The 68,843-nt window shown below is 36.7% G+C and overlaps 5 protein-coding genes across 7 annotated transcripts; 3 read left to right on the top strand and 2 right to left on the bottom strand.

Moving 5' to 3' along the window:
• The first annotated feature begins 19,677 nt into the window (after positions 1-19,677).
• LOC147516685 (non-specific lipid-transfer protein 2-like) lies at positions 19,678-20,288 on the top strand. Its single transcript, XM_086589180.1, has one exon. The coding sequence runs from the start codon at positions 19,767-19,769 to the stop codon at positions 20,043-20,045; it is 279 nt and encodes a 92-aa protein (XP_086445306.1). The 5' UTR covers positions 19,678-19,766; the 3' UTR covers positions 20,046-20,288.
• Positions 20,289-22,526: 2,238 nt separating this feature from the next.
• LOC147516684 (uncharacterized) lies at positions 22,527-22,985 on the top strand. Its single transcript, XM_086593350.1, has one exon. It carries the CDS (start codon positions 22,527-22,529, stop codon positions 22,983-22,985), a length of 459 nt encoding a protein of 152 aa, XP_086449476.1.
• Positions 22,986-34,288: 11,303 nt separating this feature from the next.
• LOC147516683 (uncharacterized) lies at positions 34,289-34,630 on the bottom strand. Its single transcript, XM_086593349.1, has one exon. It carries the CDS (start codon positions 34,628-34,630, stop codon positions 34,289-34,291), a length of 342 nt encoding a protein of 113 aa, XP_086449475.1.
• Positions 34,631-34,670: 40 nt separating this feature from the next.
• LOC147516682 (uncharacterized) lies at positions 34,671-36,172 on the top strand. Its single transcript, XM_086593348.1, has 2 exons — positions 34,671-34,769; positions 35,570-36,172. The coding sequence occupies exons 1-2, from the start codon at positions 34,671-34,673 to the stop codon at positions 36,170-36,172; spliced, it is 702 nt and encodes a 233-aa protein (XP_086449474.1).
• A 10,018-nt stretch (positions 36,173-46,190) lies between these two features.
• On the bottom strand, positions 46,191-58,915 carry LOC147516681 (Polynucleotidyl transferase, ribonuclease H-like superfamily protein). 3 transcript variants are annotated; one of them, XR_015211122.1, is made up of 11 exons: positions 58,702-58,915; positions 57,952-58,119; positions 54,642-55,314; positions 53,106-53,190; positions 51,763-51,850; positions 50,638-50,822; positions 49,703-49,835; positions 48,857-48,990; positions 48,671-48,741; positions 46,894-47,013; positions 46,191-46,604 (listed from the first exon to the last, which is right to left on the bottom strand). XR_015211122.1 is itself a non-coding variant. In XM_086589178.1 (11 exons), the coding sequence occupies exons 2-11, from the start codon at positions 58,097-58,099 to the stop codon at positions 46,500-46,502; spliced, it is 1,746 nt and encodes a 581-aa protein (XP_086445304.1). In that variant the 5' UTR covers positions 58,100-58,119; positions 58,702-58,915; the 3' UTR covers positions 46,191-46,499. The 3 variants fall into 3 exon arrangements, 2 of the variants coding, with proteins under 2 accessions (XP_086445304.1, XP_086445305.1); XM_086589178.1 differs by having other exon boundaries at positions 48,671-48,745; XM_086589179.1 differs by having other exon boundaries at positions 48,671-48,745; positions 57,952-58,100; positions 58,702-58,842.
• Between the last annotated feature and the right edge of the window lie 9,928 nt (positions 58,916-68,843).

Raw genomic sequence — 68,843 nt, 5'->3', positions numbered from 1 at the left:
TTATTTTTTTAATTTTTTTCTATTATTTTTTTTTAAATACTCATATTTTGCTAATTCAATCAATGTTTACCAAAATCCTACATTTGAATCCATACACAACTGTCTAGCATGAACTCATCGGTATCAACATCATACTTATATATATATATATATATATATATATATATATATATATATATATATATATATATAACTTGTGTTCAGAACACAAAAAAGATGTTCAATTCAATTCTCATCTTACAAAATAAGCTCACGTCCTGAACTTAAAAGAGATCGAATTCAATCTACCAAATAAAACCATATTCGTGCGATCACTTAAGTACCTATCGAGTTCACATCCTCCACCATGTCAATTTAATTTCTTAAGTAACATGGCAAAAGAAGTCAAAATAAAAGATCACTAACTACTAGTTTTAGACAAAAGAGAAGTTGAATAAACACTTCAAGAAGACGAACTGCGAGATGCAAACACCAAGAACTCTTTAGGCCGATGATGACTCCCTTGCACAACTTGACCAAGTGTTCTTTGCCATGCATTGTGAGGGAAAGGCAGGATAGCATCAGGCTTACGCACGACCTGAACGTAAACTTTGAAGTTCCCTTTTTCTAAAGTCCTTTCACCATACTCTGTGTTAGGGTCGACGTCTTGCACAACGCCTCTAGCAACAAGTTCAAGTGGCCAACCTCCACGCAACTCACAGTCTTTGCCAATATAGTAGGCATTTTCCAGCTGAAAAGAAAACATTTTAATTAATAAAGATTTCACGTTAAAACAATACATACACGTAAAGACATATTAAACTAGACCACTAGACCACCCACCCACACCTCAAGTTATCAAGCTGATGAAGCTCATAATACTCTAATCAACATTTGAAAATTACTTCTATATAACACGCCACAGGACTACGAAATAGTATATACCTAGAAAGTACATCAACAAATAACGATAAGGATAAACGTACTGCATGTCCTATGCAGGTCTACAAACATATTTCCTAACTCAATCAATGTGTGTAAATGCGCACATAAATGTTCGTAGGCCCAAAAGCCTCTCACAAAGAAATCAGTGGTAGCAAGATATTCAAACACAAATTGAACCAGAATATTTACTGAAAAGTTGCTTGTATCCATAGAAAATCTGATGTAACATAGATAACACTAAAAAAAACCAAGTGCACGTCAGTCCTCTTAGACTCCACCATTAATGCGGGCACACAGACACTTGCACGCACGAACATACACAACAAACAAACACAAAGACAGATACTTAGAAATACTTCGACTAATTAATGTTCATCATTGCTTTTTCTTTGAGCCAAATGATTTCCTGTACTCTGCTTACTCTAGTTTCTTACCATACTTATGTTATCCTACTGATCCACTCATTTCTCTAAAAACTGATATCTTTCCCATTGACAACAACTTAGATTGTTATCAACATCCCAAACGCCGAAAGGCTTGCTACGAAAACCTACATTGCTCAGATATTATGTTTGATTGCTTGGACGGCTACGTTGTGAATAGTACCTATCAATATCCTACATACTTATTGCCTGAACTAGCAGTGTTTCCCAAAACAGTGCAAATTCAGGTTCCTGCTGTTTATTCGAAAGAAAGGTCTTTGTCGAGAGTGTGAAGAAGTCGAACGAAAGGGGTTTGTAAGCGCAGAGTGTTGCGGCTAGACAAAGGAGGAGAAAGATTAGTGAGAAGACTCAAGAGTGCGCAGGGTAGTGAAGGACAAGCTCTCTAATAAATCAACAAATGAACAAGGAGAGAGTGTTGCAATTCACAAAGATGCTCTCTGATACTATTTGGTATGGAAACTTTGGCAGTTTTGACAAGGAGTACGATTGAAAGAGAAGACACATTGATGTTCGTCATATACAACTATTGAGAAGGAACTATTCTTGACAGAATTGTGTTCAAATGATTGAAAGAGTTGCTATTACTAACCTCCATCCATCTTTTCATGTTCACCATACAATTCCTCACAATTCGATGCTGACACTGCCTAGACCCTTCAAAAATTGTATGTCGACCATCAACTACAATTATGGCTTCAAACCCAGAGATTGATTTATGCTTGAATAAACCACAAGTAGGTAACTTTTCAGCCATTTTTTCAATTACCTTACAAACTGCCAATGATGGAAATACGATCATTATCTCCACTATTAAGGTCACTCCATGGATAATGTGCATAAACATCTCTTCACAATAATCTCTTAAACCCAACTTCAAAATCGGGTTGGAACTTCTCTCATTTCTCAAGTATTGTGGACCATCATACGAAATTGCAAACATGTTCATCTTATCAAATAAGGTTAGCCACCTAAATCCAGTTGCTACACTTCCAACTATAACAAAGAAGAATCATCGGCTATGACTCGCCCACATTGACCAATCATAATTAGAACTTCCAGGGCAAAATTTCACTAAGTTAGGCTAATTGGTCTTACGGGTCGGGCAATGATGTTGTGAGATCTAAAGGGATTTTTTGCTGCTACTGAAAAGCAGAGTCAGCAGAACTGAATGGAGAGAAAATAACATGCATGGAAACCATCTCTTCCTACTAGGAATTCCAGATACAATGTCATAAAGCATAAAGAACAAACATACTGAAGATCCTGCTGCTATGTATAAGCCAATGACAGGCAATGGAGCTGAGTATTTCGCACTATCCATGGTTCCATTTTTGCAGCTATCGTTTGCCATTGTTTCTTTTGTCTCAACTTTCAGGAGTCTAAAGTGGTGAGAATGAGATCAAACAACCCCACTGCAATAAACAAGACCTTGCAAAGTTGGCAGGCAATTACAACTACAGCCACACATTTATGTGCTCAACTATCGTTTTCTCCTTTGCCTTTTTGTTGACTTTTACTAGGCTCCACAGTCCACACTTTGAATGGTCTAAATTCTAAACCGAGCACAAGACTTTGTTAGTCAATGGCTTCTGACTCATAAGTAATTTATTGACTTATAACGGATGAAGATGAGAATGACACGCTTGATGACTAAGTTCTAATCATCTGACTGTTACTTGATCTTCCCCTGACAGGTTTCTTTTCATGTACAACTTAAAACTAATGTTCAAAATTGTTGATCATTCAGCTTAAAACTAATGTTCAAAATCATTCAGCATGGGGATTCCCATGAAACCAATGTGCTTGTTTCCCAGTAATCATGTCAGAACTCAAAAGGCATTGATCGAGGAATACATAGATTCCTTCTTAGGATGAATCTCAAGGTCACCGTTTAGTGCATGGGTACAAACGTACTACATGTCCTATTTCCTAACTCAATCAATGTGTGTAAATGCGCACATAAATGTTTGTAGGCCCAAAAGTCTCTCACAAAGAAATCAGTGGCAGTGACAGGTCTACTGAAGTAACAAGGCCAAAAATCTCATTCAAAGCATTTGGACAGCGGGGCAGTTAGTATCTATTCGTTTATTTGTCAGGGCGTAAAAATATTCAAAAGGCAAAGTGTCACATGGCCCAACACCAAACAAAATCAAATAATGACTAGCTACACTCTAAAAACCCAAATCTCCACATAACCCAACTCACGAAAACAAGAAAATGAGCTGCCAACTGAAAACCATGGAAATTGCACTTAGAGCAATTGAGACTTTCTGCTTCTCCTCAAGAAGTTCCCTAATGATCCTTGTAGATTATGGTTTTCTCGATAGACTTCTTGTTTTATTACAAAGCAGTGAAGTCTCAATTCAAGAATTACGATTTTAGTGTTGACATAATTTCAGTGTTGGCAGAAGGAACAGAAGGAGCTGCCTTTTATCATGTGAAACAAAGGGGAAAGAGTAAAGAACAAAGCTATCGAAAGACAAGGAAACAGAAGGGCAATGATATTGTCTATAAACAGAGAAAGTTATTAACTAACTAATACTCTAGAAAGCTATTAACTAAAAAGAAAAGCAACATGATAGTTACCGGAGTGGTACTATGATGGTTGGCACGAGAATGTGGTGATGGAACATTGTCGTTGAAAGTTCCCCTTTGGCTCATAAACATGCCTCTAACCTCTTGCATGTGCCTCGACATTTTAGCATCCATATTCACTTCCATACTCTCCATCCTCCTCTCAAGGAGAGTATTTGCCTCCATCAAGCCATCATTCTTTCTCATCAAAGAGTCTCCCTTTTGCAGTACAGTTTTACAAACCCCTGTACCTAGACCTCGGTAACGACCTCTTTTATCTGGCCCAACCACCTATTTTCATTGAGCAATTTATAACATGTACAAAAACTAAAATAAATATTTATCATGATATTAAAACAACTATATCGTAGCAATTGCGTCTTCAGACAAATCATATTGTAACTCTGGATGCTCAGAGATGTGATTCTTAATCGAATTCTGTTAATATTACAAAAATAATATTAAAGTCATTCATTTTAAACTAAAGATGTGTATATAAGCTAAATACATACTAAAACACTAACCAATACTTCCTGGCTTTGCAGAACAGTTTCCTTTGGTTTGTGAATAAGCATATATGAGTCTGCCCTTGTAATCTTTGATTCAGGAATACCTTTCTCCAAAGCTAGCTTGTTCCGAGCTACAGCAATTGAAGTTCTGCCAAGAGATGAAGGCATATATGATCTGTTGTTCGCGATTCATTTTGTTCCTTTCACTCATGGCCTACATATTTAAAGCATTGTCAAATCAAACTAACATGAAGCACTATCTATTAAAACATTGACACATACCTTAAACTTATATGTATTGCAATAATCAACAAATTTGTGCCAATCCTCCAAGGGAATATTACGCGACGCAACTTCTTTCACCAAGGAAGGATCTTCATCTTCGACAAAAGTTTCGTACAACTTGTGCTTGTAGTTCCTCCATGCTTCATTCAGTTTCTACCTTGTGTAGTCAGTATCTATCGTCTTCTCATATTCAAACACAAATTGGCATCCCAAAGTCTTAATAACTTTATCTTTGATACCCTTATTAATATGTCGCCAATCATCATAGCATATTGGAATGTCTCGACGAGCAATGTATCCCAATCTTGTGCCAAATTCACTAACATTTTCTATGGGTGTGACTGGTTGGCCTTTTCGGTTAGTCTGCATTATGAGTTTCAGATGTGGTTGACCCTCAATTTCTTCAATGCCAATTGAAGGGCCTCTTTTTTTAGAAGCTGCAGATGTGGATGAACCCGGAATGTTTGTGGCATCATCACCTGCACAAACAAACAACATGCCACAATTAAGCTTGGACCATATCATAATTATTAAAAGAAATCTTAAATGTTAAACAGAAATTCATTACCCATGTCTTCATTGAGCTGATCATCATTTAGTGAGTTTGAACCACCAGGTGAGTAGTAAGAGTCCATGTTCACTAAATAAAATGTGGAATTTCATGAAGCAAAGAGCAAAAGAAAATAAAGAAAACAGTGACATTTCAAAGAGAGCATACAACCAAATTAAAAGATTCTAAGAACATAACATAGGGAGCAAAGAAGTTATTAATCCTATACTTGTGCTGATTTTCTGGTCCCAAGGTGACACTTCACAATCAATTATAATAAGCATCACATATAGATTAACAAACAAAAGAGCATAACCAATGACATAAGGACATAACCAAATAGTTTAATTTTATATAATGCAATAATCAGCAAAGAAATACACAAGTCATTGCAACCAACAAAATATATAGCATGGAAACAAAACAGTCCAAAAAATAAAATAAAAAAAGACAACGACCAAGTCATGGTTTAGGGTCTATTAGATCTCTTTCTCTTTTTATTTCTCCTACTCTCAACAACCACAAACACATCTTCTGGGTCATTAGGTACCAGATCATCCTCCATGGTTTCCACATTGGAAGGCCCTCCTATATCAATATTAATATTTATCGGTCTATCATCTGATAGCAGGCACTTCATCATGATCAGAATACAACTTTTTTGGAACCTCTATGACTACATGCCAATCAGGATCCATTGGATCGCTCGAATAAAAAACCTGTGCAGCATGCTCCGCAATTTGAGGTTCATCAGCCATGCGGTCTGAACTCATTAGGTTAGACAAGTTCACCAATTTGAGGTTTGCTTCTAGATCCATTTTCACACCAGTTTGGGAGCATTTTACCTAATCACACTTGAACAAAACAGGCTTGTACCCCTCTCGATACTGTAACTGGACAATTTTCCGAAGAATACTATAGTATTCGATATAGTCTTCAACTGGATTTTTGTCCTTAGCACTAGATCGAAAAGTAGTCATGCATCTTGTGCTAACACCGCTATTTTGGTTCCTTCGTGCTCGTTCATGATCCTTGGTGACAAAGATAAAACCATTTACACAATACTTTGTGTATGTTGTTGCAAAACCTGTAGGTCCTCTCACAATATCTTTGAATTGGACATCATTTGACTCTATGTACTCAACTTGTGTTTTTAACCATGATGTGAAATTATCACACACAAGTATCCTTAACTGGCCTGCCCTCTTCCTCCCGGTTCTTCTTCGGTCCTTAAGAAATTTGGTGTACTTCCTACAAATTATTTAACATGTTAGAAATTGCATTTGATTAAACTAGTATGCAATTCCAAACAATAATGTCAAGGTATACTTACTCCTCCCAATAATCATATTTGGCATGACTTTTTAATACCCAATTACGTGTCTGTTCATACTCAACACCTTCTAACCCATAACCATGACCCACACCAATTGGCCCAACCTCCTTGATAGTATGATCATGTATCTTATCAAACAAATCAGGTACAAGTGGAGCTTCATTTTCAGCCATCCTATCAAGTTTCTCTAGAATACCACCCCCTCCTTTATAGCCTGCACAATGAATGAGGGTCTTTTCTTTCAAGTAGCTCTCAACAATACAGCCCTCGGGACGTGCTTTGTTTGAGACAGATCCCTTATAAGTCTTCATCATCCTTTAAACGACAAGGAACGCATTAGAGGAATAACAGTAATAGGAAACATAATTTGCAAGACAACAATTACAAAACTAATACCTTTCAAATGTATACATCCATCTCGTCCAAACAGGACCACATTCATGAGCCTCCTGAGCAAGGTGAATGGGCAAATGCATCATGATAACAAAAAGTGATGGAGGACAATGTCTCTCGAGTGCGCACAATGTCTTAATCATATTTCTTTCGAGTACATTGAGTGTTTCGAAATCTATTGTTCTAGCACATAAAGCACCAAAAAAAGTACAAATGCTTTTGATGATGGATCGAGCTTCCTTTCTGCTGCCATCTCTATAGGCATGTTGAATCGCTACCGGGAGCAAGTGCTGCATCAAGATGTGATAGTCATGTGACTTCAATCCCTTTAAATCTACTGAATCAGCCTTGACAATATTATACCAATTACTACTAAAACCAACGGGCACACTTAGATTGCGCAATGTATCAAGAAAGCATTTCTTTTCCACTTTGTTAAGCCAAAAATTCCCGGCTTCATAATAGTTTTACCATTCACCTGGGATAACCAATACCTCCTTTTAATTTTCAAAAGCTTCAAGTCTTTGCGTGCCTTGTCATTATCCTTCGTCTTCTCTTTCGAATTAAGCATCATTGCAATCAAGATTTCACAAAAATTCTTCTCGATATGCATGACATCAAAGTTATGAGTGACTGGAATGTACTTCCAAAAATCCAACCTAAAGAATCCCGACCTATTGGTAAAACACTATTCACCTTCATTTTCTCGGTTATCATCGCACTCGGTAACATTGTGTTTCTATTTGCCTTTCCCAACTTTTGCTTTTAAGTTCATTGTCATAGTATCAACCTCGATCCCAGTTAACCTTGCTGGTGGCTCCTCTAGCTCTTGAGTTTTATCATAGGTGCTTTCTCTTGTAACATTTCTAGCTTCATCTAACAAAGGCAACCAACGTCTGCTTCTCATGTACACATGCTTACCTCTATTGCGAAGCCAAAAAGAAGCAGTCTTTGGACCACAAGTTGGACAACCAAGTTTTCCTTTAGTCTTACAACCGGAGATATTTCCATAAGCTGGAAGGTCATGTATTGTCCACATCAAAATAGCCCGCATTTTAAACACGTCTTCTTTTGATGCATCTTTTACAATAACCCCTTCATGCCACAAGTCATTCAACTCCTTGACCAATGGTTGCAAAAACACATGAATATCTTTACTTGGCTGTTTTGGACCTTCGATGAGTGCTGTGAGCATGGTGAATTGGGGGTTCATGCACAACCAAGGTGGAAGGTTATAAGTCACACACATCACAGGCCACGAACTATGCAATGAGCTTAATGACCCAAAAGGATTGAAGCCATCAGTTGCTAGCCCCAAACGGACATTTCGAGGCTCGGCAGCAAAATCTGGGTATTGTGTATCAATTAGCTTCCACACCCCAGAGTCAACTGGATGCCCCAAAGTACCTGGAGGGGACTTTCCAGTTGAATGGCAACACATTGCCTTTGCTACCCAATCCACTCTATATAATCTCTTTAACCTATTTGCTAGTGGAAAATATCTTAAGATCTTCGCAGCACCAGACCTGCCCCTTTTTTTTTCTTTCCTCAATGCTTAAAGTTTTAAACCTTGAGACCCTACAAATATGACAAGAAACCTTAGATTTGTAGTCTCCCCAGTATAACATATAATCATTTCTGCACGCATCAATTTTATCATACTTCAATCCTAAATCTTTGATTATCTTATCCGCATGATACATATTTTTTGGTGTGTTATTCCCACTTGGAAGCACCAACTGGAATAGTTGAAGCAATACAGTAAAACTTTGGTCAGTCCACCCATGTGTGATCTTCAAATTAAATGATTTCACTACAAATCTAAGAACGGTGAAGTCCTTATTTCCAGCATACAATTCACTCATCGCCTTACGCAAATTACAACTAAACTTAACATCTTCAAATAAGTCATTTTCATTTTGTTCATTATGCTCTCCCATTAGCGTGTCCAAATTATCACCACCAAGTTCCCCCAACACAGTGTTAAGGGCATTAGCCATGTCCGTTTCATTATATGCATTATCACGAAAACTTGATCCTTGTTCAACATACTGATTTTGTGCTACTTCACTATGCACGAACCACACATTATATGTTTCGTCAAAGCCATGCCTAAAATAATCTACTTTGACGTCATTATGGGTCTTGGCCGGGCCTGGTTTAGGCATTTGCCACATGGACAGGGTATGACCTTTTTATTACGATGGTGTATCTTCGTGAACTCCACAAATTTCTCTAAACCAGCTATAAAACGCTTATCTGGATATTTTAAGGAAATCCAACTCTTATCTATCGATGAAGCGAAAGCATCCATACCACTATATATAACAAAGAAAAGCTAGTATGTAAGAAGCATCAACCAAATCAGATAATTAGGCATCAAATAAATCATTTGCTGCAGGAAAATAAGGGTAGGCAGAATTGGAAAGCATAATCTGAAGGAAAGGGTAACTTTAATTAAGAAAGGTATGCAAAAAGACTCATTAAGAGTTCAGCCATTAAAATGCTAAGTCATCTACAATGCAATGTTAAGCACCTCAAATATATTAAAAATTCCAGGAACAATCACAAGAAAATCATATGAACCAGTTGCTAAAAATCAATTTATATAGACGAAAAATCACGAGACTAGCTTATTTGTAACAAGAAAATATATTTTATTCCGCAAGTTTACGACTAAAAGTCTAAATCACACATTTGTTTGTCACACTTCAAAGATCACCCGTTAAGAAACCATCAATCACCTCACTATATATATACACTAGACCACCTCATTTATAACACAATAGCCAATCTCTCTCTTTGTAATCCCTCTCTTCTCCTTCACTTTTTCTCTTTCAGTCTTTCCCTTCTTTTGAAACTTAACTTTGTTGCTACCAAAAGAAAAGCAAATGGGTGCTCTTGATTACCTCTCTAACTTTTGTACTGTTTCCAGCATTAGCATTATTAGGAAGAAACACAAGCCAATGTAGGTACCGCTTTCAGTACAGCTAGTCCGTCCTTTAAATATGTTTACTTTGTTAGTAATGGACAAAGGATTGGAAGACTTTTGCTCTTATAGCAACTCTCTTTCCTTTTATATGGTTTGCTCTTTGTTTTTGCAGAAAGTTATTACTAAGGCCTTTTTTTTTATTGACAAACAGTGGAGATTAAGGTGAAAATGGACTGTGATGGCTGTGAAAGGAGAGTTAAATCTTATGTTTCTTCCATGAAAGGTTCTATTGCAAAACTTTAAACATATATTTGGTCAATGGAAAGAAACCACTAAAATCAAGAACATAGATTATAACTGAAGCAATAAATTAAAACATGCCAAGGAAAAACAAATAATCGATTTTATTATACTAAACCAAATTAAGAAGTGAGAAGGTTACCACAATTGTAGAGAGAGAAGGTCCTGGTCAATTAAATAATCACTCAAAACTACACAAAATAAGTTGCGGAATACTAGAATGGTAAAACCAAATTACAAACAAAAAGGAAATTTTGTGTTTGAGATTTAAGCTTTGAAAAGTACCGTCTTCAAGCTCACAAAGGAACCGCCGTCTTAAAAAACTTTCTTTTCTTTTAGTACAAAACTTTTGGGGGGAGATTTTTACCTTGCCACCTAAATGTAAGTCGACGGTTTACTGGAATTTGTTTTTGCCTAAATAACAATAGAGCCACCGAGAAGAAATTTGGGATTTTAGGGTTGAATTTTGCTGCATATTAGATCCCCAACAAAACCGTCATTGGTTTGGAATATGTAAAAAGTTGGCTGTGACGGGACTGGGCTTTTTTGCCGACGGATATTGTGCATCAGAAATAGAAGTATGGACTGGATCCGTAGGCATATCTATTTTGGATCCATCCGGAAATGTCTATTTTTTAGTAGTGTAGAGAAGTTCCATGAAGAAAGCCCAAGTTTAATGGAGAAAAAACCCTTAAAAAGCCCAAGTTAACACTGTTAAGTGAAAGTCAAACCGGATTAGAGAGTTGAAGAAAAGTCAACAGAACTTTAAAAGGCTATATCTTTGGACTCAGGCCTCGAAATTAGGCCCATTTTATATCAAAATGACTGGCTCAGAAAGCTCTTTCCAATGGTCTAGGCCTTGACTTGATTAGAGCAGTATAAGTTGGTAAAAATATGTGCTACAGTAACATGATCAGAATTGGAAGTCTTGGATTTAACCAATTGGGTTATGGACTTGATTTATGGGTCCATAACTTAGCCTAAAAGCCCATGCATGAAATTGTAACCTAACCCTCTCCTATATAGAGAGGGTTAAGGCTAAAACAAAGTTGGCTACTCCCCCATTAGTTTAATTAGTGTAATTAGGGTTCTCTCTCTCTCCCTCTATAGTTTAGTTTAGGGTTAGAATTAGTTTATGTTTGTAGCCTCCATTAAACCTTCAATAAAAATACCTTCAAGTTCTTTTATTATGTTTTCCCTTTATTGTTTAAGTAATTTCAGTCCAATGAATCAAAGCTAAACTCCCATTAGAGGGAGGTTAATGAAGCTTTGAGAGGACTTGATTTGTTTAGCATAGATTTGTTGATTAAGGTTTAAAGTTTGGATTTTTCTTGACTTAGAGATAAGAAGAGAAAAATCTAAACTAGAGGATTGTGAGTTTTGCCATGAGAATGGAAAACAAATCTTCCTCTCATGCTAATTTGATTATGACTAGAGATGGTATAATGGAATTAGGGATTATAAAAGTCTAAGATTTATATTTAACCTTTTAGTGAGAATATAAAGATTAGGGTTTCTTAACAATCTATTCTAACACTTTTAGGATTTGAAAAGTAGATTTAATTCTCTCTAGCTCTAACATTCTTTATCTTTGATTCACATCATTATATTGTTAGTTAATTTAGTATAAATTTGTAGTATCATCATAATAGTTAATTTCTTATTCAAATCATTACTCTCATCATTATTCCTTTTGTTTGATTAGTTGAATTCTATTTATGTCTTGATGGTTTATGAGTGGAACGAATCTGTACTCTTTATACATTGCATAATGAATTGAGAGTAGGAATATTAATTTAAGCACTTGTTTATGTAATTGATTATTTGTGTTTACGCATAGATAGTTAGTTTATGTAAATTTGTTATTATCAATAACTCCACGCGAAGGCCAACTCATCTTCGACGAGATTCACAAAGGCGAATGTGGAATTATGCAGGATCTTACAAAGGCGAATGTGGAACCATGCAGGAGCAAGATCCCTGGCCCATAAAGTAATTGCCTAAGGGTATTATTGACTAGGAATGCACATCGAGGCAAAGAAGTATGTCCTCAAATGCCACTAATGTCAAACATTTGGCTATAACCATCTAAGTCCAGCATGGGAGTTGATCAACATAGCCAGTCCCTAGCCTTTCCATATGTTGGGGCCATACATCATGGGACCATTTATCCCACAAAAGAAAACAAGACTCAAATACGTCCTTGCAGCCACAGATTACTTCACCAAATGGGTTGAAGCAATACCGCTTGTTCAAGTCAAGGAAGTCCACGTCATCAATTTCATATGGACCAATATCATCACAAGATTTGGTCTACCCCACAACCTCGTCATGGACAACGGAATCCAATTTGCTGGCACACAACTCAAGGCATTTCTACAAAAATGGTGCATCACTCAAGCATTTTCTACACCTAGATATGCACAAAGTAATGGCCAAGCAGAGGCCACAAACAAATCCATCAAAGAAAATCTCCAAAAGAAATTGGAGAGCAAGAAAAGCCAATAGCCAGAACAACTCGAGAACATCTTATGGGCATACAGAACAACAGCTCGAACCAGTACCAATGAGTCTCCTTTCACACTTTGCTTTGGAACAGAAGCAGTCATACCATCAGAACTTACAATCACAACTACACGTTCTGACATCGTCGAATCAAGAGAAAATGACAACATCTTAGCTAAAGAAGTCAACTTCCTAGAGGAACAAAGGGAAACTGCTGCAATATCCTTAGCTCGGTACCACCAAACAATCCAACGATCTTACAACAAGAAAGTCATCCTAAGGTCTTTCCAAGCTGTCGACCTAGTCCTCAAAAAGACCTTAGCACCAGCCAAGCTTGACCTAACTTAGGAAGGCCTATACATAGTTCACAACGTCATTTTAAATGGAGCTTACTGGATCAAAACTCAACTCGGTGATATGCTTCCCCGACCTTGGAATACAGCTCTACTCAAGCATTTTTACCAGTAATTTGTCTCCAGATGTATCAATTAATATGAATAAAATTCCATCAGCATTTCGGGTATAATTGTTATCCTTGCATTACATGAGAAACACGCATCTTGCACTTGCTACCCAATCTGGGACATCAAAGTATCAGGTCTTACACTAACGCTAGAGTTAAGCACGACTCAACTATAGTTACCATGCAGTGGTTAATTATCAATTAAATCCAATCCACGGTCCCCCAAAAGGACCACAAATCAACTTAACACCAACGCCAGGGTTAAGCATGATTCAACTGTAATTATCATGCAAAAGCTAATTATCAGTCAAATACAAACCCAGAGACCCCCAAAAGGACCCCAAGTCAACTTAAGGCCTTTGAAAGGGTTAAGTTTGGCTCAACTATAATTACCACTCAAAGGCTAATTATCAGTCAAAAATCAATAAGAAGTTCCCCTAAAAGGAACGACTCAATCAATACACACATCTAAGGACACGAGAAAACCTAGGTGCCAACCACGCACATCTATCAAGTCGTACACAGGCACTTACGGCCTACAAGCATCAGATGATCTAACAAAGTTCAATAGGTCGTTGAGTTTACTACTATACAACACAGGTCGTCAAATAACAAATCAAAAAGAATGGAAGCAATCACATTCATGCAAAATTCAAAGACATTCCCAATTCAAAACAAGTAAGTAATTTAAATATTTTTTACTTCTTAAAAATTTTGTTAGATGCTAGAGGCCCCCAGGTTATCCTGAGAAAACGACCTCAGCATCCCCATAAAAAATAAAAGTATCAGTATCAATAGCAAAAAGGCAATATTATTCAAACACTTCATCCATCATCAAAATTACAAGAAGAGCACAATCAGTTGATGCAAGGAAGATTCTCCACATTTAAAGGGTCTAGTTGGCAGCCCTCTTCACCAATAGAGCTGCTAGCCGGATCACCACTTGCAAATAAGATTTCGTGGAAACATCTTCATCAATGAAAGCAGAGCAATACCGGTCGGGTTGGTAGATCAGATCGTCTACTAGCATCTGTAACAATACTTTTCATAGTTACTGTTGCAGCCCCACTTTCAACCGATCTTTTGAGGGTTTTATACTTACGTTCTAGCCCCATGTAATCATCCACCAGAACGTAGACATCACCACTCTCTACCAAGTCGACTAGGTTGTTGTATTCATTCTGAACTCACTCAACAATGACCTACACATTTTTACACTCAGCAACCCAATGCCCTACCTCCACCTTTGAAACGTCAAGAGACGGCTGCAACAAGGCTACCCTCCCAAATCTCCCCGACCTCCCCCCCGAGCCCTCATAACTTCCAAAGCCCGTCCACCTCTTGTACAACCAACAACTTGTCATAGGCCTCCTTGGCAACTTCCAGCTCCTTCATGTATAGGTCGGAGATAGTTGCCATCTCCCTTAGCTTCCTATACAGGGCCAAGACCTAACAACCAACAAAATAAGTCAAAAAGCAATAAATCAAAGCACAAAACAAAAGCTCAAATCAGAAGGATACTTACAAAGTAGATGGAGCAATCCATATCTTTCAGGTTCCCCTCCAAATCCTTCCCAGTCTCCAACTGGTGCCTATCCCCATCCAGGGCAATACTCTCTAGCAGCCCATTCGTAACTAGTGAAGACTTGAAACTGCAGTCCTTATTCTTCACTAGCTTCGTCAACCTACTCACGGGGTCGTAGTAGGTGACCGTTCTATCCAGAATGTCAGAAACACCACTCTTGTCACCTGGGGCCGCACTCCCCGACCCCTTGCACTTCTGGCCAGCTGGCTCAGTCTCACTAGCCTTCTTCTTGCCCCGGGCATCAGCCAGCCCAACATCCACCGCTAGCTCCTTCAGGTTCATCCTCTTTAAAGGAGCCCGACCTGATGAGGTTAGGTTAGCCTAGATTTGGAAGGTCTAGGTGATTCTCGGAATGTGGTGATTGGGTGTGTTTGAGTTTAAGATGTTTGGAGTACTAATAGAAGTCTGTTTTGTTTAAGGTGATGGCTGGAGATGACAATGACGTTACTGGTACTGGAAGTAATACCATATCTGCTGATTTGGGAGTAATATTAACTCAGTTGGTGCAAACTATTCAGAGGGGTCAACATGCTAATCTAGGGGATCCTTTTGCTAGGAGAAACAAGGATTTTGCAACGTTAGGAGGTCAGAAGTTCAAGGGAGAGAAAGGGGCCATTGATGCTGAGAAATGGGTTACTATGTGTGAGTCCGTGTTTGCTAAGATGCAACTCACTGAGGTGCAGAAGCAGGAGTTGGCTTCTCACCAGTTGGAGGGGTCAGCTTTATTTTGGTGGAGGTCTATCAAGGATAATGTGGATGTGGGACCTATGACTTGGGAAGATTTCTAGGTAAGATTTGAGGGAAGATTTGTTCCTAATGCTGTTAAGGAGCAATTAACTGAGGAATTCTACCTTCCATCGAACCAGGTCGTTCCTCAGACTTAGTTTGAGTCCTCTTCACCCCTTTAAGCTCTACCACCTCAAAACGCCTCTTCAGCTGAGGCCTGTGAAAGGGGGCGGGAGCATCACCAACACCCCCAGAACTCCCACCACCATGACCTCCCCTATCACTCTTACCTCTCTCCCCAGCTCGTCTTGACACAGGACGGCTATCAGAGCCTCCTCCAGAAGTTCTCACTCCAGAAATAGGTGCTCTCATTTGGTTCTCTCTCTTTATCTCAGTATCCGAGCTAGAATCAGAGATATCAAATACAAGCTTTCGAGCCCTTTTCTTCTGCTCAACCTTATTTCGGTTGATCTTCTCTTCTCCACGCTTCTTGAAGTAATGTGCAACCTCCCCTAAGACAGCTCGTTTCTCCTCCCAACTCAAACAAGCAAACTTTTCTATAGCCCCAACACTCGTACGCCAACGAATAACAACCTCTACAAAAACAAAATAAAGTGGTCAAAACATTCAAAATATCAACTACCATATATACACTACGACCTATAACATAACGACCTACCATCCCACTTTATAGAGCAATTATCCAACGCCCAGTCAAAAGGACTATAATTACCCACAACCAATAACGGCCTACGCCCCCAATCATCCTTACTCACCCCCACAATCACAGCAGATTTCCCCTTCACCACCTGTAAACTAAAGTTCATTGCAGACGACCTCTTCACAAAGAAATGCTCTAGCATATCTGATAAGCAGATGTTATAACCCCTCTCATTCAACAAATCCAACACATGGAAAACCCTCCAACTATTCCCTACGAACTGACAAGGTGCTTTTCCACAAAAATTCAAAACCTCCCCAGTAAGACGGGAGAATGACAATCTCATCCCAGCCTTCAGTTGACCATAACAAACCACAACACCCCCATCCCGAGGAACGTAATCCATGCCAAACACATTCCTCTCTCCACCTAGGTCGTAGACAGTCAGGTTGGAGTCTACCCAACCAAACTCCTCCCTCAAAGCAGCAGTACAACCTACCAACCTAGACCCCACCTCCTCAGCCATCGTCTCCAATGAGGAAGACAATGAAGCCTCACCTCCACTGCGAGACCTAACACAACCATCTTCATCACTCACAGTTCTCTCTCTCCACTGATCCAACTCAACTTCCCCACTCAAACTATCATTGGTAATAGATATTACGAAAGCAAAAAGAAAACAAAAGATCAAATTTTTTAGATCGAAAGAACGCACCTGAAGACGAAAAGACGAGAAGTTTTTGGTTTTCTTTTTCTCAGCTTTTTTCTTCACTTGTGTTGGTAGAATGAGAAATGAGAAGCCTTCACACGCAAAAACCCTTCAGTTGCACAAATCTTGAAAACTGACAAAACGTTTTGCCTTCCCACAAAAAGCAATCATAATTTCGCCCACAAACCGCCACGATTTGGGCCCATGGACCAAGTCCAACAGTTCCTGCACATTTTCCAAAACCAAACGAACCAGCTGTATGACACGTGTTTGAAAGCTTTACTTTATCTTTTCTTTTCACACCGCAACTGTCCAAAGAATAAATAAAATAAAATGGGCTGTGTAAGTACCTTTCGTTCTATATTCATATCACTACAGCACACATGTCCACACACCAGGTCGTACCTTCACAGCTCGTACATCACCAGCTTGTACTAAGCCATCAGGACGTAACAACGACCCAGACTTAGGTTGTACCAAACAGCGGATACAACCATATATGGAAGCGAATGATCAACCGCGATCCTAGAGCTCAGTCACTGCACCAATCAAGGAGACATTTACTTTGTAACATTAGGAGTAATGACGAATCATCAAGATAGCACAAAATATGGATCTACACTTTACAACAGCCTGGAGCAAATAAGAAAAGTCAACTCAAACATCTATAAGTAGAAAGAGATGAACTACGTAATGCTTGATTCAAGTTTATCGAAGAAACTTGATACGTAGGCAACTCTTGTCCCAAGAAAGAGTGCAATCATTCCCTACCAACCACAACATCAGGTCGTAGACCGAAAATATTACACCTTTACAACAACATTTGGGATTGATTCCACACTCTCACAAAAGATGGATATGTAGACATTTTCTCCATATAGAAGAACAACAGCCCCAACCAGCATCCAAACACCTTCCCCTCTCAATCACAACTACTACTCACTAATTTTGGTGTAATCCACAAAATCAACACTTCCCTTTCCAAAGCCTCATGCTCTATCCACTCTTGGTGTAATGTTAAGTCTAATCCCTAATTAAGGATAAAATTTGACATTTACAATGACTTATTAAATAATCGTTCAACAATCTAATGAATCTATAAGAAAAGTATGTTTATATATTGGGACCATAAACAAGAGTGAGAGTTTGTTATACCAAAATTTTGCTAAAAATTGGTGATTTCTGTTTTACCATATATTAGAATGTGGGAAGCAGGAGCCTAGTTTATTGTCATTATTTTTTATTTTTTAGGTAAATGGAACCTAGCTTATGGTCGTTGTAAACTTGTAACTGGTAACTAAAAATTGGAAAATTATGTAAGAAACGTTGAGTAGGAAATATTGGGTGAGAGTATGTCATTTTTATGAACCTAATTAAGTTGTATACCTAATAGTACGTATTAGTTCTCACACAGTAGCCCTACAAGGTTGTCTCACACTAATAATTTTAGTGCTTCAGATGTGACTTTTACAGCTTAGTAAGGACACTAAGGAGCATCTTAGGCAGAACACGAAAGAAACTCTGATGACTGAAATTTCTCAAGACATTATACTTTTGAATCATATTTAGAGTCTTTGTTATTAAAAATCAGAGCAATACGTCTTTGTAATTCTGAATGGACTCAACTAATGTGCTTAGACAACCTTGTAGGGCTACTGTGTGAGAACTCAAAAGTGAGCGTGTCATCATTGGCACTCCACAAGAAATGCTTAGTCGATTCCCTTTTATGATCCAATAATGTGGATCACATTCATGATTGTGGATCTTCGCAATCAAAAGTGTTCGCACTTGCGGACCAGTGATCTGAAGCGGCCTTCCCTTGCTGAAATGGCGATAGAGCCCTCCATCGGCATGTGTTCATACGAACTTTGGAATTCATAGTCTCGTCTAGGACCAACGCAGAATCACGTCTTTTGACAATTGAAAGGAGGCCAGAGTATCATTAGTCTGTCATGCGTGGATGTAAAATTCTACCACTTTTTGATAGAGGGCCCTCCAAGTTGGCTCCAACCTTCGAAGTATTTAATCCGCCCATCAAGTGCCGAACAGCGTAATTTTTTTTCAGCTTTCTTTATTTTTAAGTAAAACTTCCGTGTATCTAATTTATTGGCAAATAAATACCAATTTCCGTTGCAACATCTTTTTGCCCCACTTTACGTGTTGCACGATGTAATTTTCATGTAACAAAAAATTGTAGTAACAGGTGACGGATTTGAAGAATTTAAAAGAACTGGTGCCTAACACAGATCGCATACTAGTTACTGCCTTACATACTAGTCTATCGTAATATATGTGTAGAGCTCGGAGCACACCCTACAGATCGAATTTGGGCAGGGAGCAAGAGCCACCAATGACCACCAACCTAACTAGGGGCTATATTGTCAGGTATGCTAGGTGTATATTGCACTCATCAGAAAATCTTAAATGACCAAATTGATTTGCTTAGGTGGGTTAATGAGAATTTGAATATAAGATTTTTAAGTACATACCTTGTCCACCATGCGCATTCCAATTGGAAAAAGTTAACGCACTCTCACATAATATAAGTCCTTCTCGTTTGCTAGTGCAGGGACTTTGACAAGCGTATGTCAGACTAAAATCTACGGACAAGTGTTGATGTAGTTGGAAAACTTCCATAATCAGAGTGGTGTGTCATGCTTATTGAGCCCCACCCCCACACAAGAAGAATATGATTTATAGGGGTGAATCATGAACCTAAATTACCTTTTTTCCTGTTTATTGGGTTTTTCTCACAATCATTCAGCTATAAATAGACAAGGTACATACCCTACCTCAATGCACCCATCCTTAAGTTCTCTCCCTCATCACTCACTCACTCACTCACTCATTGTTGTGTAGAAGAAGATTAAGATGAAGGTATCCTACATGACTATTTTATTCGCGCTCTTCTTAATAATGAGCTTCGCAAATCTCTCCATGGCAGCTACCTGTGATGCAACTCAGCTGAGCCCTTGCTTGGGTGCTATTACGTCCGGAAGTCCCCCATCTCCAGCATGTTGTACTAGATTGAAAAGCCAGAGATCATGCCTTTGCCAGTACTTGAAAAATCCTAACCTGAGCAGGTTTGTCAATACTCCCAACGCTCGACGAGTTGGTAGCAGATGTGGTGTACCTTATCCCAGATGCTAGACTCGACAAGGAGGGTGCACATGCATATTATATTTTGGAGTGAACATAACAAGAACAGTAATGTTGGTGGATCCTACGTTGTCAGTACCGTCTTTTTATTTCCTTTTCAACTCTCTGTCTAGCCATATGCCTATGTTGAAGTTTGCACAAAGGCTCCGATGAAATGAAATCTGTGATTTGAGCAAAAAAATAAAAATAAAATCTGTGCCTTAATATATATATAATAAAAAGTTACTTATAGAAGGTCTGTTATCAAATTGCAAACCCTTTATACTTGACTACTCATGTGTCAAATGGAATTTTTGTGATTCTGAGATTTGCTCTATGAAATAGGTGTCAATATCTTGTTTGTATCAAGGTATTGGATCTAAAGGAATGAGATCCTAGACACCTAGTACTTGAATCCAATGCGACATCATCAGCTCAAACAGAATGACAAAACTTTAACGCTTTTCGCACGTGAACTATTCAAATTATGTATGTTCCCGTGTACTTAATACCATTGTTATTAATTGGGGAACCCTGATCAACAAATTAACAAATGCTTTCCAATTTGCAAAGAAGTGGCCTTACATTTTGCTCAAAGAGGAGGATTTAAGTCCGAGTTTTCAGGTCTTTCGGTACTGGTCCTAACACTTAGCCTAACCAATGCTTAAAAGTCTGTGATGACAAAATAGGCAGTGACGAAAATTAGGCTTCATGACGAAAATTGAACCTAACCAATGCTCAAAAGACCGGTTGATGAAGTGATGATCAAATCAGGGAAATTGCTCATGACCTCTGGAAACCCAAGGGAGACTTGGTTTTTACTCCAGTAGGGAAGGGGTACTTGTTCATTCGTTTCTCAAATGCTGAAGATCTTAATGGAGTGTGGGCTGGTGGCTCATGGAATTTCAACAACACTCCTCTTCGGCTCTCTCCATGGACACCAAATTTCAATCCCGACAGCCAAAAACAAACTCATACTCTTGTTTGGATTCTCGTTTTCCAGGTTTGGGGCAAGAATACTGGGATCCAGAAGTGCTAATGCCCATTGCGAAAGGCCTTGGCGGTCCAGTGCAAGTCAATGAAAAAACCATTAAGAGAGAATATGGATACTATGCAAGGGTCCTCATCGACATTGACCTCTCAAAGCCAACTCCGGATCAAATTCATGTCACCAGCCCATGGAGGAAGAAAGAATCGGAGGAATAGAAACAAGCAAAAGGATACAAATGCAGCAGAAAGCTCTAAAGCCGCATGGGTCCAAAAGACAATGCCAACTCAGGTGGAAATAGGCACGAACAGGTTTCAAGTGCTTTCCGATGACTCCGAACCGGTGTTTGTTGACAGCACTGAAGAAAGAGTTACTGGAGCCAACATAACAGAGATAGTCGATGTAGCCCCAACACAAAAGGAAGCTAATTTGGGATCAATTGAAGTTGTCGCTGCTGAAACAGTTGAGAAAATTGTGGAGTCTATTGCCATAGATGAACCATATGAGGCTGTTGTTAATAACAACTCAGTTGCCCATAGTTTTGCCTTGCCCACTCATGTCGAGAAAAATGTTTTAGGATTCCGACAAGTTGAAGGACTTTCTACAGCTGCAAATGGAGAAGCTTTCTTCAATGCTGTCGCTGAGGAACCGATAGAAACAGGGTTAGCAAGGGTTACAACTACTGCAACTGTGGAGGAGATAACTATTGATAGTTCTCTTATGGTTGCCCATGACACTCCACAGGCAATTTTGTTAGGTAGCCCATCAAGAGTTATCAGATTTGGTAACCATGCGGAGAATGACATTGTTATTTCATCTACCTCTCTTTCTGAGCGGGAAGTGGATGCAAATACACCAAGTATTCCTACAAATTGAAGCTGAATGTTTGCTGAACTCCCCGATTTGGGCTGATCAAACTGAAAGGGAAAAATGGCAGGAGGGGGTCAAAATAAAAGAAAAGGTAAGCCCAACAGGGAAGAGATGGGTCTCATTCCTCTTCCACCCAGGGCTAGAAACACTCCAACAAGATTTAAATGAATTTCTCAATGAAAGTTATCTTTTGGAATATTAGGGGTGTTAGGAAGGAAAAAGCAGTAGAAAGACTAAGAGATTTTGTCAAATCTCATAGACCAAATATTTTGTGTCTTGCTAAGCCTTTGATCAAGCCCGACACTTTTGCTCTCAAACAAAATGGTTTAGAATATTTTGAAGAAGCCATTACTCATAATGACTCTGACACAAGACTTATTGGTAACATATGGATTCTCTCTCGAAAGGGTATCACTGTTCAAAAGTTTCACTCATATGAACAATAGGTCACAGTTCTAGTTAATAACTCTGTCATTACTGTCATTCATGCTAGTAATCTTATTAGCATTAGAAGAAGACTATGGAGGGAACTCAGCACTACAACCACCGCTCTGCCCTGGCTTGCAATTGGAGATTTCAATGCCGTGTTAAGATGCTCAGAAAAAAAAGGTGGTAGAAGGCCTAACAACACATCAATGGAAGACTTTTTTTACTATGTTAACCAATGCGGTCTCACGGAGATCAGTTTCGAAGGAAATGAGTTTACTTGGAGCAATAATCAGTTCGGGAAGAAACGAATGTGTAGCAGGATTGATAGAGCCTTCTATAATCATGCTTGGATTCACAAGTATGATGGTTGGAAGTATAGGTTCCTTTGTAGAGTTGGATCTGACCATTCACCCTTATGTGGAACCTACTCCTCAATTCCAAAGCCCAAAAACATTCCTTTCAGATTTAACAAGTGCTGGATTGAGCATCAATCTTTCGTGGACCTTGTAAGGAATAGTTGGCAGCAGTTAGTGGTAGGAGCTCCTCTTTTCAAGGTTATCAAGAAACTACATAATCTTAAGAAGGAACTCAAGAGATGGAATTATGAAGTCTATGGCCATGTTGAAGTTAATGTGCATGAAGAAAGCAGAATTAGATTTGCTTAATGCATAGACACTCTCAGATTTGAACATAGAGGATGACTCTTCGGTGAATGAAGTGATGAATAAGGAATTGGAGTTGAAGATAGCTCTTCAAAACAAGGCTTCCTTTTGGAGGAAGAAAAGCAGACAAAAGACGACCGGAACACCATATATTTTCATACCATCCACAAAATGCGAGTGGGAGCTGCACTTATTTCTGAACTCACTAATGACAATGGAGCCCTCCTTACCACACAAGATAGCATCAAAGAACATGTGGTGGATCACTACCATCATAAGTTCCAAGCCGTACAATTACACAAAGATGAGCAACTCCTGGATTTGATTCCTCAAGTGCTCACTACCGATGACAACTTGATGCTGATAAGGATTCTTGACTTCTTGGAGATAGAAAAGGCAATCTTCCTCATGAAATCGGTAGTGCTCCTGGGCCCGATGGCTTCCAGGGCCATTTCTATCATCATTGCTGGAGCATTATTAGGTACGATGTATGTTTTGTTGTACAATCGTTCTTTAAAGATGTTACTACACCAGAATGGTAAATTTGTAACAGACCAAATTTTTCATTACTAACGGATATATTCGTAAGCAGTGTTGTCACGGATATAAGCGTTAGAGATCAGGTTATCCGTCACTTTATTTCTTTTTATTCTTTAAATTATTTTATAAACTTTTTCTTATATAACCTAAGGTTAATACGTTAGAAAACACTGAGAGTATAACGAATTCTGTAGTGCACTGGTCACACCGATAGTTTACTTGCTCAACGTCCCCAGTTCGATTCTGGGCAGCAACCCCAGCTGTTTTTTTGTGACCAAAAACATAAGATAAATTTAAGTGAGGATCAAAATTCCACATTCTCGTCTACCTCTTTTTTTTTTGATGGTTCGTCTATCTCGATCTCTTCAATTCTCTTTCAAACTTGTGTTTCCCATCTTCACACAAATCAAAGCCTTTGTAATCTTTACCATTTTTCGTCGCCATCCAAAATCCCCCTTTCTATGCATTGCTTCACTTCAACAAAGCAACCTAAAAAACTCAACTTTCCCCTTTCTGTTGCTGAAGCCGCCCAATTAACCCTAGATTTGGATGAATAATTATCATTTGCTATCATAGGGATAACTTCTGAACTGAAGAAGAATCGTTCAAAACCCCTATGTTTTTCTCAATTATCAAACACTCATCTCATTTTTTTTAAATTTTTTTTTGTGGTGGCACGTTCGAAGGTAGAAGAAGACAGCGCCCATCTCTGGGTTAATCAAGGGAATCTTCACCGGGTATTCTAAGTTTAACTCTGAGGTAAAAGTTTAAATATATGTTGGTTTAATACTTAATAGCGGGGGTTACTTTGTTGATTGAACTAAGCTAAGTAGCCTATTCAAATAAATTGGATCCATGTTCACTTCTGGCCATGTAGAACCTGACACATCTGTCATTGAATGGCTAAAATTTTTACTCACTGAAAATTTTATATTTTTGTTGTAGGACACATATGCAACTCGTTTTGCTTTCTTCATTCTTTCCTATTTTGATTTTGATTTTTGGGACTGAAGTAGTGTACGAAGATCAGGTAACTTCCTTTCAATATACGCAACTGCTTGGTTCCTCTTTGATTTATATGTCAATTTCATTAGCAATTTATATGTATTTATTCCTTTGCAGCTAATTTTTGTCTAGTTTACTTGATTACACATCGACATGTAGTTGTAATTTGTAAGTTGTAACTAATTAGTCCTATGCCTGTATGGTCATGAAATCAGTTCCATACAAAATTGGACCATGCTTTAAGATCATTGTTTATGATTTTTCAGCAATTTTATTTAATTTAATGCTTATTGCAATGACTCAATAACAAGTTGCTAGCAATTGCCAAGATTGAGATTTGAAATTCAAGTAATTTAGACATCGAGTGCCTTATTAGTGTGAACGCAGCTCGAGTAGTGTGCGGTAATGGCTCAGTCGTGTCTGCTTTCATTTTTGGTACACAGACAACTTAGGAGCGACTTGACCGTATGCCACTAGTTTGTCAGTGAACTATGTCTATGGACCATGTTAGTATGTTACTAGCTAGTCTGGTATTCTGCCATGAATTTAGCAAGTAACGGGGTTATATCACTGTCTGGAGACTGTAGTCAATTTCATTTAGCAAGTAACGGGTTTGTATCAATGTCAGTTTCAAGAGTTTCACTAGTTAGTTTTATTTACAATTTGAGTACTTGATATTCCATCATTATGTACTGTTCCTTTTGGTATTCATTTATTATGAGCTTTATATAGAATGCGATTGCTTTGAAAGAGAGTCCAAGTTGGGAGCTCGGCAGTCCGATTGTGTGTAAAAAAAGATGTAATAGTAAAGAGTTACCAGACTCACGTTCCTGCCTTTTTCAACACTCTCTATATAAAGGCTTTTCCAGCCTGAAGAAGGAACATAATAACATACCTTAAGAACAATCCCCTTATATATCTATTTTATGTGTGACGACCAAATTCGTCCAGTTACAAAGAACCATGTTGGGATTGAGTTGAGCCCTTCCTAGAGGCGCAGTGCGCGCAAGACACTAGTACAAAGCGAGTCGTTAGATAGTGCTAGCAACTTCCTCTGCCGTTGATAGCTACTTCCGAGAACATTGCTAGATTTTTCTTTTTCTCTTAAGGTAGGTTTCCTTCTCGCAATCGAAGTCGGCTACCGGATTCTCGCTATATCCGAACCGAGGATGGCACTTCGATATTTTTTAGGACTTCCATGCTTCCTTATTGGCTGCTCTTTAGGGGATGAATCCATATCTTATAATAAATCCGTTACTTTCTTATTTGAGCTAGGCTGCTTTGCTACAAATGCTTGTTTGCCGAAATGCGTGCCCCTTAAATAAAATAAGCACTCTTAGTAAGCAACTTGCGGTGCTTCCCACTATGATTGATTGATGTCTTTCCTTCTTCAGTTTGCTTTCTCTCTGTGGTGCTTTCCAATGGTGATTGGTTAGAAAATAAATCAGTAAACCCTTGCCTCGCCACAAACATCAAACCGGAAATAGAAGCTAAAGCTTACCTTGTGCTTTACCTCCGCCCTGGATCGCCGGATAGCCTCTCTCATTTATGTAACTTGACCCCCGCCCCAGAACATGAACTGCCATAACCTACTAGTGATCCCGTAACTGTTGTTGATACTTGTGAGTCAACCAGCCTTCAAAGGAAAGAGGCACAAAACGTTTAGTGATCACAGAAGGGTACTGTAGAGAGAGTCTCTTCCTGATGTGAGATTGCCTGCTTGCTTCAGGGGAAAGAATTTGAGTGCTGATGTAGTAAACCACCTCATTCTCTTGGTATGCCCCAAATAGGGTAGATTGATAGACCTGTTTAGCACTTGTGTGAAGGATTGACAATGAATCCATTCAAAGGGTTGAGCTTCTGGGTTCTTTAACATACGGTTTCCCCGTGAAAAGATCTTCTCCCTCCTCCGGATCTCTCATAAGCCCGGAACCTCGGATCGTCTCGTGCTTGAATACATCCAAGTGAGTATGATTCCCTGGGTTGTGTATGCATGCCTTGTGAGCCAGTTGAACAAGTAGGCATCTTCCTAAACCAGTTGACAGTGGCGGGCTCACTTTGCCTATCTCTCAAGCCATAGGCCTTGCTCTATCAATCAATATACAATAACTTACACTACAATAACTTGTTATGAATGATTCCTTACACTACAATAACTTGTTATGTTAGTGTGTGTGCCTCTAATATTTGTTTTTCTTTCTCTTATTTCATTCCTGAAGAGGATGAAGAATTGGCACACTGACTAATTTCCTTATGTTTTAAAGGGTGTGGGAAACAATGATTATTTCTGTGATGACGGCAAGGCAAAATTTTAGTTTCGAGTCATCAGATTCAGAAGAATGAAATCCAAAGACTTGGTACATTTACTTCTTACGTTGATATAATCTATTATGTCTAGACATGGTAAATTTAGTTTTGAGTCATCAGATTTAGAAGAATGAAATCCAAGTTCACCTTCAGGTATTGTTCTTGCTCAAATCTTGGGTGTGTAGCGAAGGTCTTTTAAGGGCATCTCCAATGGGGGGTGTAAAATTACACCTCCACCTAGGCTCCACGTAGGTGCCATTAGGATTTTACACCTCTAATTGTATAGTATTGTATAGCTTATAAATATCTACACTCTATACTCTCCAATGGAAGAGTGTACAAAAAAAATAGATTTTAAACTCGGACGTCACTCCAAGTGACGTCCCTCTTTAATTTAAATTGGAACGTCACTTCGAGTGACGAGTGACGTCCGAGTTAAAAAATTACTTTAGAATTAGAAAGGGACGTTACTCCAAGTGACGTCCGAAAATTATTTCACTCAGACGTTAGTTCGAGTGTCGCCCGGGTTTTTTATTAACTAATAGCGAGAGGGGGAATTCCCCACCCTCTCTATTAGCTAATACACTATTACCTACGGTATAGCACCCCCATTGGAGAGAGTTTTTTTATATTTGGAGTGTAAAATTTCCACTCTATACGGTTTACACTCCCCATTGGAGATGCCCTAATACCCTTAAAGGTTACTTTTTTGTGTACTATTTTTTTTGTCATTAGAAAAAAGAAATTACTTGCCTTACTGAAAGAAATTATTACAAACTAAATTTGTTCTTATGAAGGAAATGGGTTGTTGGTAGTGTTTAGATATTGTTTTTTGCATTTAATTCACTTGCAAAATGGATGACTCATTAGCATTATGGTGTTTGAGTGGTAGTTGCTCTACATTTCTAATACATTGTGGGAAATCATTGTGGTAAGGACGAGGTGTTGTTAAGGTGTTATAAGAATTGTGTGATAATGTTGAGGTAGTGCTTTTTAGATTATGTTTTAAGCCTTGGTGAGAGAACCTTTTTGTCTAATTTCTTTTCTACCATGGCAGACTCATGGTATGCATACTGAATCCATGTGATATTTTACGGAGGGTGAATCAAGTAAAATAGATTTGGTTATGTGTAGGTTAAGCTTACTAAGTGATTGAACAAGGAGATTTATTTTTCACAATACAAGTTTAGACATCTGAATTTTGGTTGTAGGTGCATGAGTTTAATTGCTTGCTTGTATCCTTATTTGTTAGTAATCAACGGATTACTTTATGAAGGATAAACACTTCTTTGGCACGTTGGAATTTGAATGCAGATATAGTTGTTCTCAAAGCAATACGAGAGGTACATTTGATATTGCGGCATTGTTGCATAATACACTTTGAGATTATCAGAGAAACGGAATTGTGCACATCCTAGTGCCTTCATTGAGGTAATAATATGTCCGTTACGTCATTTTGTGGTATTAAACTATATTTTAGGCTTCAACTTTTTGTGGTCTATTCTTTTATGTGGGAAGTATGAGATTAAGGTGACATTTTTTTGGTAAAAATAGGTATACACATCCAACAATGTAAGGGTGAAGATGGTGGTGCTACTTTTGACTGGTACTTGGCATATTCTCAATGGTCGAGTTGGTAGTTGTGTTAGCTTGTTAGTGTTTGTCAGTTTCTATTATATTGTCTTACAATTGTTGTTGTAATTTTGGATGGATAGGATTAGGTTAATTCATTTTTACAAGGGTTTGTTCTGTAAATTTGGATTTGGATTGGTGGCTTTAATTCTATAATGTTAACTGAGTCGGGTTTTTTTTTATTCACTTGTTACTTGAGTTGTAATGTAATGTAATATTTTTGTATGTAAGATAGATTGTGGATAATTAGATGTGATGTAGCCCCGCACACGGTAGAAATCTTTTGGCGCCAGAAAAAATAATTTTTTTTTGCACTGGATTGTTTTTTAGTAACGGTTATATCTGTTACGCTAAATGTTAGTAATGAAAGGGCCCCAAGCTTCACTAACACTTATATCCGTTAGAAATGAAATATTTTTGTGGACAATCAACAATTGACTATCTGCTACAAAATAATTACCAACGAATATAATTGTTACTAAATTAATATATATAATGAATATATCTTTTACTAAATTAATATACGTAACGAATATATCCGTTACTAAATTTGCCTAAATGACTGTAACACCTCAGAAATAACGGATATAAGCGCTAGTAAAAATATAAGTAACGATTATAATTGTTGCTAAACACCATTTATGGTGTAGTCATACTCAATGCAAACATTATCACTCTTATCCCTAAGAGCAAGCAAGGATGCCAAGCAATTAAAACACTATCGACCAATTTGCATGAGTAATTTCCTTATGAAAAAAAATTTCAAAGGTGTTGCAGCTTAGACTCAATGAACACATGCACAAGCTGGTCTCCAAGGAACAATACGTATTCATTAAAGACAAATGTGTGCACTTGAGCATCGGTCTTGCATCTGAGCTCATGAATGAACTAAATAGAAAAAGTTTTGGGGGCAATACAGCAATCAAAGTGGATATTTCACAGGCTTTCGATACTATGAGTTGGGAATTTGTTTGTCAAGTCATGTCAAGGATAGGGTTTTCACTCACTTGGATCGCATGGATAAAAAAAATCATGGAATCAGCTCGCATGCCTATTCTTCTTAATGGGGGACCTGTTGGGTACTTTTTTGTTGGAAGGGGATTGAAACAAAGGGACCCACTGTCACCGCTCCTATTTGCTCTTGCAGAGGATTATATGAGTAGAGGTATCAATGATTTGATGCTCAGGAACAAGATAAAACCAATGCTCTTTGCCAAGGATATACTAGCTCCAAGTCACTTGCTTTTCACGAACGACATTATTATCTTCACCAATGGAAATCTCAGGTATCTTAAAGCAATTTCAAAGTTACTTTCAAGATATGAGAAAGCCTCAGGCCAAACTATGAACAGAGACAAGTGTAAATTTTTTTTGGGGAGTTTTACACAAGATAGGAGGGCAAGAGCAGTTCAAAAGTTGCGCATAGCGGTGGGCACTCTCCCAGAAAAATATTTAGGCGTCCCACTCATCCAAGGTAAAGTCACAAGAGATGCAAGTTTAGTCAATGAAAAAATTAAACTCAAGTTGTCTAGTTGGAAAGGACGTATGCTTTCACTTCAAGGCAGATGCACACTGATCAAATCTATGATTAGTAGCATGCCTATATACAATATGTCGATTTACAAGTGGCCTCAGAGTGCGATTAAAGATGCCGAAAAAGCGATGAGAAATTAAATTTCTTATGGAGTGGTGATCCATCCATAAAAAAGGGAGTAACTGTTGCGTGGGACAAAGTATGCAAACTTTACAGAGAAGGAGGGCTCGGTATTAGAAAACTTAGAGAAGTTAATCGAGCAATGCTCATGAAGTTAGCTTGGAGGTTTCTAGAAGGGAAAGATGATTTTGCAATCTTTACGCAAAACAAATATCTTACAAGAGATGGTGGTGTGATAGGCTATTATAGGCCAACCTCTATATGGCAGGGCATCAAAGAAGCAATGCGAGAAGTCAGACCAAGAACTTAATGGGCTATTGGTAGTGGCAATCTTGTGGATATCTAGAGAGACAATTGGCTAGGTTCTGTATCACTCAAAGATGCACTAAATCTCACCAACCATGAACTCAAAGATTGTAACTCCAAAGTAGGTACACTTATTATAAATGGATTTGTCCAAATACCAAGTAACTTTCAGGCCTTGATAACCACTGCTGGACTCACAACTGATGGCATTTTAAAATGGAATGATGGTGATAAAGACACACTTATTTGGTGCCCCGACCTCAAAGGGAAATTCAGTGTTGCCTCAGCATTTCAAGAAATCCGCAGGAAAAGAAATATGAATAGTTGGCACAAGCATATGTGGAACTCACACACTCATCCTAGAACCACAGCTATAACATGGAGAATTTGTCAAAAGGGCATATCAACTGATGAAGCAGTCAAAAGAAGGGGCGTCAAGCTAGTTTCTTACTGTCGACTTTGTGGAAATAATGAAGAAACAAATTCTCACCTTATATGGGAATGTTCCTTCTCATTACAGATATGGAGCTGGCTCAGACAAAAGTTTAAGATGAGAGGAAATTTCAACAAGTTAAATGATGCCATCAAACTCTCTCAGTTCAGAAGTCCACTAATCAAACAGCTATGGACCTCGACAGTGGTGGGCACTATGACCATCATTTGGAAACATAGGAATATGGTTGTGTTTGAAGACAAGAAGCCATACATCTTAAAATGCTTTAGACAAGTCAGAAGACAAATTCATTATCTTCCCACTTATCCAAGGCTGTCATGTACTCAGAAGACACTCAAAATTCTCAGCGATTGGGGCTGCATTCAAGGGAAAGTAAGAACTGCTCCCCGAATAGAGAGTGTTAAATGGGTTGCACCAAATGCTCCAACCATCAAAGTCAACACTGATGGGGCATCTAGGGGTAAGCCAGGACTTGTCGGGATTGGATATACTTTCAGAGATCATAACAGAGATTTTCTCTTAACTTACTGCAGGCGTGGGGAGTGACTACTGAAGTCTTGGGCTGAGTGTTTGGCAATCATTGAAGCCATTGAATTGGCAGCCACTAAGGGATGGTTTGACATTTGGGTTGAAACAGACTTTGAAGTAGCAGTCCAAGCTTTTGGATCGTCACAACTGCCATGGGCCTTTATGCACAGATGGAAACATATCCAAAATATGCTACAAAAGTTTGTCATCACTTCAATTTGGAGAGAAGCAAACTTCTCTGGCGATGTCGCCGCCGAAAGGGAGTCACACTTACGCACAACAACATGGGAAGAACATATCTTGGTAGACCTTCATGGATTACAAGATGGGAGCATCCTGTTAGCGGGGCGGCTCACTCGAGGCCAACTAACAACTAGGCGGCCGCCTAGGGCCCCCAGCTTGTTGGTTAAATTTTGGGCCCCCAAGTATAATTTTATACCTACTAGACCACATGTAAAGGACTCAAGGTTGTTCAGTCCAGTCAAATTATGTGCAGTCCAGTCCACTCAAACATTGGCCCACGTCCCATCGTATAAAAGCATTGTTCTAAAATTTGGTCTAGGCGGTGCCCAACCGACTCGCCTAGGCCCTAGTCGTTTAAAAAATTGGTGGACCGACTAGGCGGGTCTAGACGGACCGATTAGACGGGCTAGGTGAGTCTAGGCGGTCCAGTCAAGTTTTTTTTTTTGATTAAATGTCGAAAAATAAAGGCCCGTGTAGGCTTAAGATTTGAATGAGTTTAAAAGACTTAAATCTAATGTAAATTATATGCCACTATAACAAAGAGTATGTTTTTATATGAAGTCAATATTTCTCAACTATTATGCATTTTTGTAATAAGTATCTTTGTATGTGTTTATTTTTTGAGTTATGGTAAATGATTTTTTTCATTTATTGTAGTATATGTGTGTATTACTATATATATTAGGAAAAAAAACCGCCTAGCGCCTAATCCATCTAGGCACTGCCTAGAAGGTCTAGGCGTTAGGCGGCGCTCTCCCACCACCCGACTACCGCCTAGCGTTTTTTAGAACACTGTATAAAAGACTTGTTTTTTTTCTCAATAATATAGGCCCATTTTAAGAAACTCGCCTTGGGCCCCTCAAAGTTCAGGGCCGGCCCTGCCTGTTAGTACCTATTATAGATTTAGATAGTGCTTTGCACTTTTTTGAATCTTTGTAAAGACCTAGTGCTGATTCTGAGTGAGATGTGAACTTGTCACAATCCACTCACACAATTTTTTTGTTACTTTTTTCCTTTTAATACAATCAAATGAGCTTACCCAGCAAAAAAAAAATGATCGAAAGTCAACATAAGAAAATACCCTGTTCTTGTGTTGTTGGGATGTTTGCTCTTACTAATCACCTTCTATATAAATAACCAGCATGCACCTTGATGCAAAGGCATAGAGCTAAAATCTGTCAGGAAATTAGAATTCTAGTACATAATATTGCTTGGACGGTTATTTCTTTTTATATCATCGGAAATCAGAGTTCTAGACTAGTAATGAGAGAACTAAATAAGACTCGGAAAATTACAAGTTTCTTACGTCACAAGAAACTTGGGAAATAAATAAAGTGTACATTCTATTTTCAATACCTCTTTTCTACGGTTCTACCTCAGTTTTCCACATCCATCAATCATCTAAAAAAGGAAAATAATGTTGCGTTTGTTTACTCACTTACAGATGAAAAAGAAAGGAAAAGTCTCGCGTAGTTCACCTTTTGTTTTTCTAGTGATGAATTCTTATCACCGAGAATGAAGAAAAATCCTCTTGTACAACGAAATGATTTCTTATTAAAAATATATAAAGTGAAACGTACAACATGCGCCTATTCGAAGTTACAATTACAAAAATCAAAAACCTAAATTTATTTGTTGTATAATGTAAACATTAAATTATACAAATCTTATACTTTGAGTAGAATATGTAACATAGATAGCAATCTCTTGGTATATGTAAAATTTTAGCCAAGTGTCAATTTGCTAACTTAGGCTGAGTTTGTTTACACCTTTACTTAGGGAAAGAAAAGTAAAACTAGCTCAATAATGGTCCACTAGCTGTGGAATAGAAAGGAAAAGAATGGAATGGAAATTTTTCTTATTGTTGTGTATTTGGCAAATTTGGAAAATGAATGGAAAATTATGGAATGGAATGAATTATGTTTGTTAAGCGAAAACTTAAATAAAGGAAAAGAAAGGAAAACTTTGTTGCTTTTATTCATTTTTTTGTTTCGTTTTCCTTTTCCATTATTGTTTGTTATGCACATGTTGGGAAAGGAAAGGAAAACTCAGTAAAGGAAAACTTGGTAGTTTTCTTTTCTTTTTCTCTCAAATCCGAGGGTTGAGCCACGGACTCAGAAACCATTTCCTTTCCAGAGTTTTGTTTCCTTCGTAGAAAGACCATATTCTTTTCCATGACAAACAAACACATCACACTTACAGAAAATGTGGACCAACCACTACTTTTCCTTTCCTTTCCATCAATTTCAACTTTCAACTTAAACAAAGCAGTAGTAGAATACCACAAGAAAAGCCAAAAGAGTGCCAATTAATTCAGCAATACTTCCAAATACTAATCCAATTTTTTCTTGATCTCTTCTTCTTCTTTTTTCGACAATCGATTCCATATATTGCTTCTACTACTAGAAACAAAAGCAAGCAGTTTTTTTTTTTTTTTTTGATAAATAAATATGATCCTCACATATCACGATTTCTGATTATAATACCCTATTTTGCCTCGATGAAGACTCAGCTAATCTGCACTCATCAAACATGTCCACATTAGCGCCCTACGGACACATTTTCTAAATGACATAACTAGCCATACATTGTTTCTCTGATTAAACCTTCATCAAGGGCCTTTCCGTAAAATCAAGCTTATAATGCTCTTCCCTTCAATATTTCAATGGACGAGCACCTGGCCTTGATCACACGAACAGCATTCCTAAAAGAAGTTTTAACCCTTCCTTCAACAGCAGAAACTTTATATTTGGTTACCCTGTTTCTTCTTTTCCTCTCTGAATCCTTAAAATTCTGTGACGACGGAGAAGAAGAAGAAGAAGTCGTCTTTCTAGCTACATTGGAAACTAAGCGAGGAGAATGATTGGTTGGTGGGTTTGGCAAGTGAGTCCGGTTCATGTATATGTCATTTTCACTGAAATACTTTGTGTTAACAATCTCGAGTTTCCGGTGCCCCACGTAAGACCGGAACTCCGCCATCTTGAATGATATTGCCAAATAGTTACAGACAGATTTAGGTATGGGTATGGAAAGAGATAGATATGATTATTGGGGATTTAAATTTGATAGAGAAGCTAGGGAGAGAGGGAGAAGAGGTGGAAGTGAAGAAATCAAGGGGGTGAGCTGAGGGACCAACCAACCAGTTAAGCAATATTATTTGCATTGCATGGGTGGCATTGAGAGAATCATGGACAACCTCCACTTTTTACCACCTTCTCTTGTATATATCCTACTATTTTATTTATTTGTTAATTTTATATGTAATTAAGAACTGAATTATTTATAGAAAGGAGTTCAGCTTTATCGTATTTGCTAATCTTCAATGTAAGAAAAAAATATTTATAGACAAATGAGTTGGCTTTCAGCGCAAGCAAGAAACTGCCCGAAGTCAATCTAGCTCATTGAAAACCAGTTCAATCGTCTTATCATGAATAAAGAAACAGAAGAAACTCCTCTTGTGATGATTGCTTTGTTACCTTGACTTATAACTCATTGTTTTCGCATGCAGGGAAGATTGAAAACCAGTTCTATCGTCTTATCATGAATAATAAAGAAACAGAAGAAACTCCTCTTATGATGATTGCTTTGTTACCGGCCTTGACTTATAACTCATTGTTTTCGCATGCAAGGAAGAAACTTATATGATATATCACTTGAGGGAATTCAAAGTGCCTTAATTTATTTAGTAATTAAGGGTGTATGCAATTCATACTTGCTTCATTGCTTGTGCCCACAGGTACCAGGTGGGAAGAGTTCATGCGAAGTCCACTTCTAATTTTATTTTATTATTATTTTTTTGTTTCTTCTTCACATTAACGGATTCGAAGAAGCCATGACAGAAGGTAAGGATATTGCAACTATGATGGAAATTCAACCAGAGTTTTTCATGAAAGGCGGATCATTCGTAGAAAAAAACAGTTCGACGAGAACATTAGTGAAGAAGTGGCACAATCAGTTGAAAAATCATTTCGAGTTAACTACTTCTTATTCATAGTAGACCAAGCTCTTTCTTCATTCAAGAGTAGATTTGAGCAGTTCGAAGTGTATGAGAAATTTTTTGGGTTTTTGTTTGATTTAGAGAAGTTAAAGGTTGCAGATATAAATAGCTTAAAGACTTCTTGCATTATTCTTGAAGAGTTTTTGAAACATGACGCCGATGTTTCTGATATTGACGGGATAGATTTATTTTCAGAGTTAAGAATCATGAGAGAACTTTTACCAGATAACACAAAGAAAGCAATGGATGTGCAAAATCACTTGAAGTCACAGGATAACTGTTTTCCAAATGTGTGGGTTGCATATAGAATTTTGTTGACTATACCAGTTACCGTCGCATCTGTAGAAATAAGTTTTTTGAAGCTGAAGTTGATCAAATCTTACTTTCGATCGAGCATGTCTCAAGAAAGATTAAATGGATTAGCTATGTTATCTATTGAAAAGTCTTTAGTAGAAAAACTTGATTATGAAGACTTAATTAGTGATTTTGCAGCTAAAAATGTAAGAAGACTAGCTTTTCAGTAGTGCTTAGTTTTTGTAATTGAATTTTAGTGTGAATTTGTCCTTAGATATATATTATAGCTATACCTTCGCTCTTGGCTCTATTTTTTGAGTCTTCACAGAGTCTCCAATATTTGCTAAACACTTGGGCTAATTCCAAAAAATATATATATTATAGTTATACCCTTTTGGCTCTATTTTTTTAGCTTTCACAGAGTCTCCAATATTTACTAAACACTAATTGGGCTAATTCCAAAAAAAATATGAGACTTTTAAAGAAAAATCTGACAAATAAGGAATTGACACTAAGGAAAATTAGACAAATAAGAGATTGACAGCTTCTTTGTTGGACATTTATTATCTTTTTCTTGGATCAGTTTAGCTTCTAGGTTTATGACTCATTGTTTGGTCTTAGTGTGTAACGGAATGACCAAGACATTGATAGAGCAACCAAATTTAGTAAATTTCTATGAATGCTACAATATGGGTTGTATAAGAAATTTGTATTTTGTGTTAGCTTTACCTTACAGTTTTTATAGGCTCATCTTGGGCCCAAGCTAGATGCATAGATGGGTTGCTATTGAGTTGACTCCAAATCTAACCCATCACACGGAAGTTTTAACCATCCACCTCAGTTTCATCTCAGCTTTGGATGTAATTTGAGCTAAAAGCCAAAATAAAGCTCAATTTCATCCAACATAGTATGAAGCACATGAATATAACACTTAAACACAGGTTGGTAACTTGATATAGATCGAGAGAAATCAATAACAAAATCCGTCAACCCAAAATAACCAAGTGATAAAACCTATGTACGTAAATTATGCAAGCTTTGAGGGGATTCAACCACTTGGTGGATGGTTATACTTAATACTTAATAGATATACATTATAGTTATACCCTCTTGGCTCTATTTTTTAGAGCCTTCACAGAGACTCTAATATTTTCACAACACTTAAACTAATTATAAAATTTAGGAAAAACCTTGCGTTGTCTCAAACTAGAAAGGAAAGCTTCTCCCTATTACCAAGTTCTCTTTAACCTCACCAAAAGAAGTCAATATACTTTCATCATTATTCTCCGTATTACCAAGTTCTCTTAAACCTCACCAAGAGGAGTCAATATACTTCCATCATTAATCAATACCGAAAAAGTTAAAAAAAAAAAAAAAAAAAAAAAAAAAAAACAAAAAAATTAGCAAGTTTGGTTAAGATATCAGATCAGATCGTATACAGCTCGAGCTTCTTCATGTGTTTGTGTCTTCGGAGAACTTGATAGATGGTGAAACTTTCCATTATCAAATTGTCTATGGGACTATGATTATTGTTTGTAATTGCAAATTTTGGATGGTTACCTTCTTCTCCGACGTTGCGACACTTCAAATCAAACTACGCTTATGGGAGCAATAAAGTGACTTCCGCTTCTTACGTGCTTTAAAGTTACAAGTTATTAAAAGAGGTAGTGGAACCTGAAATTGTAAATGTGGTGCTAACTCTTAACATGTTTTGATGATTCTGGCTGATAGTTTATACATCAATCTCAATTTTTATCCAATGTCATTTTTTGCCAACAACTTTCAATCAACTTGCTTAGAGAGTAGACACTTAATCACAATTTGGATCGTTACATATTCTTGAACTCTTTTATTAAATGGATAGTTGGATGCATTATAGACCAGTTAGGTAATTATGTAGAATATGTAAAGTACTTAGCAGTAAATAATCACTAGAGAAAAAAATATTGTGGTAGTAAACACTCTCAAAACATATATATGTAGGTTTATGTTTTAGAAATTGGTCTACAAGGGACACGCATACAACAAATGAGATGTAGGACCAAAAGAAATATAGGCTATGGATAAGTGTATAGGTAGGGTTTGTTAGACGCTAACAGGTGACTAATTCTCAATTTCTATTTTCATATGCACTACTATATCTAGAGTGTAGATTCCATATAGTTCAGTTTAATAGGAAATGGAAGGAGGCAAAAAGAAAAAGGAAATCAGTTGACTTGAGGCAAGTTTTAAGTATGGGGTAAGATGTATGTTGTATACTTAAATTAAACTTTTAAACATGATGTAGGTGAATGAAAAATCCAGCAAAATCAGGATAACACAAAGAAAAAGTTATTACTACTTATTTCGTTCACAGGGGATTCATTAAGAAAGATGTCACGGTTACTAAGACTGGCAACAAAGTAAATCTCAATGCAAAGTTGCTTGAGAAGGAGGGACACGAAGCAATTTTTATCTACGTGCACTGTGTTACTATATATTGCACATTCAAAAACCCAAAATGAAATTGGGATTTCCCTTGCTTTAGAGTTGACTCCACTATTTTACCATACCAATATTTGAGTTGCATTCTAACGTAAACTCATGATCCATGTACTCTGTCTCAATTGGTCTAGATTTTACCAAGAGCATTCAAAATGCACCATTGCTATTTGATGGATTTATTATCTACTTTGAGGAAAAGATTCAACTATGTATATTGTAAGAATTATCCCTTTTAACCATTAAATAAAAAATATCTAATGCAGTCAATTCTTAGTTATTTTCACAACAATCAATTACAATTGTTTTTTTAAAACAAATGTAGTTAGAATTCTCTGATGATCCCACACAGTGAATCATGTATATATAGCAAACCTCAAAGAATAATTAATGTAAAATCGGAAACTGAATGCAAATGCATCGAACTAACCTCAAAAAATAATTAGCGGGAAATCAGAAACTGGATGCAAATGCATCGAACTAACCACAATGAATAATTAACTGGAAATTGGAAATTAAAAACTGGATGCAAATGAATTGAACTAACCTCAAAGAATAATTAATGGGAAATCGAAAATTGGATGCAACTGCATTGAACTAACCACAAATAATAATTAATAGAAAATTAGAAACTGGATGCAAATGAAACAAACTAATCTCAAAGAATAATTAACGAAAAATCAGAAACTCGATACAACAACATTGAACTAACCTCAAAGAATAATTAACGGGAAATCAGAAACTGGATGCGAATGTATTAAACTAGCCTAAAAGAACAATAAACGGGAAATCGAAAACTGGATGTAATTGCATGCACATGCATTGAACTAGCCTCAATTTCCTTAAATAATAATTAACATGAAATCGAAAACAGTTTGTAACTGCATTATTGAACTATTCCGAAATAATAATTAACAAGAAATCGGAAGTTGTATGCCGCAATTGCATTAAACTAACCTCAAATTATAATTAACGGGAAATCAGAAACTGGATGCAACATCAAACTAACCTAAAAAATAATTAGCAAAAAATCGAAAACTTGAATAAACTACAATGAACTAACCTTAAAGAATAATTAACGAGAAATCGAAAACTAGACTGATGCAACTGCATTGAACTAATTTCAAAGAATAATTAACTAGAAACCGAAAATAGGATGCAAATGTAATGAACTAACCTCAAAGAATAATTAATGGGAAACCGAAAACAACCTTAAAGAATAATTAACGGGAAATCAGAAACTGCATAGAACTAACCTTAAAGAATAATTAACAAGAAATCAGAATTTGGACACAAATGCATTGAACCAACCTCAAAGAATAATTAACGGAAAATTGGAAATTAGATGCTAATTCATTGAACTAACCTAAAAAAATATTTAATGGAAAATCGGAAACTGAATGCAAATGCTTTGAACTAACCTAAACAAATAATTAACATAAAATAAAAAACTAGACGCAACTGCATGGAAGTGACCTCAAAGAATAATTAACAAGAAATCGGAAACTAGATGTAAATGCATCGAACTAACTTCAAAAAATGATTAACGGGAAATCGGAAACCTAACCTCGAAGAATAATTAACGAGAAATAAAAAACTAAATACAAATGCATCGAATTAACCTCAAAGAATTATTAATTGGAAAATTAGAAACTAGAGGCAAATGCATTGAACTAACCTTAAAAAAAAAAAAAAAAAAAAAACGGAAATCATAAATCGGATGCAACTACATTGAAGTAACCCCATAGAATAATTAATGAAAAATCAAAAATTGGATGCAAATGCGTTGAACTAACCTCAAAGAATCGGAAACTTGATGCAAATGCATCGAGCTAACCTCAAAGAATAATTAATGGGAAATTAGCAATTTGAGGCAAATGCATTTAACTAATCTTAAATAATGATTAACAGGAAATCGAAAACGGGATGTAAATGCAAATGCATTGAACTAACCTTAAAGAATAATGAATGGAAAATCGGAAACTTAATACAAATGCATTAAAATAACCTCAAAGAATAATTAACGAGAAGTTTGAAACTAGATGCAAATGCATGCATTGATCTAATCTCAAAGAATAATTAATGGGAAATCGAAAACTAAATGCAACTACATTGAACTGAGCTCAAAGAAGAACTAACGGGAAATCGAAAATTGGATGCAAATGTATTGAATTAATGTAAAGAATAATTAAAAGGAAATCGGCACCAGGGTGCAAAAACATTAAACTAGCCTCAGAGAATAATTATCGGGAAATCGGAAACTAGATGCAACTACATTGAACTAAGCTCAAAAAAATAATTAACGGAAAATAAGACACTAGATGCAAATGCATGAAACTAACCTCAAAGAATAATTAACGAGAAATCGGAAACTAGATGCAACAGCATTAAGCTATCCTCAAAGACTAATTAACGGGAAATCGAAATCTGGATGCAAATGCATTGAAGTAACCTTAAAAAATAGTTAACAGAAAATTAGTAACTAGACGCAACTATATAAAAATAACCTCAATGAATAGTTAACAGGAAATTGGAAACTGAATGCAACTGTATCGAACTAACCTTAAAAAATAATTAAAGAGAAATCGTAGGCCTCAAAGAATAATTAACGAGAAATGGGAAACTAGATGTAACTGCATTGAACTAGCCTAAAAAAATAATTAACGAGAGAAATCAGAAATCGGATGCAACTGCATTGATCTAACCTCATAAAATAATTAATGAAAAATCAGAAACTGGATGCAAATGCATTGAACTAACCTCAAAGAATAATTAACAGGAAATCGGAAACTAGAACTAATCTCAAAGAATAATTAATTAGGAAATCAAAAACTAGATACAAATGCATCAAACTAACTTCAAAGAATAATTAACGGAAAATCGGAAACTGGATGTAAATGCATTAAATAACTATTCTTACAGAATAATTAACTAACGGGAAATCAAAAACTTGATAATCTTTGATGATTCTATATAATGTATCATATATAATTACTTTTATGTCATGTTTGCAAGGACATTACATAATGATCAATAAAAGTTGGTATTACACACCACTTTTGGATAATTAATATGAAATCAGAAACTAACTGTATGCAAATATATTGAACTAACATCAAAGAATAATTCACGGGAATTCAAAAATTGTATGCAATTGAATTGAAATAACCTAAAGAATATTTAATGACAAATCGGAAACTGGATGCAAATGCATTGAACTAACCTCAAAGAATAATTAACGGAAAATTGAAAACTAGATACAACTGCATTGAACTAAACTGAAATAATAATTAACTGTAAATTTGAAACTATATGCAAATGCGTCGAACTAACCTCAAAACATAAATGTATTATATGTAGTGAGAATGTCTTGACAAATATAGTTTTGCAATTAAAGTGGTGTTTATCATCTCTCTTTTTGTATAATGGGAATGTCTTTCTATTCAATATCTTTTTGGCTTTATGTGGGCATTCTCAAACTGTGGGGTTTTTATTCAAGTTGCAAGAAATTTAGATGAGTGGTCAATATAATATTCATATCTCATTGCTTTGCACAATATTAATATTTTTTAGAATAATTTAATATAACGGTACCCGTTCGTAGGACGGGTTAGAAAGCTAGTTAATATTAAGCATACATTTGATTTCGTAAGAGTACGAAGGAATTTGGACTTAATTTTTGATCAAATAAGAAAAAAATTTAGCTTATGTATTTTTCATCATTTATCAACATGAGCCACACTTTAGGATCTCGCCTAAGGCCCCCCAAAACTCAGGGCTGCCCTGCGTTAACCCTAATATATTAGTTATATATTAGTTTAAGTCATAAAGTCTACCACCATAGTCCAAACGAAAAATGAATAAAAATGGTATCAAACTTTACACCTTTTGACCGTTTGGGGACCAAACTTTTTTTCTTGACAGTTTGGGGACCAAACTGTTTGATTTTTGCAATTTAGGAACATCTGTCAAATTTCTCTAACACCGTTTCTAATTTGTATTATTTTTTTTTTCAAAAAATAAAAAACATGCTGACATGGTACAACTATGAGTACGTGGCTCACACGCACACACTTTCTCATGTGACAATAGGTCTTCCCCAAATTACAGTTTCGGTGATCGAAACAAAAAATAGATTTCCTGGCTTCTCCCTTTAGATCCGAAACAATACGATTACCTCCACGTAATTTTCCAGATGTTGACAGTTTTGTTAATCACGTTCCACAAGTTCAAACATATGTGGTGAAATTTGTTGAGAAAATAAAAGCCTGCAAATTTTCCTATTTTTAATCTTAACCCTATTCTGCTACTGTGAAATGAGGAACCAACCAAAGCTCTAAGCTTGATCCAAACTATACGCTTCATACTTTCAATCATGAAACTCTCTGACAAAGATAGTACCAAATGTTAGGTGCATTGAAATAGCATCTAGTTCCTTTGATGAGGATGTAAAGAAGATTGTATAGAGGTAACATAAACTGTGAGAATGTAAAAAAAAATGTAACTGTTACAAGGGGAAAGGGACCTCTGTAGCAACACTGCTTGCCAATCAAAAAAGAAAAACTCTCTGACATAGATGTTGATTGAATGATTATTTGTCTTATGTTTTTTATGAAAGCAAAAACATAGGTCAACATTCAGAACTTAAATCGGAATCCAAGTTTTTCTTCGGTTCTATCCTACTAACCAGAAGAGTACTTGAACAAATTTGCGATAATGGTAGTATCAGCGTCATTGTTGTTAAAACCCAGCATATTCCAATCCAAGTTCTGGCCAACCTGTTGTGTTCCACTCTCAATAATGTATGCGAGGAAGCCACACTCTGATTATTGACGTAGTAATTTGGTTGTTGAGACACATTCCCCCGCTATCCAGTTCCAGAACATTATATCTGAGGTTGATGTGAACCTGGAAATGAATTGTAGTTTGGAGGTGGTGCCTATGGAATCCTAATCTGATGCTGAATTTCTGACACTCTAGGCTTGGATGTTACACAGTCTAGATGTGCATCAAATTCACATGCATTGCATCAAATTCATTGCTTTGATCCCAGTTTTTGACATATGTTACATGAGAAGCTTTTGGTTTGATAGGGAGGGTTATATGTGAGTTTAAGAGGATGAGAGTGACTTTTGTGCTTGATGGAAGGTCTTGAGAGGTAGGGTAGTCAGCTTTGTTGGAGTAAATGGGTGGGTAATAAAGCTTGCAAGTGGGCTGGTAGCGCTTGGAGGATGAGGGGATGGTTGGGATTAGGGCAGGGATCGGGTCGGATATGGCTATATCCGAATCCGAATCTGAATAGTTTCATAATATCTGAACCCGAATCCAAACCCGATTATATCCTAAATTTAATATCCAAACCCGACCTGAACCCGATCGAATAACACTAAAAATAAAAAAATAAAAAAACCCAAAAAATGAACCCGAACCCGAACCCGACCCGAATAAGTAAACGGATATAAAAATTGACTCGAACCCAAACTATTCGGGTTTGGGTCGGGTCGAATTTGGATCAAACCCGACCCGATTCCCTGCCCTAGTTGGGATCTGCAGGGTGGTGAATATGTTGGGGTAATTGAGAGCATTGGATATGGAGGATATAATTGCAAGCCTTGCAAGTGTAGAACCATTCAGTGGGTTTAAGGTTGCACCCTGCACAAGAAGATAAGTTGTAGAAGGTTGCTGGATGTTGTAGAGTTCTAATGGATGTTCATGGCTGAAATGTTCGATGGATTGGTCATAGTTTAGCTTCCCCATCTTTTTCTATTTCTCTTAGATAAAGGCGAGAACAACGGAGAATAAGATTACGTGGAGGTAATCTTATTGTTTCGGATCTAAAGGGAGAAGTCAGGTAATCTTTTTTTTTTCCGATCACCAAAACTGTAATTTGGGGAAGACCTATTGTCACGTGAGAAAGTGTGTGGGTGAGCCATGTACCCATAGTTGTACCATGTCAGCATGTTTTTTATTTTTCGAAAAAAAAAAAAAAAATTAATACAAATTAGAAACGGTGTTAGAGAAATTTGACAAAAGTTCCTAAATTGCAAAAATCAAACCCCAAACTATCAAGAAAAAAAGTTTGGTCTCCAAACTGTCAAAAAGTGTAAAATTTAATACTTTTTTAGTCGTTTTTCGGAGTCCAAAATACAGCTTGGAACAGTACCTTTTGAGGCCCACTTGGCTAGTTCACGAGCCTTCCCATTAAGGTTTCCAGGAATCCATAAGGAATAAGAAAGCCCACTTCTATTTTTGATCCGTCGCAACTCCTAACATGTTATAAGCTCGTCCTTTGATCCACTCCAACATGTTAAAAGCCTCAAATGTATCAAACTTTACATCCACACAGTTTTGCTCAATGCATACAAGCCTTTAAGCTTTAGCTTTGGGTTGTCTTTAAAATAAACCACGGTATGATACGAAAGATTAGTTGGCAGGCCTTACTAGCAAGTAGCAAGTAGCAATTTAGCCAACTCATCACCAGCCCGTGAGAAAGGCCTGATAGAGATGAAAAAAACATCACAAGGGTAGACGATTAGCTACATTTGCTTGCAGGTCTCACATCTCTACACTATATGAGAGGCAGGTCTTTCGGAAGCCTCCTCAACTCTCGATTAGGCAAATTGCAAACTCTCTTTTGTTATTATTTAGCCATTTCTCATTTTTTTTTGTTATTATTTAGCCATTCCTCCTTTATGTCTTACAATTGAAATCAAACACATGTTCCTTTGCAATCGAAATCAAACACCAATTCCTCAATGTCCAACTCCACACCCTTTATGTCTTGCAATCGAAATCAAACACTGGTGTTCTCTTGCAATCGAAATCAAACACCAATTCCTCAATGTCTCTATATATATTCTTGAGAGGTATAAGGTTTTTTTGAAGCAGTATCAAGAGTCGGTTGCTGCGAATAAGGATAGATTGGAGAAAGAGTCATATAAGGTTAGCTAGAATTTTTTATTTTTCATTTTATTTTTTTTTAAAGTTTGATGTGTATTATTTACTATAAAACGTAAGATATGATTAGAATTTGTCAACAGAATGACTCATGCTCTTGATATAACACAATATTAACTAGGAAGTAGGACTTGGATTCTAAATATGTTACTCTAAATTCTAAATATTTTGAGATGTGATGTTCGAAGTATGTGTGATCAATATGTTAATGTTGCGATACCGTATTTAAATAATGGTACTTGAACTTGCAGGAACTTCCTAAGGATATATAGTATTAAAATTAATTTAAAAAATCAATATAGAAACAGAATCAGGAACAATGACAAGCCCTACCTTTGTTTCAGGCCTCGTAAGTTAGAGAGAGACAGTGTCACAGTGATATCGTTAAAAGGATTGGAAGAATAACATGGTATATCAAATCGAGACACGGGTTGAATACATGTTCCAATGATCGAGTTGGTAAGATATCGATCAGATCGGTCTCTTTGCCAGTAAAGATGTCCATGCTACATTGCTACTGTATCCATACTCCACGGGATGATTATCCTAGTTATTTAGGTTTCTTGTTCCCAAATGAAACTCATTGATCAGGTTTTACACTTGTCAGCGTTCTTTATATGTCTTTCTCTTTGTTGTATTTGAGTGGGATATCTCATCCTATGAAATTTGGCTTTGTACGTTTTGGAAGTGGCTCTATCCCTCCCCTCCATATACACATCACATTTCACCACCGATAAAACAAAAGGTTTTACACTTGACGACCCTAGTGCAAGTGCTATACTTAATAGTAGTTTTGAAGAATTCAAGGTATTTATCATTCCAAAACCTCAATTCATTTGATAACATAAAACAGCCTAAAGTATAACCAAATCAATAACTTTTCTATCCTCTCTCAGCTAGAACCTGGTGGTTGATGTAATTGTCCAACCAAAGTTCAGTAATGGCAATAATTGCTAATTGAACAGTGAATACATCGCGAGATAGCATATACATGCAGCATTATGCAAAGACGCTAGTTACGATCTGAAACTTGCAGAGATGACTCTTTCACTGAAAGTTCAAAGAGATGATTACAGAGGAAACTGAAAGGGGGATAGAAAAAGGAATATACGACTAACGTTAGTTGGACTGTGAAGACACATTGGTCCGACCTCCAAGTTCCTTTTTAATTTTGGGCTTTTTCTTTGTCTTGGGCATTTTGAGGTTGTCATCCATGTGAGAAACCTGTACACAGATCAGAAGAAAAATTGTTAGTTCTTTCACTTCTTTGCAGTAAGCAAGGACCAACTCTTTTTTTTTTTTTTTTTTTTGTCCTTTTTGTTCCTGAGATTTGCAACAGTTTCTTTAGGTAAAATAAGGAATATAATTAAACAGATGCCCAATATTTAGGAAGGCTAGCAATAATAACTCATAATGAAAACTTCTGCTAAGGTTACCAAATTTGAAGATCTATTTTGTAGCTTTATCTCATAAACATAGCTTCTAATTGCTGAAATTAATTCACTTTTCTTACTATGTGTGACTTCCATTCGAGTTTGGTCTCCCCATCATTGACATTGCAAGAATTAGTTTGACTGCGAACATGCCGAAATATATGAACGAGTACAGCTGCATCAAGGGCTGCATACTCCATCTGAAAGTAATACATAATTCAGTCTTGCATTATAACAATTTATGAACAGAAAACATGAGTTCCACAAGCCACTCTGACGAAAAACTGTCATCGAGTTACTACAAGGTAGGATTTATTTAGCTAGTAGTTTGTGCAAGGTTTACTACAAATAAGTTTGGCTTCTTTAGCTAGCATTCTGAAGCTCTTTCACCCACGAACAAAAGAAATTCAGACGTTCTGATTGCAGGTAGCTGTTTAAATTGATAATGGTTTTGGGCATGGCCGGCGCAATAGAACTTAAGGGCTAGCCGAAAAGTCTAAATGATGTTTTAGTAAATACCATATATTCCGTGTGGAACAGACTTTCATATTTACTTCCATATCTACATTCAAAATATCAAATAAAGAAATGGAGAGCAATTTACCCACGCATAAATCATTTTCATATCGAAACACATACACAGAATTCCATATACAACTCAAAAATAAAGTAAAACGTCCTTATTTACAGTGATCTTTTCCCAAATCTAAAATTGAAGTGCTATAGTGCACTAGGGATGGTGAGATTTGTGACTTACCCTCGCAAGTGGAGAAGCTGGTTTGACAGTTTGAACCCGTGAACTTCAGGTCGTAATGGAGTAATTTTACCATGCACCAAGGCTTGCCCAACACACAAGGCTACCTCCAGTGCGGGGTCTGGGAGGGTCAGATTTATGCAGCATTAACCACAATAACAGAATGTCCGTTTCCACAATTTAAACCCTCTGAGTCACAATGGAGCAGCCCAATGTCGCACTAAAGCCCACCCTTATTCTAGATTATTCATACAAAAAGTCTTGTTGAAAGAGCCAATGAGAAATCAAATCGTGAAGACATTTGGGCCTTTGGGGCCTTCAGCTATTAAAGGTAAGGGTGAGGGGGGGGCCTAGGCAGCTGCTTTATGGGCCTGCAGGTTCTATTATTCAAACATATTGAACATTCTCAAATAGTCATCAGACAGATGTGCACACACAATTTAGTGCTTTTGACATGCACAGTTTCAACAGTTACTGTTTAAAATGGTATTCGTATATGTGAAAATATGATTAGACGGATACATGTTTGAGGTTTGCTTCATTGTTCTTTTAGTTAAACAGACAAAGAAGAGAAAACAACTATATTTGTTATTTTAATCTAGTAGTTCACAAAACACTAGAGTTTTTCTTTTCCTTGTTCTAAAAAAAAACCAATGTAACATGGACAGGCCATAATTCACAAATAATCTGTATCGGATACGTATCCATGTGTCCATGTTGGACACACACAGACACATATTGTACGTGATAACTTTTACTATTTCGCCGTTTCGGATACGGACACATGTACGTGTCAATGTAACTTACAAAAAAACTAAAGTTTGTGATGAAGGCAGCACAGAAAGGTGGTGGACATGGAATCTTGGCTAGGCGGTAGACCTGATGTGCACAGCATCACTGTTTTTACATAGCTACGCACGCAATAAGATTCTACAGTGTGCACAAACACTACCACCATGCTAATAACAGTTCTGGAAAGTGGAAACCTTGGCACATTTTAGAAAAATGCACTAAAATACCCAAAGCACTTCAGCATAATAAAGATGATGTCTGCTGTGTGTGTGTGTGTGTGTATAGAGAGGAGGGGTGTACTGGTTACATACTTGATTCTGACTCAAAGGCCGGTGCTCCCAATTGCTGTTTCGCCTTGTTTTATTCAAACCAGCTCCCAGAACTTTCTGATTTAACGTTTAGCACAAAGTTAAAGTCCATTGTTGGAATGGATTGCTAACTGAAACATAGTTCAAACAATATACTTAAGAGTTTATGTGCCTGGACAAAGGTGGTACCTCAGCAAGCCCGGAGAGACCACCATTAGGTTCTTTAAACACATTTTGGAGGTCCAGTAGCATTTCATAGTGCTTGAAACATTCCAACTTGTAAGAATGGGACAGCTGCTTCAAATCACATTGCAGATTGTAGCCTACATAGAGCAAAAGCCATGATGGAAGCATTATTAGTCGCCCATTAGTCCAGTTGAATATACCAGAATTGTTACTTTTCTTAGAGACACATGTTTAGCAATGTACTAAATGTCACTTATTAGAAATGCAAGGAAAAGTAACTAACTTTCTACTTTTACATTGTACTCTCTAAGGAAGCACTTTCCAAACTCAATTCTCAAAATTTCCTTTACATTTTCCCATTTTCCTAAAACGGAGAAACCTAGAGTGCTAATATTTATTAGAGTAACTTTTAACTGGTAATTTTTTCAAATCCAAACAGGCACTAAAAAATTTCAAATCCAAACAGGTACTAAACTACTCACAGCCAACTCCTGAAGCTGAGGGAAACCTTGGGCATACTTCAGAAGAAGAAACTCCTGTCCTCCATATCATACTACAGGCAGCAAACAGGGGAGAGGACTATACACCTAGGATATTTCCTAAGGATAGGAAAAAACATGCAGATGCATAGCCGTCTGTCCAAAGTCTCTCTCTATCCTAATTGAATAGAGAATTATAAACCTAATCGTCCACTCTAATACTTAGCATAGGCCAACCCACGGTCATGTCTGATTCGCTATTGCAGCAACCATCAGAATGACTGGGCTCCAGGATGATAGGTACGACAGTGGGTCTCCTATTAGAAGAAAGTAAAAATAGTTATGGGCAGTTTTGAGGCTTTCTGCATACCCAGTTTCAGAATACTTGGAAAATGTAAAATACGTTTGAGGCAGTGGTCTAAGATTGTGGGGTCAACTTCAGATAACTTTAACATGTCGATGATGAAGGCTGTCTTTTCAGAAGCAATCTGCATAATAGATACCTGTAACAGAATATCAAATGTTAGTACCAGAAACAGAATTCACGATCAGGAGGAAGAGAAGTTGTAATGAAACAGGACATGTTAAACAAAAGGATGCCGGTAGTCAGGTATTAACATTTATGTCTCTATTTGCACGCCCACAATTACATTATGATCATGAATAAGTACCTGCTTGCCTTGTCTAGTTCATACTAACAATATTTTTTCTTTTTTTACTGATTGCTTGGTTCATTCTCACAAACAATAGAATGAAAGTTCACTTGGAATTAAATTTATCAATAAAAGAGGAGTTGAAATGGAATTTTGTTGACGCATTATAAGGGTATGAACTTTTGTTTTTGACTTTGTGATTCTATCCCATAAAGATGTTACAAACATACATAAAAATCTCCTTTTAAAAAGATGCTAAGAATTGCTGCAATGACACATTGACACCCAACAACAAAAATACAAGCTTAAAGTCATTTCCCATAAATTAAAAAGGACACCTATCGTCTTTATTAATTATAAGAAGCAGAAAAGGTTAGTAACGAGAATCAATTTCTTCTGTGCATGTTTAATGTTTTGTGATGACCTAACTCATAACCCATTTCAGCTCTCCACTATCTTTTTCAGCTTTCCCTCTTGGTGCCCAAATGGTAAAAGATGATACTTTGCAATTGGCCACACTTACAAAACTGAAAGAGCAGTTGGACTTCCTTTGTGTAGTCTTTAACAGAAAGTCACAGCTCATGTATCAACTTTTTGAAGCATTACAAAATTCAAAAATACTTAAACGAATATTGGTTTTCAATGGGATTACCTTGTTCGGCTTGCTGCCTTTTTCGTAATTTGGTTTCCACTCGCAATCAATCCCAACTACTTTACAATCCTCAATACAGGATGTAGCTTTCAACAAACTGTTGACATCATCAACCCATATAATATCTTCAGCAACCAATTCGTGGAAGCTTAAGTAACGGGTCGTCGGAGCATTTGTTTCTAATTCTGTACCAGCAATTAAACATTATGCGTCAATACTAATAAAACAGGGAAATATAAATAGTTTTCATATTGAAACAGTCATGGCTTCCTCTCTCTTTTTCGCAAAAGAAAAATAGAAAGAGATATGAAGATACATATTGGTCCCGAATGAGGGAGAAAACAAAATACAAGGAGCAAGACATAAAATTAGGAATTAGTATCTTGTGAGTATAGTTGTTGGATCGATAAGAGGATAAATATGTATCTTCTAAATTTTTAACTTTTTTTCTTACACTTTTGTAGCTAAGCTTGGTGTCGTGCTTTTCCTCACTAAGGAAAATGGGATACAAAAATTGACGACCTGTTCAACTTCAACAACCCTCTCACTATACGCCAATCTTGACGAAAAAGATTCGAAATTTAGTAAAAGATTCCCTTTGATTTCAGGGAATATGCCTTTACAAAATTTCCCTTAAATTTGGTTGAGACTTCTTTCAAATGGAAAACCTTGGTGGATATTTTGGAGTGAAGAGACCCCCAACCCCCAGCCCTCTGTTCTTGTTTGGTATATCTACATAATATATACTTAAAACCATATATTTGCACCCCGTATTAGGTCCATGCCTCTGCAGCATCTACTTAATATATAAACATAGGTTTCAGAATTATCTTATAAATATATATAAACAAAGGAAAATTCTTGAAATGCACTGACAAGATTACATTTCTGATAGAGAGAGATGCTAGTAGATTGACAAATTAAATTGGAAAGATACCGTATTGATTTTAATTTTTAATACACGTATAATCCTTGAAGTGCTTCCGCAAGTGGACTCCATCAAGTATCGTAAACAATTATCAGAGAGCACTATTTTTAAATACTCGTGTCCAAAAATCATATGCAGATGTTGTTGTATTCACATGCATCATATTTTATATTTAGGATTTGGGTAAGGCAGCACACCTTTGGAGTTCAAAAAACCTTTAAGGGAGTGTCGCTCGCATAATTCATCAATCTTCTCGGAGTATCCCGCTTCCATTGCCAAATAGACCTGCATTACATTCAAAATCATTTCAGTGTTTGCCCTTCTTTGCATTCTCAATATCAGTTTGCAAAGAGTAATAAACCACATTCCAAAACAATGCAGTGACAGATAACGCTGACATACAAAAATGATTATATTATTTACTTCCCCATTACTTTACTGTTTCTTTACTATCCATTCAAGATATGGCATAACTTTCATGGAAAGATTGTTCCACTGTTCCATATGACCCAAAAAAGACAGATGTTCTTTAGTAAGTATATCCAAGACCAAGCACATAAATCCTCAGCCCTCAAGTATTGGCAAAGAACAAAAAAAATTAAAATTCAAAACAAAATAAGGATTATATGCTAATAAAAAAAAAGGAAGATGGAGCGACATTTCTTACTGCCACATTGCGCCCACATCTATGAGTTCCAAAATGAATTAAGGACTGATTTTTGGTTAATAATTTAATAAGATCCCCCACTGTGGAAATCATCCTCAGAAAATATCACCTTATTTGAATATGTCTAACTTTGAAAAATTTGTGTCCAATTTTGAAATTTTATCCAACGGTCCACAACTTAATCATTTCACAACAACTTTCAATAAGTTTAGACTTCTGATGCATGAGCATGGAAGAATATTAATTACTTCTAATTATGTTATTAGTAGTCTTATTAAATTAGTAGTTTCCAATTTATTTTAGATCTAGGCTATTATTTAGGATGGTTTCTATTTTAGAGTCCAACTAGAATTAGGAATGTGGTTTATTATATAAAGACATCTAGGCCTTCCTTGTTAGTTGGTTGTTATTGAATATTAATTCTTTGAGAATTGTTCTTCATGCTTTAAGCCCTTGTTTTAGGTGTTTGATTTATTAAATCTTATTGATGTTCATCCATTGTTGAAGCTTCCGCCAACAAGATACATCAATCTCTATGGTGAATTGGCAAGGAGATCATATCCACCAAAAATCAGGTCCTATATTATTTTTTAAGTCCACATTTTTCTTGGATGTCTACACAATGTGGGCATAAGAAAATGTGGCTCTATTAAAATGAAGTATAAGAAAACAAAATATAACAGTAGTAAACTAGAATAGTATAATTACTGTTGTTACTGTTGTTATTATTGTTACTATTATTGTTATTGTTATCATAATTATTAGTACCTCTGTGACAAAAGTACTGTAGGACCAAAAAGCCCAACTTCAAACAAGGAAAACAAAGATTTCATAACAGATTAACAATAGCTAATGTCCACAAGTACTTCTCACCAGATACTCAAGAAGTTGTTTGTTATTGTGAGTCTTTGCCTCAGCAACATCCCAGCAACCTTTTTCTGCTAGCCTTTTTAACGAACTGCATTTTGAAGGAAGATATCTGTTTGAGAAAGAAAGATCCCAAGAGCATATAGTGTTTTAAAAGGTGAAAGTAGGCACCCACTAGATAACCTTGAGGCAAGGTACAAGGTTGTGTTTTGAAGCTTTATCAATGAAGCACAACGAGGTCTACACCTCACTTTTACCAGAAACGGCTCCTACCCAGTCGTCAGTTGATTATATTTTGTTAATTTCTTTCCTCTTTTTCAATTAAGTATTTGCATTTTCCTAATGAAGGCTTTTTGAAATTAGAGATAATACCTCCCATCGCCAATTTCAACTTTATCGCAAGAACTTTTGCAATTATCTTGTACAAAGACCCAAGAAGATTAATCGGTCTAAATTCTTTTAACTCTTCCGCTCCTTATTTCTTAGGGATCAAAGTAACAAAAGTAGTATTAAGGCGCCAATTTATGGAAGCTCTCCCCAAAAAAATTCTCCACCACCCTCATCAAATCAACTTTCAAGCAATGCCAAAGGAAACCCATCCGGACCCGGTTACAACTTCTTTAACCTCTTGTTCAAGTATCGGAGCCTCCAAAAGTGTTTTATCCTCTAATGATATTGAGACTATCCACGTAGGATGCTTAAAAGCCATGCAGTAAGTTTAAATGTTCTCGGACCTCTCCACTCAATAATTGTGCACTAGTAAACCCTACCAATGGGGAACCAACATCCCAATCTTATGAAATGCACTGCTTTAACTTGTCTCTCATCTCTCTCACCACAACCACCGTCACTACCAAGCACCACACCAAAGCCACCATTCAACCATGGCAGTATGCCATCGCTACCACCACCATCACAGTCGTTGTCACTACCAAAGTACAACAATCTGGGATATCTCATATTTTATGATATAGGTAATAAAACTTTTGAACCTCTTTAAGATGTATTTCTTCTTTTTTTTTTTTTTTTCAATAAACAAGATGTATTTCTTCTCATTTTTGACATTCGGATTTTGAGTAGCTGTTGTTGACATGTTATATTTGTCCTACAGTTGATGCTTCTTATTACTCAAAATCTACTTTTCTAGTTTAAGTAACACGTGAATTTGAGTTAGTAATTCAAAATTGTGTTGAATAATATAAGTGTGAAATTGTTTCGTGAAAAGACTCCAGACGCTCTTTTTTTTTTTTTTGCTAGGTATAAAAAACAGGGATGCAAAACGAAGACTTTCCAAAACCCATCCTAGTACTACTCTCACCCAAGCATGCTTAATTACGGATGCTCAACGTAAAATGTATAAGGTTTTGGTCAATAGTTATTTCTTCATCCACATATATGACATTTCACATAATTAAAAAAATTACAGTTTGCACCAAGTAGTTTTTTCAAACTTAGGGAGCACATAAACTAACATAATCACATATCTTTTCTGAGGAAAGCTGACATGAACAGCTGAATACATGATAACTAACAAGAACATACCTTTCTTTGCACATATGATATGCCTCTGAAAACTCCTGTTGCAGATTATTATCTTTTATGAGTTTATAAGCCTTTCTAAACATCTTCATCTCAATATACTTTTGGATTGCTGCACATATCATTGGCTTTCCCATGAACACAGCCCACTTTTCTGCTGCTGTAAATTGGCTTTCTTGCAACATTTTCAGGAGAAAGGATTGGTCAGACTGACGAATGGAGAAACGCTCTAGTAGTGCAACAGCTGTTGGGTATGACTGTGATTGAATCAATCTAGATATAAATGATTCAATGCATGTGTTTGCTGAGTCCACACTATCATCATTCACCTCCTTGCCACATAGGGCTTTCTGAATGTTTCCCATCCTGATATCAAAAGCTTCGAGCAGCTTTATAAGTACAATCTCTCCATAGATCACATTACCACCAATGATTTCAAGAACTAATTGTGCAGCCAGGGCCTGTGCTTCTGACAGATCTGCAGGGACAGTTTGCACACGACGAAACGAAGATATCACTAAGTGACCGAAGCCTTCAGTGTATAGTTCACCCAGTATAGGAAGCACAAATAAGCATTGGACAACGAAAGTAGCAGGTCCAGGACAGGGAGAGTTGTGCAATAATTGCCTAACTTGTTGCTGAAGAGCGCGAAACTTCGCTGTCGCCTTCTGAGTACCTTCATAGTGAGTTTCATGAGAAACAGAGATAGAAACAGAAAGTGGATATAAACTTTAAGAATATGTGATTAGGCTGCTGTCATCAAGAATGACCATAAAATATTAGATGTGTTTGGAAGTACTTTAATGCAACAGGTCGAGTACAGGATTTGGAAACTTGTACCTCATTAGCCACTAGATGGTAATTGTTGTAAGAAACGTATAGTTATTCTGTTATAAAGTCTTCCAAAATTGCAAAGAAAATCGGATTCAGGAAACATTATTTGCTAGATAACCAGGCAAAGACTATAAAAATTTCTTGTTTCAAACTGTCATGTTTATAGGTTAGCCAACCAACCAGAGTATAGAACGATTGACTGATCATCAGATCCCACGGTGTCCGGAACTGACAGAAGAGATTGGTCACATAGTTTATTACTTCTCAATAGGTGACAAAATGTTTCCCCAAAATCATGGAGGTGGTTGATTCAAGTGTCTTAAAATTACACTCGGAAGAATACAGCCTGTACATGACCCAAACTCTACTTGAGAGTTGAGACTTCGATAGGCAATAATGACAATTTGACATGGTTGATGTTTCCATTTTTGGGCGAATAGAAGTCTTTCTAATTCTGCAAATTTTCTACTCCTAAGTAGCACAGACCAGAGGTTCCAACTTCGATGGCAATGTTAAAGTTACAATTTCTTCTCTCCTCTTTTATCAGTAATCTGTGTACAAACATATAGTCATCATACCAATATTGAAGGATGAGATATTCCACTAGAGTACAATACGAAAAATGTCAAAAATCCAAAAAAAAGAGCAACACAAGAAACTGCAACTGAAACAATAAAATAAAGAGACTGACGTCATGTATGACCAAGCAAAGAACCGCATTTGAACATAAAGCCGTTGAACGTTTCCCCTCTTAATTTTTTTAATTTTTTATTATTTTTTTATCGGTAAAATTCCCTATATATTCATTAATATAATAAGATTAAGGTTACTTAGATTACATGGTTCCAAGAAAAGTAGCCAGAAGCAACTTGCCCCACTCAAGATCCCCAAATTACAAAAGTGCTCTCATCTTACAAGCTCATCCCAATTACACAAAATCTTCAAATCTCACTCTCACTCCCTTAAACGATGGACTAGCTCATGCCCAATCAAAGAGAACCTGCTTGACATCCCCCACCATGCAAATCCTTTTGCTTATGCTCAAAGACCCTCAAGTTTCTTTCCTTCCAAAGCGTCCACACAATGGCATTCGGAAGATGATCCACTAACCATTTGGCTTTGATAGAGAGGGAAGCCATAACTATATCCTTCCACAAAGCCTCCTTAATATTGGATGGAAGCACCCGAGCAATGTTCAAGGATGTGAAGAAGAGCGGCCAAATTCCATAAGCAAAAGGACAAGTAAGAAGAAGACGATCTACGTTTTCCTCCAGACCATTGCGAAAAGGGCACATGTGTTGATATTCATACGCCTCCTATTCAAATTTTTGATCATTTAAATCCTACCCATGTCCAACCCAACGCCGCCCCCCCGCGACAAAAGAAAACCACTTTAAATGGGACAGAGTTTTTCCAATTCCTCTTGTGTGGAAATTTAGTAAGCCTCTCATTCTCCTCTAGCACAACCGAAGGATATTCATTTGCCAAGACTTGGTAAAATGACCTCACCGCGAAAGCCTCCTTGTGATCCCACGCCAATATTCTTCTATCCACTAGAGCTTATACAAAACCTGAATATCCACTCAGTTTTCTTTTCCTTCCTCAACAGCATCTCAAAAAAATTTATCACCATAACACTAGACTTTGTCAGCATGTCGCAGCAGAGGCATAACACATGCCAGTGTGACAATGATTCTGACCATTGCAAGGTGTCAACGCGGTTCTGTCGAGACGCCAATACAGGCATTTTAAGGTTTTGATGATATTTCGATCTAATCTAGTTTAATTGAGGTTTTACAGAAACTAACAACCGTATGAAAATAGGAATATCATATGAGAAGAAACAAACATTCCATGCATTGTTGAGTTAACCAGCAACATATGCAGTTAAAGGCGTTGACGCCTGTGAATGAACCTAAGCACCTATTATGTAACCCTGAGGGGAGTAGACTCAACTAGGCGCATTTTTTATGGCATATGCAGTACCCTCCCATACACATAGGACCTCGTCTGATCTATAAAAGAAAAATGTGTACTTCCCTGTGCGTTACTCTGGCACAGATGCCATGTGTACCTGAGTAAAGGCTCATATCTAGTGTCTTAACAAGAAATGCAATCTCTGATAAAATTTAAAGATGTAATATAACATTTCAGGATTTTGATAAGAATTCCCTCCCCCTATAAACAAAGAATACTGATCATAAGACCTTGTACTACCTATATATCACACCTAAAGTGCAGTTTTACTACTTTACATTCCTTAAAATGTCGCAAACAATTTAGTCCGAGTAGAGTACCATCAATTGCTACAAAATGTCATAATAGTATGGAAATATGTTGCAAATATATTTTTAGTGTTATATAATGTATAATGTATTCACACAAAAAATATATTATATAAGTGTAAATATATTATATAAGTGCAATATAACAGTAATGCATAATATCGCTTGCTTCAAAATAAGAATAGAAACATTACCACGCACGTAACTTTCTTTCAAAAGGTATATAAATACTGCTGGAGATACGTGAGACATATCCGAGAAAGTATGCAAATTAATGCACCATGCTTCATGACTGTTGTTCTTGTTATTCTCATCGTTCCCTTCACTTTCTTCCACACCCATTCTACAAGCAAGAAAAGAACCTGCGTAACACAATGCAGACTTACAACAATAAACATTGGAAGACTTACAACATAAGGACAAGCAGCAGCAGCAATTCTTTTTATTCAAGTAAATACAACAGCTACCCACTATAATCACTCACTTCTAAAACCCACTTAAGAACTTAAGAAATCTTCATTACCGTGAATTCATGAAATAAGGTGTCAACTCCCCTAACTACCAACACAGATTTTTGACATAGTCAAACTTCATAAAAGACAAAAATATAGCAAGAAATTGAAGTTTCATACCACGATAAATTGTATTGTGATTTGTGAACTGTCAGTTTTAGTAAGATAAATTCATTTAATGTGGAAAAAGAATTGTAATCCACAACCAGCGTCAATAAAGCATAATACCATGGTTCCAAACTCTATAAAATGAAGTTAATGTTGAACTGTTGACACACTAAGGGCAAACATGTACATCATAAAGTTTATCAGTTAAAAGCTAGACACAAACCAATCTTCCAAAAAAAAACCTTCAATCATATTATCAAACTATATAAAAACCAGCTTAACTAAAATTTATTAAGAAAACAAAAGATGAAAGAGAAAAATCACCTTTGACCAAGCTTCGCTGACTTTTTCTCTCTCTCTCTCTGTGTTTTTCACTAAAAATGTGTTTGGAGAAATGAGAGTGAATTGGATTTGGGGGGTTTCGTTTTTATAATATAAATAAACGACAGAGTGAATGGATTGGAACAAAATATACGGGTTAGGCCCACCGGATCATTTCAAAAAGGTTAAAAACTGCTTCTATTATCGTTTTCGTCCCTTTTTTATGAAAATAAATATGTTTTTATATCACACCTTTTTGGCGGTACCCATTTCACCCCTCGTTCGAAGTTTCTTTTCTCTGAAAATGTGTCGTACGGTCGTACCCCTGCTCTTTTTTCTAGAGGATGATTCTGTTTGTACTTTCGTGCCTTTTCGTGTGTTCGACTTTTTATCGCCTACTTTTATGCAAGTTTTGTCCAAGGGGGAATGCTAGTAAACAATTCATTATAAAGAGTTGCACCACTGCCATTATCACTACTACTATAAATAATCAGGCAATTTAAAATTAATCAGCCTTTTCAGTACCGCCCGTGATGCCATTATCTAGTGTTGGGAAAAAAATAATTCAATTGGCCAACAAATGGACGACATAGTCATTTGAATTTTTCTATCCATTTATAGCCTGTAGTTGAAAAAGAATAAAACACATATACAAAGGTTTTTTTATGTCAATTCGAATATGCTATTAAATGTACACACCTTTTCGTTATGACGCCTCCGCACAGTGCAAGTCGAACATAATTATGCTGTTCTACCTACTTTATATTTTTAAATTATTTTTTTGTTCCCATAATTATCTACTACTTTCTTAAAATGGAGGGGCCCCCTTGTTAGGACAAATAGGTATGGAAAATGCTTTGGGGTGACAATAATATTTTCTCATCACATGATTTGGCTCTTTCTAGACATATAAAGCCAGCATATTTCCCATTAGGTTCCCAAATTTGACTCTCGTGAGTGATAATAATGTATTCAACCCCATAATCACTAAACAACAAGCCTACTTTACATTTTAAGTTTTTTTAAATATCCCCACCATTACTTTTTTGCCTCTTAAAATGCTTGACTCGGGGTCAGTTCAGCGCAGCATACATCGCCAGAGTTTAATAGGAGAGGTGTCAAACTACTTTATGAAGAGAAAATAATGGGATTGATGATATACAATGTTTATTTGTCATTATCAAAAACTCCAAGTATTTGCTAATTTTTTTTCCTCTATTGCCACTTAAATTCTAATGAATTCAATTCTGCAGTTTTTTCCCCTTTTTCCCTCCATTTCGATACAGCTTGAGGTCGATTTGAACTATCCAAGTTTCATTCAACAGCTTCGAACCTACTTAGAGAGGTAAACTAAAATGAAAAATTAGTTAGTTCAATTCCTTGCATTTGTTGTTTTGGAATCTTTTTTATTACGTTTTTAAATCGCTACTGACTATTGTGTTAGAAAGGGAACTTTAGGTCCTTTGACGGAATTAAACAAATGGATTGTTGATACAGGGTAATACAAAGGTGCCATAAAAGACGTTGGTATATTGCACAAAAAAAAATATATAGTTGGATATGATCATAGTGCATTAATTAGTTGAAATAAAATGTTTAGCATGTTATAATGGACTATATAACATGTTATATGGCCACAGTGTTCGTCTGGCCTGAATTAGAATTAGAGTTAGATCGTTGAAAAATTGTATTTTGCTACTTAAAAGTAATGCACTAGCATATCTACCTTCACTGCTTTGAAGCTTGGATCATGTTTGAAGATTGAATTTTATTTTTAACTTCAATTCTAAGTAATAATATTTGAGTCAATAGTTTACAAGGAGTCTTCGTTAATAGTTTGTCCACAATATTGATTAAGAATTTTGCGTGGTTGACTGTGTAGCACCCTAAAATTGTTAAGTTATTAAATTGTATCACTACATAAGATACAGAAATGCACGCAGAATTAATGAATAGCTGAAGGTTACATGTTTAGCATAATGACTCTACATGCTGTTGTAGGATGAATCTCTTTTTCAATCAACTGCATCATGATATATTAATAAATTATACTCTTTTTTATTAGTTGGATATGCTTTATTAGTTGGATAATATGCCTATTTTTCGTTAACAAGTTGGGAATTTGATTTAATGTCGTATTTAATGGTACTTTTGATGTCTTTTAACTGTGAGATTATTTTTGGCAAAGTTAGTATCCTATCTTGTCTTCTAGATAATCAGAACGAGATTGTTTTTAGTAAGAAACAACTAAAGTCGTACACTTGGATGACAAATCTTTGTTGTTTCTTTCTAATACAACTTTAGGTATTCAAGTATCTCTTATTTTATTGCAATTTTAAAAATTAGAAAATTAAATACAAGCCGAAGTTTGAACCAATCTACTTTCTATTTCCCATTTTTTAGTGTTAACATATGGAGATGCATGAAAGTGATTCAAATTTTGATCCCGCAAGTTATGATAATGCTCAGCAACAACAATAGCGAAATCGGCGAATTAGGGAAAGAGAGAGGCGAGCTAATATGGATTCAACACAGGTAGCCCAGAGGAGAGAGTGTTTACAAAGACATTATTACCAATGAATCCGACGACAAAGAAATGAAGCAATAACTGCTCAAAGAGACTGCATGTGTATAGTGTTGCAAACTCCTCAATTGATTCCCACTGATGAATCATTAGACTCCAACAATTTGATGCCTCAGAGGATTACTCAAGTACCACACCAAGCTAGAAATATTTCAAACCAATTGGTTTGGGAATGTTGTGATATGCAACGAAGGCGTTTAACTCATATAAGGCATTATGCTCGCAACTTGGTAAATGAAGATTGAGAATTTATTGAAGTAACATCAATTGCATCAGATAATGCAAACAATGATTATAATGAATCATTACCCTCCAACAATTACATTCCTTAGAGGCTAACTCAAGTGCCACATCAACCTAGAAATATTTCAAACCAATTACTTTGTGAGGATCGTGCTACGCAACGAAGAAGGTTGAATCATATAAGACAATATGCTCGAAACTTGGGAAACGAAGATTCCAGATTTATCGATGCAACGTCAACTGCATCAACAAGTGCAAGCAATGAACGTAATGTTAAACCCCCTTCTGCTAACTACTCCGTTGAGATTTCAACTCAATTATGTCTTGATAAAATATTGATTCTATGGATAGCATAATACTGACAAAATAAAATTGAACTTTGTTAAGTTCTAGGAATCCGTGCTGATGAAATTCCTGATAAATATGATATCAATATCATCAGTTCAAATGGGAATATCATTGATAACAGTAGCGACAGTGAAGGCAAGCATTTTGGAGGTTATACATCTAAACTTATACTTGCATTGATAATTAATAATTTTTTTTCCTTTGCTTATCGCGTACAACTTTTATTTAATTTATAGACACAGATACTGACCATGACGATGTCAACATGGGTGCTACTGATTCATTAAGAAGTACTGATACTGTAATTGACGTTGATGGAATTGGAAGAAACAACGAATATTTAAGAGAAGATGTTGTTTATGTGCAAGGTTAGATTGACTACTTAAATTAAGAATATCTATCTAAGGCATTTAACTGCATTCAGTAACTAGGTTTATGTAATACGTATATTAACTATCCAAAGTATGTTGCCTTAGGTGGCGTTAAGAATAGTCGACAGACATGCTTTGTGACTAGAAGAAGGCGTAATCATAATTGTGCTCGAGGCTATGATGACTCGTCAAATGTAGAAACACATCATTTACCACCGCCTCAGAATTGTTCTAAATGTCAAGCAAAATTATTCGATCGTGAACCACCCGATTTATGTTGCTCAAATGGGACGATTAGTTTACCTCCTATGGTAGCACCTACTGATTTAATTAATTTATTATATACATCTCAATCAACAGTTGGTGTTGATTTTAGGAAAAACATATGCGCGTACAACCATGTTTTTTCCTTCACTTCTATGGGGGTGGACATTGATAATGAGCTCGCTGATGGTAGGGAAGGAATTTACACATATAAAGCTCGGGGTGCTATTTATCATCGTATTAGTGGCCTATTACCAAGTCCAGGCCACAGGCCTAGATTTCTACAAATCATGAACTTGATTATCGGATGGCTGAAAATGGAGTACTAGACCGGCGGGTATTGACTATCATCCATAACGTTTTAAAGGAGAATCCATATGTCCAAATTTTTTGTCAGGTGTCGCAACGATTAACAGTGTCGAATGTTCGGCTGGTTTTTAAAGATAACCCAACAGGAGGTCATCAATATAGCATTCCTACGTCTTCTCAAGTAGCTGAGATTTTAGTTGGTACGTGGTGAAGATCCAAATAACCTTAATGAACGCGACATTATAGCTCAAATAATTTCTGGCGAATTTGAAAATGTTCCAGACACGACAGGCTATTATGATCCACTTCAGTACCCTCTTCTACTCCCTCATGACAGTTCAGGATAGAATTTACATATATATGTTTCGTTCCAATAGAGCACAACTTACATGTCAACAATTTTATTGTTACTTGCTACAAGTAAGCCTCTAACTTCCATTTTTTTAATATTCTGTTATATATATATATATATATATATATATATATATATATATAATAACCAGAAATAATCTGGTTATAAACTTAAGAAATTAGTTTATAACCCAATTAAAAAAACTAATTTCTAATTCCCTTATTAGATTCAACCAGATGATCCATTCCTTCTGCTCCGCCGTAGTGGTCGTCTTTTACAACAATACATAGTCGACAACTATGTTAAAATATCAACTTTAAGATTGAGGTAGATACGTGATCACCAGCAAGAAATAAGGGCTGAATTTTATGAAGGATTGCAAGACTCTTTAAGTTCGGGGGAACTTCATTCAGGTATGCATTGAGTTTAAAAACTTTTTAAAATTTAGTCAAATGGAAACCCTTACATTCATTTTTTATTTAACTTGAAGGCAATGTGGGACGCAAAACAATTTTGCCTGCAACTTTTGTTGGATGTCCCCGTGACATGCATCGTCGATATCATGATGTTATGACATTAGTTCAAAAGTAGGGGAGACCAGATTTGTTTATCACAATGATGTGCAATCCATCGTGGTCTGAGATTATAGATGAGTTGTTAGAAGGCCAAGTTCTAAATGATAGACCAGATTAGTAAGGATTTTCCGTGCCAAGCTCGAAGAGTTGAAAAATGATCTATTCACTAAAGGAATCCTTAGAAAAGTGGTAGCACATGTTCATGTAGTAGAATTCCAAAAAAGAAGGTTGCCTCATGCACACATCTTTCTAATTCTTGATGAGGCCAACAAGTTAACAACTGCAGATGCTTACAACAAGATTGTCAGAGCAGAAATTCCAGATCCGAATATTGAATCGGAACTATATGAGATTGTTGTTAAACACATAATTTATGGTCCGTGTGGTAATGTTAATCCTAAATGTGTTTGCATGAGAGATCAAAATTGTACAAAAAATTTCCCAAAACAATTTATCCCGGTAACTAATCAAGGAAGCGATTCTTATGCTACATATATGAGGCAGGACAACAATGCTTTTGCTATTGTTAAGAATCATGGTTGGCATTACTGTGTCGATAATCGTTGGGTTGTTCCTTATAATCCATGGTTATTGAAAAAGTACAACTGCCATATCAATGTCGAAATATGCTCGAGTATTAAAAGTGTCAAATATTTGTACAAGTATATCTACAAGGGTTCAGACCGAGTGACAATGGAAGTGACGTTGACAAATAAAGATGAACAAGATGAAATAAAGCAGTAAGTAGATGGCTGTTGGATTTGCCAGCAAGAAGCCCTTTGGAGAATCTTTGAATTTCCACTCAGTCAAATATACTCGTCGATATATTCTTTTGCAAGTCCACATGAAAAATATGCATGAGATAACCTATCAAGGCAACAAGCTCATTGAGGATATTTTGGCTGATGATAGGAACTCTCGCACGATGTTAATAGAATTTTTCCATCTGAATAGCATTGATATTGCTGCTAAACAGTATCTTTATCATGAAATCCTAGAGAATTATGTGTGGGATAAGTCGACTAAGCATTGACAACCAAGAACTGGACAAAATTGGGTCATTGGAAGACTATTTGCAGTTTCTCCTTTGGAAGGTGAGAAATTTGACTTGAGGGTGCTGCTGAACCATGTTAGAGGCCCAACATCATATGAACATCTACGAACTATTGGATCTAATATATACCCTACATTCAAAGAAGCTGCTGAGGAATTGGGGTTGCTAGAAAGGGACAGTGGCGTTCACCAATGTCTGCTTGAAGCATCAAGAATGCAGATGTCATCTTCTCTACGAAAATTATTTGTTACAATTCTGGTATATTGTAATCCTATCGGAGTACGTGATTTGTGGAATGGATTTAATAGCGGCCGAAGATTACGCCTCAGTGAGTTTTAACATAATATATGTGACATATAGTTTAATAAGCGAACTTAAGTTGTTGTTGGAATAGTATGGACATACAATTTCAGATTATGATTTGCCTCAGATGAGAGCTCAGCAAGTTGACCAAGATGATATATCAAGTTTGGTCACAGAGGAACTTTCTATTCCCGTTACTTCAGAAGATCTTTCTTTTATAAGTAAGCTTAACCATGAGCAGAAAATTGCTTTTGACCAGATTATTAGTTCTATTAAGCAGAGGAATGGTGGTGTATACTTTGTTGATGGGCTTGGCGGGACAAGTAAAACATACCTATATAAGTCCATTTTAGCAAAACTCTGTACCAACGGACAGATTGCTATTGCAACAGCTATATCGGGAATTGTTGCTATCATGATGCCTGGAGGTCGTACAACCCACTCTAGATTCAAGATTCTAATTCCAATTACACCACTTCCACTTGCAAAATAAGCAAAGATGGCAATTTAGAGAGTTTGTTACAGTAGGCGAGCATACTGATATTGGATGAGGCTACGATGGCACATCGTTATGCGTTTGAAGCACTTGAGAAAACTTTAAGGGACATCACAGACAGTGAATTACCTTTTGGAGGGAAAGTTTTTGTTATGGGTGGAGATTTTTGTAACACCCGTATTTAAAATACGTATTTTATTTATTAATTTATTAATTTAATTAGTTATTTAAAAATCTGTTGGATTGGATTTGGGACATGTGGGCCTGATTTCTGGGTCCGAGTCTGTGTTGGGCTTGGGTTTCAGACCCAAGTATATAATCACATTGTTATAGAGAATATGGTTTTTAGAGAATAAAAAAATAATAAAAATGGAGGCAGAGCTAGAAACTAGTTTGCTGGAGGGTGGAGTGCGACGATTCGGACGAGGAGGGATTCGTCGAGTTGAGTTTTAATACAGGTGAGTAGATATTTTATGGATTTTTACTTTTATAAAATCCTTGTTACTGTCAATTTCTTTTATGTTGAAATCTGTCGTGTTGTTAAAACTTAATTATCTGAAATTTGATATTGAACTGTCCTAACTGTTGAAACTCGGAAAACTGAGATGAAACTGTCGAAGTTTGATTTGGGCCCGTTAATGGCAGCGTGAGCCCAAACAAACAGTGGTCGTGTACATGGCTTGAATACTGTTATACTGTATTGTAGTGTGGGTTGATTTCGGTTTGGAGGTTGAACTGTTATACAGTTTCGGATGGGTGGTTAAATTGTTGTGGTGGTTTTGTATTGTTGTTTGATGTCGTCGGGGGATCAAGGGATGGAGATTGGGTGCTGTTGGAGCTCGGAAGAGGGCGTCAATGGCTGCCAAAGCTATAACCAAGAAATCGCCAGTTATTGTTTTGAGCTAGTTTGGTTGAAACTATAAAATTGTGTTATGTTTTGATTGTTGGTTGGTTGATTGATAATGGGTTGAAGTGGGGTAGTGAGGGTGCGTGAGGGCTGTTGAGTGGAGCTTGTAGAAGCCATTAATGGCGGCCAGAAGTTTACAGATCTAGTTTTAGTGAAGTTTGTGAATTCCACAAATTTAGGATTTCGTGTTTGTTAAAGTTGTGGGGTTTTTCATCCTCACCAATTTCGGTTGGTTTTTTTTTATGGTGGCGATCGGAACTGGTGGTGGCCTATTTGGGTGGCTGTTGGAGGAAGAAGATGATCAGCTGGGCCTTGGGCCGATTTTTGGTTTTTGGGCTATTTTGGTTTCGGTTTTTGGGCCTTAGCTTTAAGTTGTTGGGCCCGATTTTGTTTTAAGTGGTTGGGCCATTTTTTCTATTTGTTTAGTTTGGGCCAGTTTAATTTAAAGTTTTTGGGCCGGTTTCAGTTCAATTTTTGGACAGAACAACTTAACTGTTTTGGGTCAGTTTCTAATATTGTTTGGGGCGAGTCCATAGGATTTAAAATAGAGATCCAAATGGGTCTTTCAACATTTAGACTTTCGGGTTCTAAGGTTTGGGCTTGGCCAGTTGGGTTCGAACCATTACCTTAGTCATGAGCCCATGAGCCATGCACCTTGACCTTAGCCATGAACCATGGCTATGAACACGCACTTGTTGAACATAGAAACGACAGTTTGACTTTGACCATGATGTGTTGACTTTGACCATGATGTGTTGACTTTGACTTTGACTTTGACCGTTGACTATGGAATGTTGACTTTTTCCAGTTTTTCACATGTTTAAGAATATGGACAAATGTAGTAATAAAATATTGTCAGAAATGGTATAATTTTGTTTGTCTTTATCTAATTAAGATTTGACGTGAGTAGTGTGTAAAACCTATAATATATTGGCACGTAACAAAAGGGGAATTTTTATAAGACTTAGATATATATGTTTTTACGAGAATTAAATTATATAACGGACTTAGATTCATGGACTTTGATTGTGGACTGTTGACTGTTTAATTGTGTTACGTTTTTATATATTAAATTGTATGGACAAATCAAATGCTAAAATGCTGTGGAAGCTTGTATAAATTTGGCTGTCATTATCTAATTAAGATTTGATGTTGATATTGTGACATTATATAATATGTTGGGATATATATATTAAATGCAATAGTTTTGGAGAAATAAATGTATAAACGCTCCATTATTTTACATGTGAGATGCTACTATGAGGTAGTATAGTATTTGTGGATATTTCCCACGGGAGTGTGGCATAGTGCAATAATATATTGGCACGTGAAAGAATAAAAGTTGTTATGAGATGTATTGAGATAATTCTAAATATATTTGGCTTAGTGCAATAATGTATTTCACATGCACGTGATATAGTGAAATGATTATGAGATAGTTATGTATGACACCTGAATAAATTACGTAACGAAAATCCTAGAACCTGACTACCACAACTCATGTGATTTTGCCCTGTGTGGGCGTATGTGATATGATTGGCCCTTGTGTAGGGTGTATATATATGAGATGTTGATTGACCCATGTGTTGGGCAATCGTAGCCGAATAGTGGTTTGATTATTCCGTTCGCAAAATAGAACGAGACGTGCAATATTTTATGCCGAATAGTGGCAATACTTGCATAATGGCTTTCGTGTGAGGGTTACCTGGTGTGCGGCATCCCGCTCAGGGTAGTTACGCACGGAGTGGTTCATTATGTGAGGGGAGGCATGTGGATATACATGTTCGGCCTTGGGAAGCGATTGTGGTAGCCAGGGAAACTAGGTAAGACATAGATACGACGTGATTTTAGGGACACACAAAGAAAGCCTTAATTAATATAATTATGGTAATATGTTGGTTAATGATATATCTTTAGATGGATGATTGTATATGGTTTTGCAGAAGGGTGGGTCAAACTACTTACTTGTGCAGAGACGACCCACTCTGTAATTGAGCATGGAACGAGGTAAGTATATAATATGCTTGACTGGTTATAGTTTAGTTAGAACCTAAGGCGCCTCGTGGAGGAACTAAATGCCTTTTATTATGCATATGGTTTGTTGTGTGGTTAGTGGGAAGTTAAGGCGCCTCAGTGGAAGAACTACCTGCCTTACTTATTGTAGTTAAGAATTTCGTATTAGTTGTTGGGAGTTAAGGCCCCTCGGTGGAGGAACTAACTGCCTTATGGAATGTGTATGTATATGTATAAATATATGTTGTATTTTAGGGCTACTCACACCAGCATTTTTATAATGCTGACCCGATTTGCATGTTTGCTTATCGGGTGTGTTCATTAAA

This window comes from Coptis chinensis, chromosome 2 (assembly GCF_015680905.1).
Source record: "Coptis chinensis isolate HL-2020 chromosome 2, ASM1568090v1, whole genome shotgun sequence".
Lineage (NCBI taxonomy): Eukaryota > Viridiplantae > Streptophyta > Magnoliopsida > Ranunculales > Ranunculaceae > Coptis > Coptis chinensis.
The sequence above is the reverse complement of the archived record's forward strand: the minus strand, read 5'-3'. Positions and strand labels throughout refer to the sequence as shown.

Coding starts and splice junctions, on each gene's coding strand:
- LOC147516685 (XM_086589180.1), top strand. CDS start 19,767: ATGAAGGTATCCTACATGACTATTTTATTCGCGCTCTTCTTAATAATG.
- LOC147516684 (XM_086593350.1), top strand. CDS start 22,527: ATGGAAGACTTTTTTTACTATGTTAACCAATGCGGTCTCACGGAGATC.
- LOC147516683 (XM_086593349.1), bottom strand. CDS start 34,630: ATGGCGGAGTTCCGGTCTTACGTGGGGCACCGGAAACTCGAGATTGTT.
- LOC147516682 (XM_086593348.1), top strand. CDS start 34,671: ATGGGTATGGAAAGAGATAGATATGATTATTGGGGATTTAAATTTGAT. Junction 34,770..35,569: donor GAAGTGAAGAAATCAAGGGG/GTGAGCTGAGGG, acceptor AGAAAAAAACAG/TTCGACGAGAACATTAGTGA.
- LOC147516681 (XM_086589178.1), bottom strand. CDS start 58,099: ATGGGTGTGGAAGAAAGTGAAGGGAACGATGAGAATAACAAGAACAAC. Junction 49,836..50,637: donor AAGGCAGCAAGCCGAACAAG/GTAATCCCATTG, acceptor ATTCTGTTACAG/GTATCTATTATGCAGATTGC. Junction 47,014..48,670: donor GGCCTTTGAGTCAGAATCAA/GTATGTAACCAG, acceptor TATTACTTTCAG/ATGGAGTATGCAGCCCTTGA.